Below are 72,089 nucleotides of genomic sequence, written 5' to 3'. Positions count from 1 at the left end.
AAAAACCATCCACAGACTGGCCGGTTCACCGGACCTCGACACAAATTCGCCAGGCGGAACCCTCTCCGGAAAGTCGTGCGTTAGACCGCACGGTCAACTGCGCAGACCGTGAATTATGTTACAACAAAGGAATTCAAGAGTCAAAACATTCGAAATGGAATGCAGCTTCAAAAACGTTAAGAACATGTTTTGACAGAGCACATACAGGGTGTTACAAAAATGACCGGTATATTTGAAACGGCAATACAAACTAAACGAGCAGCGATAGAAATACACCGTTTGTTGCAATATGCTTGGGACAACAGTACATTTTCAGGCAGACAAACTTTCGAAATTACAGTAGTTACAATTGTCAACAACAGATGGCGCTGCGGTCTGGGAAACTCTATTGTACGATATTTTCCACATATCCACCATGCGTAGCAATAATATGGCGTAGTCTCTGAATGAAATTACCCGAAACCTTTGACAACGTGTCTGGCGGAATGGCTTCACATGCAGATGAGATGTACTGCTTCAGCTGTTCAATTGTTTCTGGATTCTGGCGTTACACCTGGTCTTTCAAGTGTCCCCACAGAAAGAAGTCACAGGGGTTCATGTCTGGCCAATAGGGAAGCCAATCCACGCCGCCTCCTGTATGTTTCGGATAGCCCAAAGCAATCACACGATCATCGAAATATTCATTCAGGAAATTAAAGACGTCGGCCGTGCGATGTGGCCGGGCACCATCTTGCATAAACCACGAGGTGTTCGCAGTGTCGTCTAAGGCAGTTTGTACCGCCACAAATTCACGAAGAATGTCCACATAGCGGATCTGAAAAATGGGCCAATGATTCCTTTGGAAGAAATGGCGGCCCAGACCAGTACTTTTTGACGATGGGACTGCAACATGGGGCTTTTCAGTTCCCCATATGCGCCAGTTCTGTTTATTGACGAAGCCGTCCAGGTAAAAATAAGCTTCGTTAGTAAACCAAATGCTGCCCACATGCATATCGCCGTCATTAATCCTGTGCACTATATCGTTAGCGAATGTGTCTCGTGCAGAAATGGGAGCGGCGCTGAGGGGTTGCCGCGTTTGAATTTTGTATGGATAGAGGTGTAAACTCTGGTGCATGAGACGATACGTGGATGTTGGCGTCATTTGGACCGCAGCTGCAACACGGCGAACAGAAACCCGAGTCCGCTTTTGGATCACCTGCTGCACTAGCTGTGCGTTGCTCTCTGTGGTTGCCGTACGCGGTCGCCCTGCCTTTCCAGCAAGTTCATCCGTCACGTTCTCAGTCCGTTGAAATTTTTCAAACCGATCCTTTATTGTATCGCTTTTCGGTCCTTGGGTTACATTAAACCTCCGTTGAAAACTTCGTCTTGTTGCAACAACACTGTGTTCTAGGCGGTGGAATTCCAAAACCAGAAAAATCCTCTGTTCTAAGGAATAAACCATGTTGTCCACAGCACACTTGCACGTTGTGGACAGCACATGCTTACAGCAGAAAGACGACATACAGAATGGCGCACCCACAGACTGCATTGTCTTCTATATCTTTCACATCACTTGCAGCGCCATCTGTTGTTGAAAATTGTAACTTATGTAATTTCGAAAGTTTGTCCGCCTGAAAATGTACTGTTGTCCCAAGCATATTGCAACAAACGGTGTATTTCTATCGCTGCTCGTTTAGTTTTTATTGCCGTTTCAAATATACCGGTCATTTTTGAAACACCCTGTAGAAACTGTGTGAATGGGTAACTGTTGCATTCATTTGCTGCAGATTTTGTGACAAACTATTATGTTTTCATCATTTCCGCGGGATACGAACACTTCAATCGGGCAAGGAGGCACATCTCACTCACTCAAGACGGGTACAAATTAGGTGCGTCGCTAAGAGATCCCTGTCAGACGTACTGTCGCTAATGTCGTGTATGACACACCATACGTGTTTACCGGTGGAGGATTCGGTTGACTTGTCGCCTTGTCATCAAGCGTTTGCCGTCCCCATTCGGAGTCCCTTTCGGCTGCTAATATAGTAGTTGTGCTGAATCGACTGTCATAGGCCCATTCCTTGCGTCTCACTTTTGCAGACGATCGTTACACCATGACACAGACACAAATCTGAGTACAGTGAACAGCGGACAAAAGTCGGCACGCGAGAGGCTTGAACACGGCTCGCCTGCTTGGAAGTCTAACACCGTTACCACTTTTTTTTGCCGATCTCATTTTGTTCGTTATTGTTCGCTGCATTTGTTCGGAGCGGACGACCCATGACACCCGTTGATGGATAATCCTTTCACTCGGTTCTTTTATTACAGAGGGCAGCTAACCCTGTGACCAAAGACGCTGAGCTATCATTCCGGCTATCGCTTAACCACAACGCCGTCGCTCATTCTGCTCGCTCTGCAGTATATTGCACTTCATTTCCATAGACCGTTCACGGTTTTTAACTTGCCTTTTTTTTCTCTCTCTCTCCACAGTTCAGTACACCTTCTTCCTGTTATCATGCTTCATCTGTCTTCTGGTTTTGGTGGGCTGTCCAGTGGGCCCCCCTTACCACAAAATCGGACGGACGTACGATGGGGCGTTTCCCTTGTCAGCGCCTCAAATTGATTACTGCAAGATAAAATTAATAACCTAATATAACGGGTGTTTATAAATGAATATCGGGGTTTTAACGCTTTATAATATTTATTACATTAAACTTACAGTTATAAATGATATGTCAAATGAAAGAGCAACTCAAACATTTGTGTTTGGCACCAGTGCACATGCGCAGCGCGCTATGTTTCCGCCGCAAAACCGCTAGAAACTGCACCCCAGCGCTGGTAAGACCGCAAGGGGCCCAGTGAGAGCCTCCACGTTCACCCGACCTAAAGCGCACACGGACCGCGCTGTCGAACGTTAACGTTGAGCGTGCCAAGTTCTCCGTGCTGCCGAACGCTCAGGAACGATGCTACTTGTACATACAGTACATGGGCCCCAACGTGATAAACGCGATCGCATCGCACTCCAGCGGCAGTTGAGGGATGTTTCTAGTTCGTAAATCACACTGTTTACTCATCGGGCGCGCGTAAAATTCCCACGCTAGCTATATTAAAACGCACATTGCCTCCATCGTCCACAAAAAGTAAGGTACCATGTCCAATCAATAAGGACACAGGCTTATAAAAGTCCCATTACAAACAGTGTGTTGCAGATTTGGAATACTTCTCCGCATAAGGTGAAATAATGTTTATCATTTCCACATTTTAGTAAAACCTCAAGGTCAGTCCTACTTGATCACTGTTCCTACCCAGGAGCAGAATCTTCGCAACATGTGAATTACGAAGCGTAAAAGAAAAAGGAGCAAAATATCTTTATACAACTAGCGCAAGATGTCCTTTCGATTAAGCCAATCGAACAGTCACCCTCAAAAAAGGTGAGCTATTTATATATCAAAAATCATAGTATATACTTCTATTAAACTAATAATAAAGTATCAGAACCTAATAAAAACGTAAATGTTAGGAAAAAAAATTGGTTGTGTCAAGACGCGAACCACCGCCCAACAAACTTTTTTTTTCTCCTCCTAGGTCAGTGACGCTACTCATTACGCTAAACCAACATCACACCTTTTCTATCTAATCATAGTATCTTATCACTTGCTGAAAAACTTAATCGCAGATATGTGCCGAACTGAAATTTAATTATAACAAATTGTACCAAGAACAATGCGTTTTGTGTGTGTCGCTGCCTTCAAATAGCCTACTCTGGTAATGCGCAAGTTTCAATAATTCTTTTGCCACAAATATGAAGTTTCTCATTATTTTATTGGAACGAATCACACAGTTAACAAAGGGTTTTGCAGTGATTCTCAATTTGCTGGTGCTCAGAAACGGCATATATACGTATAGGCTTGTAATGAATGGCAATATGGCGCCTCACAACTCTGTACTGAAGGGAGACGGCGTGCTTGTGCCGTTGTGCCATCTCAACGCTCAGACACACGCAGAATATCTGACATGACAGATATTGCTCTGCTCGTTCGGAAAGACTCCCGAGCGTTCGGAAAGACTCCCGAGCGTTCTACTCCACGTTATGACGTCAGAAACTCAGCACGCTCAACGTTCGGATGAACGGTCCGTGTGCAGACGGCTTAACGCCATGCGTTTTTTTTTTTCCTTTTTTTCATCAAAGATCGTGTGTACATGCATCCGCTACCAGCAGACCTCACTGAATTAGAAAACCGAATTGAAGCAGCTGTTGCTACAATCACTGAGGACACACTTATCAACGTTTTGGAAGAGCTCAGCTATAGACTTGATGTGTGCCGTGTGACAAATGGCGCTCACATTTAATATTTATAACGTTCTTGGTAAAACTGTTTGAGTTGCTCTTTCATTTGACATATCATTAATAACTATTAGTTTATTGTAATAAATATCATAAAGCGTTAAAACCCCGATATTCATTTATAAACACCCTGTACTACAACTAATGAGACTCATACAAAATAGGCTTACTGTGAGTAAAACTTCAACATATACTGACGTCCATTGACGTCAACTTCTAATCGAGTGGGGGGGGGGGGGGGGGCTAGCTGTACACATTGCCAATCCTGCACGTTGTTAATCAAATCTATGCACGTTGTTAATCAAACCTATATTTATTTGGCCCGTAAGACAATTACGTCACGCGAGTTGTGCATACGCAAAATCTTACAACGTGCACACTCAAGATGTGCTCACGGCCCTGTTGCCAAGTTTCACGGAGTGTGAAATATTTCTGCCTTATTCAACCATCATATTAGGCTGCAGGAAGCTATTCCCAGGGCAGTGGAGATGCAAGAAGCATTGAGATGACGTAATGTGGAATGAGGTACCGGTGACAGATGTTAGATTCGGTACCATTCCCGTGAGAAAGACCGCCTGCATGATGTTACTGCTCTGTGATTGGCTGCTGTGTTCGGCGGTAGGGCGCCAAAACGTTAAACTTTAGTTGCTATTACTAATTAAACCTGTCATCCAAATTACTTCATCTGTTTAAATAAATATCTCTCAACAACCAGCTATCAATCAGTCACTTCAAAATTATTAAAATCGAAGTATTACTAAAACAAAAGACTGACGATATTACTGCCGATGCACTTCGGTGGCGTTCGGATGACGCCTTGCTGGCTTGGCGCCCGAAGTGTCTCGGGCAGTCCGGCTCTCCAGTTCTGACCGTTCCAGTAGACAGACATGTTGTCTGTTATAGCAGTATTTGTTTCAAGCAATTTTATTTACTACAGTTCCGACCGTCGCTAGGTTCAAATGGCTCTGAGCACTATGGGACTTAACATCTATGGTCATCAGTCCTCTAGAACTTAGAACTACTTAAACCTAACTAACCTAAGAACATCACACAACACCCAGCCATCACGAGGCAGAGAAAATCCCTGACCCCGCCGGGAATCGAACCCGGGCGTGGGGAAGCTAGAACGCTACCGCACAACCACGAGATGCGGGCCGTCGCTAGGTACAGACATGTTGTCTGTAATAGTAGTATTTGATTCATGTAATTTTATTCTCCAGTTCTGACGGTTCCAGTAGACAGACATGTTGTCTGTGGCAGGATGTATTTCGTGTTATTTTAGCCAGATATAATGACTGTGAAAAGATATGTTCAATACGCTGTGATCAAGAATAGTTTCTCGTGTCTATATCAATAAAAATCCGAGTGGCATCCCAAATGAGTTATAGTTTATTCGTAGCAGCAGTTCCTTGCGAAGGTAATTTCAGCCTCAAGAAAAAGAATCCACGACCTGTGTGCTGTTTTCTGCGCTAGGAACATCACCATGATGAAGACAGCAGGTTAGTGAAGTGTACAAGAACTTACGAATTCCACACAGGGCAGTGCAAACAACTAGGCACCTCACGTGTACTGCATGCACAGTACAAATGTCCTCAGTGACAAATGCAGGGGAGGTAAGGAAGGATGAAAGTATTAACACTATCTCACTTTTATTCCTTTTTCTTGCCGTAAGTGTAGAGGAGCAGTAGCGCGGTAGATTTAAGTGCCGTATCTTTCGGACTGCAGCATCTAAGTTACGATCAACATCATAAAAAAATAAATCCGCAAGGTGTCGAATGTAACGGTGTTCACGTGCTCTTACACAGCAGCCGCCTCTGCTCGTACGGAGGCATACTGACTGTTTTTTCCCCTCCCTCAATCTGGGAGTAGACAGGAAAAGAAACGATTAGCGGCTTGTGGAGTATGTATGTAGATATAGATGTAGATCAGAGCAACTTGCCTGGATATCAGCATCAGTTAGCACGCAGCGCCTTGCAACACAGGACTGCTCTAAAGATTATTCACCCAAGGGTTCCCTGGAACGGTGGTGAAACCACTGCGAAGCTACTTCTCTGGGAGAAACTTTCTTGTGAAAGAAAGTCCCGTACTTGCAGGATCGTTTGCGGCCGCAGCGATGTCGGAGTTTTGATGTTTTACCGGATTCCTGATATTCACGGTACACCGGTGAAATGGTAGAACGAGAAAATCCTTACTTCACCGCTATCTCGGAGATGTTGCGTCCCAGCGCTCGGGCGCCGACTATAACACCAGGTCCAAACTCACTTAAACCTTGATATACTACCATTGTAACATAGGTAAGCGATCTAAGAACTGCGCCAGACAATTCTTGTCTTATACAGGGTGGTCCATTTATAGTGACCCGGCCAAATACCTCACGAAATAAGCATCAAACAAAAAAACTACAAAGAACGAAACTCGTCTAGCTTGAAGGGGGAAACCAGATGGCGCTATGGTTGGCCCGCTAGATGGCGCTGCCATATGTCAAGCGGATATCAACTGCGTTTTTTAAGCAGGAACACACATTTTTATTACATATTCGTGTAGTGCGTAAAGAAATATGAATGTTTTAGTTGGACCACTGTTTTCGCTTTGTGATAGATGGCGCTGTAATAGTCACACACGTATACGTACGTGGTATCACGTAACATTCCGCCAGTGCGGACGGTATTTGTTTCGTGATACATTACCCGTGTTAAAATGGACCGTTTACAAATTGTGGAAAAGGTCGATATCGTGTTGATGTATGGCTATTGTGATCAAAAAGCCCAACTGGTGTGTGTTATGTACGCTGCTCGGTATCCTGGACATCATCCAAGTGTCCGCACCGTTCTCCGGATAGTTACGTTATTTCAGGAAACAGGAACTGTTCAGCCACATGTGAAACGCCAACCACGACCTGCAACAAATTATGATGCCCAAGTAGGTGTTCTAGCTGCTGTCGCGGCTAATCCGCACATCAGTAGCATACAAATTGCGCGAGGATCGGGAATCTCAGAAACGTCTGTGTTGAGAATGCTACATCAACATCGATTGCACGCGTACCATATTTCTATGCACCAGGAATTGCATGGCGGCGACTTTGAACGTCGTGTACAGTTCTGTCACTGGGCACAAGAGAAATTAGGGATGAAGACAGATTTTTTGCACGCGTTCTATTTAGCGACGAAGCGTCATTCACCAACAGCGGTAACGTAACATAATATGCACTATTGGGTAACGGAAAATCCACGATGGCTTCGAAAAGTGGAACATCAGAAAGCGACCTTGGCGGGTTAATGTATGGTGCGGCAATATGGGAGGAAGGATTGTTGGCCACCATTTTATCGATGGCAGTCTAAATGCTGCAATGTATGCTGATTTCCTACGTAATGTTCTACCGATATTACTTCACGATGTTTCACTGCATGACAGAATGACTATGTTTGTCCAACATGATGGATGTCCGGCACATAGCTCGCGTGCGGTTGAAGCGGTATTGAATAGCATATTTCATGACAGGTGGATTGGTCGTCGAAGCACCATACCATGTCCCGCACATTCACAGGATTTGACTCCCCCGGATTTCTTTCTCTGGTGAATGTTGAAGGATATCTGCTATTGTGATCCACCGACAACGGCTGACAACATGCGTCAGCGCATTGTCAATGCATGTGCGAACATTACGGAATGCGAACTACTCGCTGTTGAGAAGAATGTATTGCCAAATGCATTGCGGTTGACGGACATCGATTTTAGCATTTACTGCATTAATTAAACACGCTGTAACAGCATGCGTTCTCAGAAACGATAAGTTCACAAAGGTAGATGTATCACATTGAACAACCGAAATAAAATGTTCAAACGTACCTATGTGCTGTATTTTAATTTAAAAAACCTACCTGTTACCAACGGTTCGTCTAAAATTGTGAGCCATATGTTTGTGACTATTACAGCGCCATCTGTCACAAAGCGAAAAAAGTGGTCCAACTAAAACATTCATATTTCTTTACATGCTACACGAATATGTAACAAAAAATGGGGGTTCCTATTTTTAAAAAACGCAGTTGATATCCGTTTAATCTATGGCAGCGCCATCTAGCGGGCCAACCATAGCGCCATCTGGTTTCCCCCTTCAAGCTAGACGAGTTTCGTTCTTTGTAGTTTTTTCGTTTGATGCTTATTTCGTGAGGTATTTGGACAACCCTGTAAAGGCGTTGCCGAGCGCAGCGCCGTATTCTGCCTGTACATATCTCTGCATTGGAATACGAACGCCTACACCAGTTCCTTTGGAGTTTCAGTGTATATATTCAGGAAAGTGTATATACAAGTATATTGTCCTGAGTATATTCACTGAAGCGCCAAAAAAAAAAACTGGTATAGGCATTCATACTCGAATACGGAGAAATGTATAAGTTCCATGCCAATATACCAGTGAGAGAACATGGCCAAACCCTTCCTGCGTTGGAAAACGAAATGACGGTAAATTCTAACAATGTTGGTCAAAATGGCTTTTGGTTAACAAAAGGGGTGAAGGTAGTTCTATTTTTAAACAGAACCGCGGCAAACAGAAGGAACAGTACGTGTATCTGTTACAGAAGTCAGCTAGATAGGCTGGCAACACATTAGATATGTAGAAAACAAGAAACCAGTAAAAAAATCCCTGGAAGTAATAACCAATACTTTCGTCCAAAATGCGGCGGCCCGGGAGCTCCTACCAACATCCCCCAATTTATTTGAAATATATCACGATCTACGATTTACGTACAATAAAAGCCGCGGTTAAGTAGCAATTAGAACTGAAAGATATATCAGTAAAGTGAAAACGCATAACTTTTCCGTTCCTTAAGTTGCAGTCTTAATAGAATCAAGAATCTTCAAGCGAAAGTAACAAATTAAGTGTTCTACAGTGGAACGGCCAAACTAGCAAAAACTTCCTTGCGCGACGACGTGTGGTTCCAATATGGCGCGGCACACAAATAGCCTTGCGTGGCCATCCGTAGTCCGAAATATACAACAACGATGCGCGCGAAGTATACGGTTGCCGCACCGCAGAAAGAAATGGCCAAGTTGACTGCCCAATGTCAAAAGGAAATAAAAACGCTCTTACCTAATAAACTACACACGCCAATGACGAAAAAACTTTTTTTTAATTAAAGTTTATTATTTTTGTGCTTTTTAGTGCGTTGAATCTTGATCCGATGACAAAACAGACGTATTACCCACTTTTATCCAATTAACTATAGGTATTTAGCCATGCGTAGGTTGGGAAGGGAGTGATACAGGGTTGTAGCCTATCCCCGATGTTATTCCATCTATATATTGAGTAAGCAGTGAAGGAAGCAAAAGAAAAATCCGGAGTAGGTATTAAAATCCATGGAGAAGAAATGAAAACTTTGAGGTTTGCCGATGACATTGTAATTCTGTCAGAGACAGCAAAGGACTTGGAAGAGCAGTTGAATGGAATGGACAGTGTCTTGAAAGGAGGATATAAGATGATCATCAACAAAAGCAAAACGAGGATAATGGAATGTAGTCGAATTGATTGATGCTGAGGGAATTAGATTAGGAAATGAGACGCTTAAAGTAGTAAAGGGGTTTTGCTATTTGGGAAGTAAAATAACTGATGATGGTCGAAGTAGAGACAATATAAAATGTAGACTGGCAATGGCAAGGAAAGCGTTTCTGAAGAGAAATTTGTTAACATCGAGTATTGATTTAAGTGTCAGGAAGTTGTTTCCGACAGTATTTGTATGGAGTGTAGCCATGCATGGAAGTGAAACATGAACGATTAATAGGTTGGACAAGAAGAGAACAGAAGCTTTCGAAACGTGGTGCTACGGAAGAACGCTGTAGATAGGTAGATCACATAACTAATGAGGAGGTACTGAATAGGGTTGGGGAGAAGAGGAGTTTGTGGCACAACTTGACAAGAAGAAGGGACCGGTTGGTAGGGCATGTTCTGAGGCATCAGGGGGATCACAAATTTAACATTGGAGAGTAGGGTGGAGGGTAAAAATCGTAGAGGGAGACCAAGAGATGAATACACTAAACAAATTCATGAGGATGTAGGTTGCAGTAAGTACTGGGGGATGAAGAAGCTTACACAGGATAGAGTAGCATGGAAAGCTGCATCAAACCAGTCTCTGGACTGAAGGCCACGACAACAACATAGCGATTTTAATTATACATCTTTCTTTTACCATTTAAATTAATGATAATGGGGAGTTGAAATCTCGGTGGCAATGGTTGTGCTATTTGGTATTTGGTAAACCACCCCACCCCCGTTTCTTTAAAGAATCGAATACCCATGTATACGCCAGATCTCCCGGACCATGTGTCGTATAGTGATATAATTTTTTTTACAGTGATATAATTTTCCAGGTTCATCCACTGATATATGTGAACATTGTCGGCAAATTGTGCTGCGAATAAAGTTGTCAGTGCAGGAGTAATAAACTGAAACGCTCGTCGCTGCAGTTTTACTCTATGGACAGCGAAAATATTGTATGCGATAACTTTTTTTCCTTTAATTATTTTGTGGATGGTGTCAGCGGCAATTGCCACTGCAGTCTGGTATTTTCGTACGCACATGTCAAACATATTTCACTTATACACTGAAGCGCCAAAGAAACTGGTATAGGCATGCAGAGATAGGTAAACAGGTAGAATCGGCTCTGCGGTCGGCAACACCTACACAAGTGTCTGGCGCAGTTGTTAGATCGGTTACTGCTGCTGCAATGGCAGGTTATCAAGATTAAAGTGGGTGTTGCAGCAGGGACACAGCATCTCCGACGTACCGATGAAGTTGGGATTTTCCCGTATGACCACTTCACGAGTGTACCTTTAATGTCAGGAATCCGGTAAAACATTAAGTCTCCGACATCACTGCGGCCGGAAAAGGATCCTGCAGGAACGGGACCAACGTGACAGAAGAGCAACCCTTCCGCAAACTGCTACAGATTTCAATGCTGGGTCATCAACAAGTGTCAGTGTGCGAATCATTCAACGAAACATCATCGATTAGAGCTTTCGCAGCCGAAGGCCCACTCGTGTACCCTTGATGACTGCACGGCACAAAGCTTTACCCCTCGTCTGGACCCATCAACACCAACAATGGGCTGCTGATGACTGGAAACATGTTGCCTGGTAGGACGAGTCTCAATTCGAATTGTATGGAGCGGATGGGTGTGTGCGGGTATGGAGTCAACCTCATGGATCCATGGACCCTGTATATCAGCAGGGACTGTTCAAGCTGCTGTAGGCGTGTGCAGTTGGAGTGATATGGGACCTCTGATACCCTAGATACTACTCTGACAGGTGACACGGGAGCATCCTGTCTGATCACCTATATCCATTCATATCCATTATGCATTCCGACAGACTCGGGAATTCCAGCAGGACAATTCGGGACACCACACGTCCAGAATTGCTACACAGTAGCTCCAGGAACGCTCTTCTGTGTTTAAACACTTCCGCTGACCACCACACTTCCCAGACATGAACATTATTGAGCATATATGGGATGGCTTGCAACGTGCTGTTGAGAAGAGATCTCCACCCCCTCGTACTCTTACGGATTTATGGACACTCCTGCAGGGTTCAGGGTGTCAATTCCCTTCACAGCTTCAGACATTTAGTCGAGTCCATGCCAGGTCGAGTTGCGGCACTACACAAGATTAGGCAGGTGTACCAGTTTCTTTCGCTCTTAAGCGTATAATTTTCCGCACCTCTTCCTAAACCACTAGATCGATTTCAACCATACTTACAATACAAACCACTCTTCGTGAGGGCATTTTTGTTCCGTCGTCAGAAGTACCAGCAAACGCGTGTTTTTCTCACCACACACGTTTCGCTTCATTGAAGCAAACCGTCATCAGTTGTATGTAATTAAAGATATTTACAATTTCATTTGTTTTCTAGACCGAAAAACTGTTCGTTTGCTTCAATAAAGCAAATGCCTCTGGCGAGGAAAACACGCATTCTCTTGAAGTTGTAACGATGGAATGAAAAAAACCTTCAGAAACTGTTTAGCAACTAAACGGACAATATGGCCATACAAATGAAGAATTTAGATCTCTTATTGTGTGGAAAAAAGTCGCTGGGGGGGGGGGGGGGGGGGGGGTGAGAAATACCCACCTATATAAGGGATGGGGGTGGAAAAGCAGTGTAGCCCACGACGCGCGACAATATGGCCATACAAATGAATTTAGATCTCTTATAGTGTGGAAAAAGTCGCTGTGGGGGTTAGAACTACCCACCTATCGAAGGGATGGGGGTGGAAAAGCAGTGTAGACCACGACGAGCGAAACATTGTACAGATGTCATATATATTGCATTTTGACGAGAAACTTTTTTTTTGTGGGAGTCGCTTCCCGCATTCTCTCCCGGAGCTCTGCTACATCACGTGGTAGAGACGGTACATACACCATATCTTGAATGTATCCCCACAGAAAAAAGTCACACGGAGTGAGATCTGGTGATCGGGGAGACATTTCATGAAACAGCTCGCTCCGCACCTGAACTCCCCATGTTTGCGACTAGCGCTGACTACCGGCAAATTACCAAACTTCGCTTTGGCGGTATACATGAAAAAAACCTTTCAGAGTTTCTCTTCAAAATAACATATGTATGATGTGTGTACAATGTTTGGTTCTTGTGCAATAAATGACAAAGTTTACTACATTTTCGCCGTTCACGCAGTAAAACTGCCGCATGAAGCATGACGTTTTGATTTATTATTTCTTTACTAACATCTGTATTCGTAACACGTTTCGCAGGCAGCATCAACGTATACCTACAAAATTATATCAGTCTGCAGCACATAGTTAAGATGTTATAAACTCCGGCATGGAGAGCGATAAGATAAAACTCTCTGTCACCTTTTTGTTTTACTGAAGGGAACGCTAACCAGTGCTCGGTAAGTGCTGAACGTTGTTATACCCGTTCTTTTGCCGTTTTTGCAACACGGAGTTGTGTGTTCCTCCAACACGATAACACTCGCCCACAGACTGCCCGTGAAACTCAATGTCCTCCGTAAGCAACTGCCCTGGCCAGCACAATTTCCGGACTTGGGTCCAGTCGAGCACATATGGGACACGATGGGACGAGAAGTGACTCGCGCGATTCGTCAACCAACAACTCTTAACAGAACTACGTGAACATGTCGCACAGTCTTTGTATAACGTAGCACAGGGTAGCGTTCGCCATCTGTACGAGCGACTGGACCGCCGCCGTATTATTACGGATTTCAGCATGGGTAGATACCTCGAACCTTAGAACCGCTTGTGCTACTGATCTGTAAATGTACTCATTTTATGTGCTTCCGCATGCACTGTTACAATAAATTTTGAGTAAACTTAAAACCTCTAAAAGGGTCTTTTTTTACCATAAGAGAATATCAAAGAAATTGTACTCAGCAACCTAATGTTGTTCTCTGATTTTTAACCAGAACTCTATGCATTGCCCCGTAAACAAAATTACCACCATGTCAGTCTTCCGGCCACTGATAATTACATCTATCTGTCAGGAGCTGGATTTGGTGGCTAGTAATTAAGTAAAACATATGTTCATGCTGTCAAGTTAAATGATTTTATTCAAATTTAATGTGTTTTACTTATTATTTGGTTTTTATTGCGTTAGTGCATAAGTTCGTAGTGTTTTTGTTTTGTATGTTGGTATTCCAGTCACTAAGGTTTTATTTATCAATAGTCAATTTTTAAATGTAATTCACTATTTGAGGTTACATATTGTCACTTGGAGATAAATGGTTGCGTAGTTGGTTAGTTGGGGGAAAGGACCTTGCCTAGTAGTGGGTGATTTTTGAACCTTTCACATTGCATGCAAATGTCGCACTATGGTGGAATGATCACAGTTCATCGCCTTTGCCACTTCTCGTGTACACTAATGTGGATCATTATGGATTGAGGCATTTAAATGATCTTCATCAAACCCCAAGTATTCCTGAACTTGGACAGTCACTGATGTCAAAAAAATCTTTATATGGCATTATACCCATTATATGTCCCAGATGTTTCCGGCTGCTTCCATTGCCGAGGTCAAACAGAAGGGAATGTCGGAAATGTTCTGATTTCTTGACTCGGCACTCCATTTTCTATGATCCCAGTTCTGTTCACAATCTCCAAATGACAGAGTGAGAGGGCGCAGTGGTTTTTACACTGAACTCGAATTAGGGCAGATGACGGTTAAAAACCGCATCCAGCCACCCTGATTTAGGTTTCGTGGTTTCCCTAAATCGCTCCATGCAAATGCTGGGAAGGTACCTTTGAAAGGACATGACAGACTTCCTTCCCCATCCTTCCCAAATCCGATGGGACTAATGGCCTTGCTGTTTGGTTCCTTCCCCAGATGATGATAATGAGGTCCCATACTCCGAGGAGCATAGGGAACAATGCGGGGGAACCACACTGCCAACTAGGCGAGGTCCTTTCCCCAAACTAACCAACTAAACAACCGTCTATCTCCAAGTGACAGTATGTGACATCAAATAGTGAATTACATTTAAAAATTGACTATTGATAAATAAACCCTTAGTGACTGGATTACCAACGTACAAAACAAAAACACTACGAACTTATGCACTAACGCAATAAAAACCAAATATTAAGTAAAACACGTCGAATTTTAATAAAGTCATTTAATTTGACAGTATGAACATATGTTTTACGTAATTACTCGCCACCAAATGCAGCTCGTGACAGGTAGCTGTAATTATCAATGGCCAGAAGAGTGATGTTGTGGTAATTTTGTTTACAGGGCAATGCATAGAGTTCTGATTAAAAATCAGAGAACAACATTAGGCTGCCACAGTATTCATCTGATCATGCACCCTCAAATTTTCACCTTTTCCATTCTCTATCGAACAACCTTCATGGAACTTCCATTCCAGATGTGCTATAAACATTGGTGGACAAGTTCTTCTACAGTAGCGGAATCTACAACTTACCCTAGTGTGGTCAGATTGTTGTAAATAATGAAGGAGAATATATTGTTGATGACTGAAGTATCTGTTATGTGTATCTGTTGTGTTTAATAAACATATGGAAAAATGCTACAATATTATGCACCAAACCAATAGTTAAGACTCCTGTGACAAAAAGTGTATACAATAGAGAAAAAGCTGAGGCCAGATATGGATTCTATCATTGGGCTGTTTTATCAGATAAACTGAAGCCATGAAGCGAAAATTCCAGTTAACAACATGACAAGTACTGATGTTCATAGTTAACAGATCTCTGTTCTTACTTATTCTTTGGTAATTAACAAAGTAATAAAGTAAATATTATGTGCAACAACAACTGCTTAGAACAACTTCCTTTTTTCCCCTAGTCCCACTTGTGGAAGCATGATGGGCTGTTGTTGGGTTTCATTCTTTTCAATCAGATATGCCAAAGGATGAACAGAGAAGCAGCACCTGTTTTCGTTTGTTTTCAGTTTTCAAAAATTAGCATTTTCCTGTTAATTTAGTTATATACGTTCAGTTTTCCTACAGTAAATGAACACTACATACCAGTTTCATGATAATTGCACTGTTTTCTAAGGGTTCTATTTCTGGTCGAAAACTGGGCCATTAAAAACAAATTTACCACAGGAAATTCAAATCTGCAAACAGAAGTTCTTTGCCAGGCCTATTTTTGAATACAGTTCAGAGGACCGGAAACTTTTGCACACATGTTAAAAACAAGTTTAAAGTGTTTTTAGCTCCACACTGCTCTCCCTCAGATGGGTACACCAACACTGGTAAGGAGAGTGAGTAGGTTTTCAGAAGTACACACAAACTATGCATATTTCCTTTGCAAGTGGGATATTTATGGCCGAAAATCTTACTATGTGAATAAGAAATGGTTTGAGATGAGGTCGGAAATTGAACCAAAAAATGTGCATCTTGAATGTCTGGTATCTCATGAGGTGAAACTACTTCCAGCACTTTACACTGAACTTGGTCTAATGAAAGACATGATATGGGTCCAACAGACAGAGGATTTGCATATGTAGCCAACATATCCTTCCTTTCGGCTGGAAAGACAAATGAAGGCGATTTGTGAACCCGTAAATAAAGGAGCTTAAGAAAGATACATATTTTGAAGTATGATAGAACACAAAAGGGAAGAAAGAAAATGCACAGGTATCTTTCAAAAATTTAACAGTAAACTTCACTGGAAAAACAGGAGTTACCAAATACAAAGTGATATCAAAAACCATGATCAAGGCATTTAGAGATCTAATGTGCAACATATCTCTAAAGGCACACGATTCATGATGTATTGCGCAAGATTCAATTAAGACATCATTTTCTTTGAACCTAAGTAGTACACAGCTGTTACAAATTTTTAAAATTGTTTCCACGTCATTACTTTTTAGTTTATTTTAGTCCCAGAGTGCAATATCATTTTAGACCATTTTCAGCTGACTATATGCAGTTGCTAGCTGAACTGGCAATATTGTTGGTTATCTAATTCCTAATGGTTCATGGTGTGGGTTCCTGGTATTCTCATCCTAGTTCATGAACAACGGGCAACGTATGAGTGGCCAAGTAACTGGTCCTGACAGTCGGGATACCAGTTACTTTGGAATAAGGTTGGGCATCTCTGACATATTCCGAGTCGTGGCAACCTTTGTGCTCAGACGGCAAAGACTACCAAATCCACCGGTTAGTCCCTCAACCGTTAGGGGTAAAACTCAATGGGACCCAGGGCAAGTAAGGCCAGCAACCTGCTTCCCTGGTACTATAAATATGATGCTGGCAACAATCAGAGCAAAATGCCTCGGACCTTTGGAGGTGACGGAGTCCCAGCCCTAATTGACAAACCAGGGACTCCTAAGATACGACTCAGCAAACGAATGGTAACTAGATGGGGAGCTATTAATATCAATGTGGTCTGCTCTGGGAAGAAGGCAGAGCTGGCAGAGGCTGCAAGAAAGATGGTGTTGGACGTTTTAGCTGTTAGTGACATTTGGGTAAGGGGTGAGAAAGAAGAGGACGTGGGAGAATACAAGGTCTACCTGTCAGGAGTCAAAGCAGGAATAGCACAATGGGGTGTAGGGCTTTTCATCAGGAAAGAAATGGAACCCAGTGTAGTTGCAATAAGGTATGTAAATGAACGACTGATGTGGATAGATTTGACAGTGTCTAGCAAGAAAATTAGGATTTTGTCAGTAAATTTGCATTGTGAAGGGAAAGATCAAGATAAGATGGATAGTTTTTATGACACACTCAGTGATGTAGTTGTTAGAGTAAAGGACGAAGACACTGTTCTGCTCATAGGTGATTTTAATGCCAGGATTGGAAATTGAACAGAAGGGTACGAAAAGGTTATGGGTAAATTTGGAGAGGATATGGAGGCCAACAGGAATGGGAAACAGCTCTTGGATTTCTGTGCCAGTATGGGCTTAGTAATCACAAACTCCTTTTTTAAACATAAGAACATTCACCGGTATACTTAGGACGGCAGGGGAACCAGATCTATCATTGACTATATAATACCAGATCAGGAATTCAGGAAGGCTGTGAGGGACATGTGGGTATTCAGGGGATTCTTTGATGACACTGATCACTATTTAATCTGCAGTGAAATTGGTATTGTGAGGCCGTAAGTGCAGGAGGTCAGGTCCATGTGTAGGAGAATAAGAGTGGAGAAACGTCAGGATAAGGAAATCAGACAAGTACGTAACAGTGATGTCAGAAAGGTACCAGTCAGTTGAATGTAGTCAATTGCAGTCACTGGAAAAGGAATGGACAAGGTACGGGGACACAGTACTAGAAGTGGCCAAAGAATGACTTGGAACAGTAGTGTGTAAAGGTAGGATGAAGCAAACAGCTTGGTGGAATGACAAAGGTCAAGGCAGCCTGTAAAAGGAAATAGAAGGCATATCAAAAATGGCTACATACTAGAACTCAGGTAGACAGAGAAAGTAATTTAAAGAAAGAAACAAAGCAAACCAGATATTTACAGCATCCAAGAAGAAATCTTGGGAAGACTTTGGAAACAAATTGGAGACTTTGGGTCAAGCTACTGGAAAACCATTCTGGAGTGTAATTAGCAGTCTTCAAAAGGGAGGTAAGAAGCAAATGCTAAGTATTTTGGACAGGTCAGGAAACCTGCTGGTGTATCCAGTTGATGCCTTGGGCAGATGGAGGGAATATTTTGACGAGTTGCTCAATGTAGGTGAAAATACAATCAGTAATGTTTCAGATTTCGATGCACACTGGGATAGGAATGATGATGGAAATAGGATCACATTTGAGAAAGTGGAGAAAATGGTCAGTAGATTGCACTGCAATAAAGCGGCTGGGGTGGATAAAATTAAGTTGGAACTCATCAAATACAGTCGAATGTCAGGTCTGAAATGGCTACACATGATAAATGAAATAGCATAGGAGTCAGTATAGGTTCCATCAGACTGGACAAAAGCAGTAATCACACCAATCTTTAAACATGGAAACAGAAAAGATTGTGACAACTACAGAGGTATCACTTAAATCAGCATTGTGGATAAAATCTTCTCAGGTATTGTTGAAAGGAAAGTGCGAGTATTAGTTGAGTACAAATTGGATGAAAATCAGTTTGGGTTTAGGTCTCTTAGAGGTTGTCAGGACCTGATCGAGAAGTGTTACGAGTGGAACGGGGAATTGTATCTACGCTTTATAGATCTAGAAAAGGCATATGACCGGGTTCCTAGGAGGAAGTTATTGTCTGTTCTACCTGATTATGGAATAGGAGGCAAACTTTTGCAAGCAATTAAAGGTCTTTACATAGACAGTCAGGCAGCAGTTAGAGTTGACGGTAAATTGAGTTCATGGTTCAGAGTAGTTTCAGGGGTAAGACAAGGCTGCAATCTGTCTCCACTGTTTTTCATATTATTTATGGATCATATGTTGAAAACAATATTCTGCCTGGGTGAGATTAAGTAAGATATGTGAACACAAAATAAGCAATCTCACACATGCAGGTGACTTAGTTGTGATGGCAGATTTGATTGAAAATTTGCAAAGGAATATTCAGAGCTAGATCAGAAATGTAAGGACTATGGTATGAAGATTAGCATCTCCAAAACAAAAGTAATGTCAGTGGGAAAGAGATATAAACGGATTGAGTGCCAAATAGGAGGAACAAAGTTAGAACAGGTGGACGGTTTCAAGTACTTAGGATGCGTATTCTCACAGGATGGCAACATAATGAAAGAACTGGAAGTGAGGTGCAGCAAAGCTAATGTAGTGAGCGCTAAGCTACGATCTACTTTCTGCAAGAAGGAAGTCAGTACCAAGACTAAGTTATCTGTGCACCGTTCAATCTTTCAACCAACTTTGTTAGGTGGGAGCGAAAGCTGGGTGGATTCAGGTTACCTTATCAATAAGGTTGAGGTTACGGATATGAAAGTAGCTAGAATGATTGCAGGTACTAGTAGATGGGAACAATGGCAGGAGGGTGTACACCATGAGGAAATCAAGAAAAACTGGGAATGAACTCTATAAATGTAGCAGTCAGGGCGAAGAGGCTTAGATGGTGGAGTCATGTTACACGTATGGGAGAAGCAAGGTTACCCAAGAGACTCACGGGTTCGGCAGTAGAGGGTAGGAGGAGTCAGGGTAGACCAAGAAGAAAGTAGCTGGATCCAGTTAAGAACGATTTTGAAGTAATAGGCTTAACGTCAGAAGAGGCACCAATGTTAGCACTGAATAGGGGATCATGGAGGAATTTTTTAAGGGGTACTATGCTCCGGACTGAATGCTGAAAGGCATAATCAGTCTTAAATGTTGATGATGATCTAACATCGAATAAACATATTTAGTTACATGAAAATAGTGAGAGACCAATGTTGCATAACCATACAAAGACAAACTATGAATTAACAGTTACAGGTGGCTTGGAAACATTTAAAAAAATAGGGAAATACAAAACATTCAAATTATCTGCCAATATAGGTAGTACCCAAAAAGGATAATGCCAGCCAGGTTGCCGAAAGAGCATATAACAGTTGTGCCTCTTTTTTTTTTTTTTTCTCCTAATATAAAAGAGTGTTTCCAGAATGAACAGCCGCATTCAATGGGCACAGTATTTCAGCAAACAATGAAGCTGTCGTCACTAAAGATGACGAACGCTGATGGGCAAGCATAGTGCATTTATCTATACAATCCTCCAAATTTGTTTCCTGTGGCAGTTACAGACTCAGCAGATAAGTAAAGTAGTTGTTATCACTGTGCAATAACAGTGAACTTCAATATTTCAAAGCAAGTGATGAGGCCACCACGTGTTTCCTGCCATACACCATAAGATTGCTTGTGAAGTATTAATGTTGATTTGTTTCACAAGGCGTTCCTGTTGTTGCATGGAAACAAATGTCACTGACCCACAGCCAAAGGACAAAGGCACAATAAATGCCAACCTGATTAACAAGAGATACTTACACAATACCACAATGGGCACAATATTAGGGTCATTCCAAAACTAATGCACCCAATTTACTTTCATGGAAATAACAAAAACAGGAAACACAATGGCAAAGCCGGCTAGACTAGAAGAAATACAATGGAAAAGGCAAGGAATGACTGCATTGGAAAATCCTATACTGATGTGTAGTGAAGGTGGTAAGACCATTACATTACAGACTTTGAATATAATAGAAAGAAACATTCCACATGGGAAAAATATATTAAAAAAAGATGCTGTAACTTACCAAACAGAAAAGCGCAGGTAGATAGACACAATAAAAAATAAAAAAATACACACACACACACACACACACACACACACACACACACACACACCAAGCTTTCGCAACCCACAGTTGCTTCATCAGGAAAGAGGAAAGGAGAGGGGAAGATGAAAGGATGTGGGTTTTAAGGGAGAAGGTAAGGAGTGATTCCAATCCCAGGAGTGGAAAGACTTACCTTAGGGGGGTAAAGGGACAGGTATACGCAACACGCGCACACGTAAAGGCAAATAGTTTGGGCAGAGATGTCAGTCCAGGCGGAAGTATAGAGGCAAAGATGATGTTGAGTGACAAGTGGCACACAGTTTTAATCCGCCACGAAGTTTCATAGATAATCTTTCTCACGTGACCTACTGACAGGGGTGGATCAAGGCTGTCGCGTAGATGCTGCATTCTTCAATTTCCTAAAAGCATTTCGTTCAGGACCACATCAACCATTATTATCAGAAGTACGAATGTATGGAGTATGAAGTAAAATTTGTGACTGGAATGATAATTTTTTGGTAGGGAGGATGCAGTAAGTTATCTTTGACGGAGAGTCGTTGGCAAATGTGGAAGTAACTTCGGGTATACACCAGAGAAATGTGTTAGGTCTCCTTGTGCTAAAATTGTACATAAGTGATCTTGCAGACAATGTTAACTGTAACCTCAGATTTCTTGCAGATGAAGGAGTTACCCATAAGTAATGCCTGAAGAAACTGTGCAAATATTTAATAAGATCTTAATAAGATACTAAAGTGGTGCATCAACTGGCAACTTGTTTTAAATGTTCAGAACTGTAAAATACAATATGGTGCCTATAACATCATTACATAAACGTGACCACAAACACGAAAATACATTGAAAAAACAACACACACGTTCCACAAAAAACCTAATGAAGCTAATGGGGAAAAGCATGGGAAATTGGGGTTTTTGGCTGGGGACAAAGTAAATATAAACAAATTTAGACACACGCACCACCATACCAAACCACACAAAACGATGAAAAAAACCGACAACACAAAAGTCCCCAAAATCCACTAAACACAATTCCCCCTGGAATCGGACACTTCCCTTGAATTATATAGCTCCCGATCCCACACATTGGAATCTAACCCTTCCCTTGATCTATATAGGTCAACAGAAACTACCGATACCAAATCACAAAACCCAAACTACAACCATGTCAGCAATCATAACTACCTCAAAAAACACAACAAACCAACAAAATTGGAATCTAACATTTCCCTTGAAGTGTTATCCTTATGACATCTTCACATATAGTCATCCCTGGTCCGAGATGCCAGAACTTTAATAAGCCTAATTTCTTCACGACACACTGAACACTTTACGACTTCATCCAAAAATCCGAATAGTTGAAGAAATTTTATTAGAGACAACACACTGTCCCCCATCAACGCCCACAACCAAAAACTGTTGACCCTGCCAGTCACATTCATACCTACCAAAGACATAAAAAAGCAATTTACCAAAATTCACACACAACGAACAGAAAAAAACTACAATAACGTCGACATAACAAAATCAAAATCGTTAACTCACTGAAAAATATTGTGCTGAAAGCACATCCAGTGCGACCACACAAATGAACATGCTACCCATAAACACACCACCAGAGAGAAATACCGACCCCAACAATTCGCCACCTATAAACACGCCACACACGAAATCTAAACCAAAAACATCACCTAACACACAACACACAAAACAAACCACCAGAGAGCACCACCGATCACATCAAAATGGCACATACAAACACGCCACTCTCGCAAACTAAATTCCGCGCCATTGTGACGTCACACACCACAACAGCCTTACGTCACAGGTAAAAGCAGACGGGTGGGATCAGAGACGCTTTGGTCGACTCAGGATCAGTAATCACACAGGAACCAAAGGCCAAAAATGCCACAAGAGAGCACTGTGTTCAACTGGATTGTACATTCTCCCAGACCAACTTTATAGTCGATCTCTTGTTCCTGCGAGAGGTTCTGCTGGACATGCTAAATGATCATGCCTACGTGCGCTGCATTCGATTTCAGCACAATGTAGCCCCATACTTTTCAGCAGACAAGTGAGGACACATCTGCTGGCAACCTCCCCCCTTTCCCCCTGTTGGACTGGTCACGGTGGGCCAGCCCCATGGCCACCCCAATCACCTGATCTGCCTCCAATTCTTTCCTGGGGAGTATCTTAAGCGCCCTGTCCATGAAACACACGTTACACCACCAGAGGACCTAGTGGGCAGGATTGTTTACAGCAGCAAAACGTCTTCAAGATACATCAGGTATGTCAGAGGGTGCGCCATTCATGCAGATTCAATGACAGGTGTTGTCCGATACATCTGAACTAAACTTTGAGCATCTCCTGCAGTGGACATCCATTTGTAACATGAGATGAAATAACAAACATAGTAGCCCTAGACGGCCTTTGAATCTCCCTGTATATACAGGACGCTTTACTAATATGATGTAACCAACATCTGATATTTTCCACACCCATAAGGATATCCCTCTAAAATGAACTATGTAACATTTTTCCTATCACACTGGGTAGAAGGTCTACATAATCCCTGAACATGATTGAACTTTCTCATATTGAGAAAATGGAGTGTCTATATTTAACTTGAAAAAACTTTTTGTAGACAAGATCACATTACTTAATATTTATTATAAAAAGAACTACCATGTGCGCACTCACCCATAAAAACGAACATTATAGTGTTTGTGGAGCATATTTTGTATCAAGATTATTTTTTCCTGTCCTATTCCATTCACACATTCAACAAGGCAAATACGAGGGGCATTTGAAAAGTCCAAGAGATGCCACCACCGGCACATATCGAGGTCATGTTTAGTTAGTAGACTCTTTGGAAAGAATGCACACCAAGTTTCAGCCATATTGGTCTATTTCTTTGTATTAGCATTCGTGTGAATCAAGGAAGTCTAAAGATTGTCAAAAAATGGATGAAGAAGAACTTTGTGTGGTGACTAAACATTATTTTATGAAAGGCAAAACACTTCAGGAGACTAAAGAGAAGCTCGATAAACATTATGCTGACTCTGCACCTTCGAATAGAGCAGTTTATAATCATCATCTAACACAGATTACGCCTATCGGCATTCAGTCTGGAGCATAGTCCCCCTTATAAAATTCCTTCATGATCCACTATTCAGTGCTAACATTGATGCCTCTTCTCATGTTAAACCTATTACTTCAAAATCATTCTTAACCGAATCCAGGTACCTTCTCCTTGGTCTGCCCCAACTCCTCCTACCCTCTACTGCTGAAGCCATGAGTCTCTTGGGTAACCTTGCTTCTCCCATGCGTGTAACATGACCCCACCATTTAAGCCTGTTCCCCCTGACTGCTGCATCTATAGAGTTCATTCCCAGTTTTTGTTTGATTTCCTCATTGTGGACACCCTCCTGCCATTGTTCCCATCTACTAGTACCTGCAATCATCCTAGGTATTTCATATCCGTAACCTCAACCTTATTGATGAGGTAACCTGAATCCACCCAGCTTTCGCTCCAGTACAACAAAGTTGGTCGAAAGACTGAACAATGCACAGATAATTTAGTCTTGGCACTGACTTCCTTTTTGCAGAAGAGAGTAGATCGTAGCTGAGCGATCACTGCATTAGCTCTGCTACACCTCGCTTCCAGTTCTTTCAGTATGTTGCCATCCTGCTAGAATATGCATCCTAAGTACTTGAATCCGTCCACCTGTTCTAACTTTGTTCCTCCTATTTGGCACTCAGTCCATTTATCTCTCTTTCCCACTGACATTACTTTCGATTTGGGGATGCTAATCTTCATACCATAGTCCTTACATTCCTGATCTAGCTCTGAAATATTCCTTTGCAAATTTTCAATCAGATCTGCCATCACAACTAAGTCATCCGCATGTGTGAGATTGCTTATTTTGTGTTCACATATCTTACTTAATCTCACCCAGGCAGAATATTGTTTTCAACATATAATCCATAAATAATATGAACAACAGTGGATACAGTTTTCGGCCTTGTCTTACCCCGAAACTACTCTGAACCATGAACTCAATTTACCGTCAACTCTAACTGCTGCCTGACTATCTATGTAAAAGCCTTTAATTGCTTGCAAAAGTTTGCTTCCTATTCCATAATATCGAAGAACAGACAATAACTTCCTCCTAGTAACCCGGTCATATGCCTTTTCTAGGCCTATAAAGCATAGATACAATTCCCTGTTCCACTCGTACCAATTCTCCATTATTTGCCGTAAGCTAAAGATCTGGTCCTGACAACCTCTAAGAGGCCTAAACCCACACTGATTTTCATCCAATTTGTCCTCAACTAATACTCGCACTTTCCTTTCAACAATACCTGAGAAGATTTTACCCACAATGTTGATTAAAGCGATACCTCTGTAGTTGTCACAATCTTTTCTGTTTCCATGTTTAAAGATTGGTGTGATTACTGCTTTTGTCCAGTCTGATGGAACCTATACTGACTCCTATGCTATTTCAATTATCATGTGTAGCCATTTCAGACCTGACATTCGACTGTATTTGATGAGTTCCAACTTAATTTTATCCACCCCAGCCGCTTTATTGCAGTGCAATCTACTGACCATTTTCTCCACTTTCTCAAATGTGATCCTATTTCCATCATCATTCCTATCCCAGTGTGCATCGAAATCTGAAACATTACTGATTGTATTTTCACCCACATTGAGCAACTCTTCAAAATATTCCCTCCATCTGCCCACGGCATCAACAGGATTCACCAGCAGTTTTCCTGACCTGTCCAAAATACTTGGCATTCGGTTCTTACACCTCCCTTTTGAAGACTGCTAGTTGCACTCCAGAATGGTTTTCCAGTAGCTTGACCCAAAGTCTCCAATTTGTTCCCAAAGTCTTCCCAAGATTTCTTCTTGGATGCTGTAAATATCTGTTTTGCTTTGTTTCTTTCTTCAATATAACTTTCTCTGTCTACCTGAGTTCTAGTATGTAGCCATTTTTGATACGCCTTCTTTTTCCTTTTACAGGCTGCCTTGACTGTGTCATTCCACCAAGCTGTTTGCTTCATCCTACCTTTACACACTAGTGTTCCAAGACATTCTTTAGCCACTTCCTTTTCCAATGACTGTAATTGACTACATTCAACTAACTGGTACCTTTCTGAGATCGCTGTTATGTACTTGTGCCCGATTTCCTTATCCTGAAGTTTCTCCACTCTTATCCTCCTACATATGGACCTGACCTGAACTGCACTTTCGGCCTCACAATACCAATTTCACTGCAGATTAAATAATGATCAGTGTCATCAAAGAATCCCCTGAATACACGTGTGTCCCTTACAGCCTTCTTGAATTCCTGATGTGTTGTTATATAGTCAATGACAGATCTGGTTCCCCTGGCTTCCTAAGTATACCGGTGAATGTTCTTATGTTTAAAAAAGGAGTTTGTGATTACTAAGCCCATACTTGCACAGAAATCCAAGAGTTGTTTCCCATTCCTGTTGGCCTCCATATCCTCTCCAAATTTACTCATAACTTTTTCATACCCTTATGTTCAATTTCCAATCCTGGCATTAAAATCACCCATGAGCAGAACACTGTCCTTGTCCTATACTCTAACAACTACATCACTGAGTGTGTCATAAAAATAATCCATCTTATCTTGATCTGTCCCTTCACAATGCGAATACACTGACACAATCCTAATTTTCTTGCTAGAACCTGTCATATCTATCCACATCAGTCGTTCGTTTACATACGGCAACTAAGCTGGGTTCCATTTATTTCCTGATGTAAAGCCCTACACCCCATTGTGCTATTCACCCCTTACCCGAATGTCAGTAACAGCTGAAACGTCAAACCTCATCTTACTTGCTGCCTCTGCCAGCTCTACCTTCTTCCCAGAGTAGACCCCATTGATATTAATAGCTCCCCATTTAGTTACCATTTGTTTTCCGAGTCATATCTCAGGAGTCCCTGGTTTGTCAATTAGAGGTGGGACTCACCTGCAAAGGTCCGAGGCATTTTGCTCTGATTGTTGCCAGCATCATATTTAAAGTACCAGGGAAGCAGGGTGCTAGCCTTACTTGCCCCAGGTCCCATTGAGTTTTACCCCTAATGGTTGAGGGACTAACCGGTGGATTTGGTAGCCTTTGCCGTCTGAGCACAAAGGTGGCCACGACTCGGAATATGTAAGATATGCCCAGCCTTATTCCAAAGTAACTGGTATCCCGACTGTCAGGACCACTTACTTGGCCACTCATACGTTGCCCGTGGTTCATGAACTAGGACATGGCAACATGAACCCACACAACAGTTTTTAAGTGGTTTCAAAATTTTCGGAGTGGCCATATGGGCACAAGTGATGCTGACTGTTCTGGACGCCCTGTGGAGGTTACTACTCCAGAAAGCATTGATAAAAATCCTTTATATGGTGATGGGTGACAGAAGAGTTAAGGAGAGAGAGATTGCTAGCACTATGGGCATCTCGAATGAACGGGTACATAATATTTTGCATAAACATTTGGACATGAGAAAGCTATCCGCAAGATGGGTTCCACGGTTGCTTACACTTGAACAAAAATGGAATCCTGTGAAGTGTTGCAGGGGTGGTTCGCAGCTTTTCAGGAAGAATCCACAGAACTTTAAGTGTCATTTCGTCACTGTGGATGAAACATGGACACATTACTATACTCTTGAGACCAAACAACAATCTAAATAATGGGTTACCAAGGGAGAATCTGTACCAAAAAGGAGAAGAATAGGCCTTCGTCTGGAAAGGTTATGGCGACTGTCTTTTGGAAATCCTCACTGACTATCTGGAAAAGGGTAAAACTATTACAGGTGCATATTATTCATCATTATGGGACCATCTGAAAACTGAGATGCAAGAAAAACGTTGGTGAGTGGACCGCAAATAAGTCCTTTTCCATCACGACAATGCACCAGCACAAACCTCTGCAGTTGTGGTCGAAAAATTAATGGAAATAGGATTCTAACTCTTTTCACATCCCCCTATTCTCCAGACTTGGTTCCCTCGGACTACTATTTGTCCCCCAATTTGAAGAAACGGCTGGTGGGACAAAGAATTTATTCAAACGAGGAGGTGGTTGTAGCATCTAATAGCTATTTTACAGACTTGGACAATTCCTATTATTCAGAAGGGATCAACAAATTAAAACAGCACTAGATGAAGCGTGTAAGTCTAAAAGGAGACTACATTGAAAAATTAAAAAAAAAGATTTATCCCAAACACCTAGGTAGTTTTTATTTTTGCACGGACTTTCCAACACCCCTCGTATTTATGATTTGGTGGTCTCCCTTCATCAGCATGTTAAGACATGGAATGAAGTCGACAGAAATGTAACAATCTTCACTGAATACTAGTTAATCAATTTACTCTTCAACCAAGTTTTGTAAGAACTTTACCTTTCATCTAATTATTCCCACTTAAATCACTTGAGTTTTTATGCCAGACTTTGGGCAATACTAATGTATCTTGAGAAACATTTTGAATCAATATCAATGCTAGCAGTATAATGAGAGTTTAAGAAAAAAAAGGCCAAATGATTTGACCTAACGAAATATGCTTGTTCATGCTACAATATCCAACAAACTTGATGATGGTGATCAAAGTCAAATTGAAAGACAAATCAGGCAAGGGGTAAACCTATCAGCAAACTACTTTCAATACTTATAGCAGTCATTTTCCGGGTCCTTAAATTGAAAAACCATGGTTAGAATACATGATGTTAATGGGCTACACCTACACAGCATTCCTTACACAGAGGACACTTGTGCAACGAAATTCAACACCGAATGGAAGACTCAATAAAGTAAGCCTGAAAGTCAACTATAAAACCACAGTGATTCAATGAACACATCAACACAATGAAAAAAGTAAATGTGAAACAAAGTCATCAGATAGTTGAAGACAATGAGCAGCAAAAGAGATAAACAGAAAACTTTGGAATGGCTTGCAACTGGTAAACTAAGTTTCCAAGGTGTCTGTAAATGAGACTAGAACAGGCCATGAAGTTCACAATATTTCCATTCTGCTTTGATCAGTGATATCACCACTGGCTCAATTATTCTGAAATGTAGGTAGTGATAAGTCTGATGTGGCCTAAGGTCTATGCTGATTTGGGAGGAGACTGTTTGGTTGTGAGGTACTGTGTAAAGCCAATAAAGGATGTGAATTGCCAAGTTTTATAGCAGTGAGACAAGGATCTATAATGAGAGCAATAGAGTTATAGTCTGGTAATTACTGGAGAAACAAGGAGAAAATTGGCCAGGGAAGAAACTGGCATGGAAGGCTTTTTATAAATGTAATGAAAATTAAATGCAAGTGACTGAGACATGTAGCCAAGCAAACAGGTGGTAGATGTACTGCAGTAGTTCTTTGCATGATGCCAAGAGAATAAAATATAGAGGCAATGAAGACACAGGGAACATTTTCAGATAACATTTGAAAAAATTCAAAAGTAACACGTATATGCTTCACCCAAATCCGTAATGCACAGGAAAATCTATGACTTTTTCCAGCAGCAGATGTTAAATGGATAATGATGACCTATCACAATCCTTGTAGCATTAATTTGGTATATTCAGTGTCTGCTGTCAACACTGGAGCAGTATTCTAGATCTGGTTGCAACAGAATCTTGTATGTGGTTCTCTTTACAGGGGCACTTGCCCAAAATTCTCCCAATAAGTTTCTGGGTGAACGGAAGTGTCCAATTCTACTTGTCTGCTTTAACCCATGGCGTAATTGTGTTGTGTGTGACATCACTACGGAGCAGTGTTGGCTGTATTTGTAGATATTGTGTTGTATTTGGTGGTGCCCTCTGGTGGTGGATGTGGACGTGATGAGTTTAATGTGAGTTATTGGGTACATTTGAGTTCTGGCTGACATTATGCTAACATCATGAAGATGGTATCTGTTCTTTCAGACATGTCCAAAAGAACAGATACCATCTTCATACAATTAAGGCTAACCGGCCACTGACCTTCTTCTTCTATACTCGATGCACAAGTATTGCCCGAGCTCTTACAGGATTCAGCAAGAGTGTAATGTGCAGGAGCACTATAAATGTAGTGTGTGGACATTAAGTTGGGAATGTGGGCCTCATGTGGAGCGTGCAAGGTATAAATCCCTGAAGTCGCACTATCCTCTTTGCCCTCGGTGGCTCAGATGGATAGAGCATCTGCCATGTAAGCAGAAGATCCTGGGTTCGAGGCCCGGCCAGGACACACATTTTCAACTGTCCCCGCTGATGTATATCAACGCCTATTGACAGCTAATGGTCTTGATTTAATTATTTTATGCTAACATGGTTTCAAGTTTAGGTAGTTGGTACGGTAATGTGGGTTGTGGAAGTATTTTCAGCGAGTTCCTAAGGTTTTTTTTGTGAATGTGTTTGACATTTCTGTTACGTCTGATTAGTTTGGTGTTTGTTGTGTGGAAGCAATTCTAATTTTTTTTATTGCTTTTTAGTTAGGTATGTTTATGACAGTGAAGCTTATGAGTGGGTGGTTTAGGAGATTTTCTTGCTGTGGTTGTGTGTGTGTGTGTGTGTGTGTGTGTGTGTGTGTGTGTGTGTGTGTTCACTGTCATCAACCTAGGTGGTATTGCCGGTGGCTTTCTTGGTAAGTAGCATTTGTTTCGGTTTTATTCTACAGTAATTATGTTTTGTCTCTTGCAATTTTATGGTATATCAATTGTGCTTTGATTCATGTAGCGAATATGGGGTATTTGAGTTGGTAAGGGTTTGATTCCACTTTTTGGAGTGAACTAAATAGGTTAAGGGAAATGTGCGATTCCACTTTCTGGTGTTGCAGGTCTTGGTTATTTGTATTGATAGTTTTGGGCGAGCTATATAGGTCAAGGCAAATGTTTGATTCCTGTGATTTTGTTGCTGCAAGCAGAATATAGTAAATTAAATATTTTATATTATTTGTTTATGATGGTAGGGTGGGTTTTTTATTGTTGTGTACTTAGCTCATCTCTGCCCGAAACCCCCAATTTTCCATTATTGTTCTATTAGTATCTTTTTATTTTTGGAGTGATACGTTATCATGCCATTTTTATTTTTGTTTGCAGCTGTTTTGCGAGTGTATGTAGTGATGCACTGTCACCATATTTTATATGATGGAATACCATATTTATATGATGAAGACTATTTCTCTGATGACATATCCACAAAATAAATAGCCGGCCCATGTAACACACACATTCCATATGTCACAAACAGCTAATACGATGAAACATTTGTACCTGACTTAGTTTACTTACTATTCAAGCCAAATAGCATCACCACATAAACTTTACAAGGACTTCCCTTACGGTTATAACATACCAGTGTTTAATTGGGGTGTGTAATTAAGTGGTTCATCAACAATTTTCCTGTAACCCCGCTTCCTTGTGTATCTGCTTAAATTAAATGAAAACATCATTACACCAAATAGTTCCCATACAGCTAACAATAGGGGCACATGTCAAAACTGCAAAACTATATACAACTTACATGTCTAGCAAGGGGGGCAGACACCCATTTAAAATGACTGAGAGCTCATCACTGTTTACTCACCTGTCACTCGCTATTCATTACAGTTGTATTCTGCACAGTCCAATGACTTGTTCACAATACATTAATAAACAAGCACCATATTGCACACACGGAACAGCAATTCAATAAACATTAATAAAGTCAATCGTCATAAAATTAACTTTGGTATTCTGAAAATCGTACTATCCATGACGTCAAGTGTTTAACATTGCTGAGGTTAACAAACACATTTGCAGAACTTTTTGTCCTTAACTATATCACTTTTCTTAAATGATAAGATTTTACGCGTAAGTATTTAACATTTTCTCAATTTTCGAAAGTATTTTTGCGTCCAAAACTATAAATTCACAAGAACATCACTTCACAGTCGCAGAACACCTTGCAGCATTTACCAGGCGTACCAACACCATAAAGTATACAATTTGCGTAATAGTCCTGCTGCAGAACAACGAAATGGCTCTCGACCATTTATATCGATATCTCTAGCGCGAGATATCGATTATATCACAACAAGGCCATTGCCATCGCTGTGCTCATACTCAATTAGATACACACATTTCTTTGTACACGAATAAGCCTTTTTTTACGTTTTTCACAGACATGGAATCGTTAAATTATGTTTAACAGAACATGGGGCTTATCATAGCCGACAAAAACAAGTAGGCACTAGGAACGGTCAAATGCAAAGAGAAAGACATGTGTCGTTATATCCCACCAAAAACTGTGTTCATTGAGTTCACAGAATAGAGAATTTGTTGAGCGATAAAAATGGAAAATATCAGATACTCAAAACTATCTCTGAGAGAGAAACAATGTGCTAGCTCCCACTAGCCTATAGTTTCACTCAACTGACATCTCGAACAATAACCACATCATACTCACAGTATTATGTTTTGTTTCCCCACGATCTCTACTGTACAAAAGTTATTGATACAGGAATAGACAAACCGGTAAAAGTATCAAACAGTTACATATCATAGATCTGAAAAAGCAATATTTTGAGCAAATTACGGAAATAACTGCCCCACGCTCCCAACAATATTACTGCAATACAATTTCAACGCACGATGTATTCTTAATAAAAAAAATATTGTCATTAGTCTGTAACCACAACTGACAGCATCACACACATAATATATTACAGTTGGTAATTTCAAAGAAACAACTGGCTAATTATTAACATTACAGTTTTGTGTAACACTTGATAAATTCCTTTATAAAAGAATGGGAGGTCAACTAGCCAAGTAGCAGTACTTCTATGAAAGCTAGATCTGGTAAATCTTGTACAGTTTCTAGGATATTGTTAAATAATTTGTGTCCCATTAGTTGATAGCTGTAGAGTGAGTGACTTTGACAATCGGTGGTATGGAGTATAAATGCATCCAAGGTTAGAATGTATCCTTTATTGCTTCTTATACAAACATTGTGCTGTCAAACATTTTGCGCCAGACACCTGAGGCACAGTAATTGATATATGTGCTTCGGTTTTGTTTATTCTATGATTTGTGCTTTTCATGTTTTTGTATCTTTTGTGCCTCGTTACTAGTGCATACTTACAGGATAACTCGTAGGTACTCTTCCTTGCAGATTAACACTGAGCTGTTATTTGTATCCTCAGAACCTACTGTATTTCTTTCAATTTCATTCAATAAAGTTTGTACTGGTTGCACAAGTGAGTTTTTCACATAATCCAGTTTCATTGTGCTGAGATATATGTGGGATTAAATCGTTCATTGATCGACAGGCTGCACAGCTCTAGCCGACAAACTGGTGACTCTGGAGAGATCGCCTGAGAATTGTCACTGAACTCACGACTGCTCAAGAAGGAGATTTACAAAATAACGGACACTCTGGCTATAATTAATTTCTCCGTCTTGTGACTGGTTGTACTGTTACCATCTTCCTGGCTACACAGTCCGTCTTTGTGCATTGTGCAGGTGGAGGCCAGCTTTTTTTATTGCGGAATTTATGTGGACGCTACCAGGTTTTGATCTGGTAGTAATACGCCGCAGTGTTCTAGATATACACTCCTGAAAATTGAAATAAGAACACCGTGAATTCATTGTCCCAGGAAGGGGAAACTTTATTGACACATTCCTGGGGTCAGATACATCACATGATCACACTGACAGAACCTCAGGCACATAGACACAGGCAACAGAGCATGCACAATGTCGGCACTAGTACAGTGTATATCCACCTTTTGCAGAAATGCAGGCTGCTATTCTCCCATGGAGACGATCGTAGAGAGATGCTGGATGTAGTCCTGTGGAACGGCTTGCCATGCCATTTCCAACTGGCGCCTCAGTTGGACCAGCGTTCGTGCTGGACGTGCAGACCGCGTGAGACGACGCTTCATCCAGTCCCAAACATGCTCAATGGGGGACAGATCCGGAGATCTTGCTGGCCAGGGTAGTTGACTTACACCTTCTAGAGCACGTTGGGTGGCACGGGATACATGCGGACGTGCATTGTCCTGTTGGAACAGCAAGTTCCCTTGCCGGTCTAGGAATGGTAGAACGATGAGTTCGATGGCGGTTTGGATGTACCGTGCACTATTCAGTGTCCCCTCGACGATCACCAGAGGTGTACGGCAAGTGTAGGAGATCGCTCCCCACACCATGATGCCGGGTGTTGGCCCTGTGTGCCTCGGTCGTATGCAGTCCTGATTGTGGCGCTCACCTGCACGGCGCCAAACACGCATACGACCATCATTGGCACCAAGGCAGAAGCGACTCTCATCGCTGAAGACGACACGTCTCCATTCGTCCCTCCATTCACGCCTGTCGCGACACCACTGGAGGCGGGCTGCACGATGTTGGGGCGTGAGCGGAAGACGGCCTAACGGTGTGCGGGACCGTAGCCCAGCTTCATGGAGACGGTTGCGAATGGTCCTCGCCGATACCCCAGGAGCAACAGTGTCCCTAATTTGCTGGGAAGTGGCGGTGCGGTCCCCTACGGCACTGCGTAGGATCCTACGGTCTTGGCGTGCATCCGTGCGTCGCTGCGGTCCGGTCCCAGGTCGACGGGCACGTGCACCTTCCGCCGACCACTGGCGACAACATCGATGTACTGTGGAGACCTCACGCCCCACGTGTTGAGGAATTCGACGGTACGTCCACCCGGCCTCCCGCATGCCCACTATACGCCCTCGCTCAAAGTCCGTCAACTGCACATACGATTCACGTCCACGCTGTCGCGGCATGCTGCCAGTGTTAAAGACTGCGATGGAGCTCCGTATGCCACGGCAAACTGGCTGACACTGACGGCGGCGGTGCACAAATGCTGCGCAGCTAGCGCCATTTGACGGCCAACACCGCGGTTCCTGGTGTGTCCGCTGTGCCGTGCGTGTGATCATTGCTTGTACAGCCCTCTCGCAGTGTCCAGAGCAAGTATGGTGGGTCTGACACACCGGTGTCAATGTGTTCTTTTTTCCATTCCCAGGAGTGTAGTTACCTAATAGCCAGAGGCTAGCTCCTATGACCGGCTTAGAGCAGAATTTATCCAACGAGTGTTAGCATTGCAGCAAGAGAAAATCCGACAGGTTCTCATCCAAAAAGATACCGCAGACAAAAACGTCTTCGCAGTGCTTGCGGCACATACAAACAAGATGCAGTGTACAATGTGGAGCAATGGTTTAACACCGCTTATGAAGGCACTCATAGCGTTCTAAACTGACATGTCCTTGGATGTGGTAGCGGCTATTGCAGATACAATTCATGACTTGATGACGTCGGTTCCTGTCAGCACAATCATCGCACACTGCGCTAGCGCGGTGCCAATTGTTTCGCTACAGTTTAAGACGCCTTGACAGCCGAGGTAGACCTGTTGACGTATGAGACCAGCAAACCAATATCTCGTTGCCATTCAAGCGACGACAGAGGCAAGAACTGATGCCTCCCAGGCTCATGCAGCAGATCATCAACGACCTCTTCTGCACCTGGAACTGGACAGCGAGGTATTTGCCAGCATCGCAGAAAGTTCTGCGAGCAAGCATGCACATGCACAACCTCCTGCATTTCCTCAAATGTCAGCGGTAGCCGAAAGTAGGCGTCTCCTCCAATTGCTGTTCAATGTCTTCATGCTTGTCTGTTGGTGAACAGTGGTCCGGATAAAAACAACAATAAACTTCAGATTAGATTTGTGTATTTATCCATGGACCATATTGCACAGAATACAACAGCCTGCATAGTTTAGTCTGACTGCAGAAAACAACTCGGTCATAATGGGATACAGCACTTTGCAACTGGAATTAGATCGGGTTTGCATTGAACTTCCAATGGGATTTCACCATCGTGGACATCCCTGAACCCATTATTAGAGCAGACTCTCATGTCTACTACTAGGAATGATGAACAAGCACCCGGTTGATGACATCACTGGCCTGACAGAGTCTGCATTTCAACGAAATGCAGCCGCAGACTGAAGTCGTGGACAGAGAATATGCCGAACTGTTGCGAGTATTCTAAATCCTGACACAACAACTTGGTGCACCTAAGGAGGTAATGCACACCACTATTAACTATAGTCACACAACACACAGGCCCCCAACATCTTGTAGATCATGAAGTTTCTCCCAGACCAGCTGTATGGTCCATGAGGGAGTCAAGCTCTGGTCCAACAGCCCCTGATCCTCTGCATTACATCTAATTTTGAAGAAATGTGGGGACGGCAGACCTCCTCTTAACGCCAGAGCAGTACCGGACAGATACCTGGAGCCATTGTTATTCATTGAAAGAGGTGCCAGTATCTTAAATGTACTAAACTGTGCTAAAGCATACATGCAGATAACCATGATGGAACAGAATACCCTGAAGACAGCTATAATTACTCCTTTTCTACTCATTGAGAGCATGCTTATGGAATTTCGTCTCCAGAACACCCTAAAAACTAGGAAAAGTTTTGTTGACTCGGTGCTACAAGATTTATCTCTTTGCTTCACCTATCTTGAAGAGACTTCTGGCCCTATCAGAGCAGCATGATCCACATTTAGGAGAAGTGTTCAAACGGTTAGATTGATGTGGTGTGCTCCTCAAAACAACTGAATGTAACTTTGGTCATATAAAGTGGATTTCCTGGGACACAAAATATCACCAGTGGGATCACTACCACTAACTGAGAAAGAAAAAGCTACCTTGCATACAGCAGGAGTTGCATGGGTTTCTGGCTATGTTGAATTTCTATCACTTCCACCTGCAACATTTGGCTGAGCTACAAGATCCATTGACTCTCTGGCCCAAAGAGTAAAGGTAAGTCGCATATAACAGGGGCTAGTACTATGAACTTGGCATTTGAAGTATCAAGGATGCTGTAGTACTTGTGCATCTAAATCTAATACATCCTTGGTATAGATAGTTGATGTTAGTTAGTCATCGATTGGCACAATGCTGCAATAATGGTGCAATTATGTGCAGCCAACACTGACGCTCATCTCATGCAAACTATGACAATCGAAATGGAAATACTACGTGTGACCTGGAATTCTAGCCATATATATGAAGACGTTAAATACTTCAGGCCTCAACTGGAAACCTCAGACTTTATCATCTATATTATCACAAACCGCTGACATGAACCTTTCATCAGACCAACACATCTGTAACACTTACAAAGTGGTGGCTTATTGTCTGTCTTGGGTCGTCAGCATCTCCAGCACAGTCAATTAAACGAAGCAGATCATTCAATATTATTAGGAACAAGAAAGGTCCAAGCACAGTTAGATGTTGATTATCTATTTTAACGTTTAACGTGTTAAATTGTTTTTTGCCACCACATACAGCTCTGCTTACTGTTCTGTGGATGAGGTTTTAATACACTCCTGGAAATTGAAATAAGAACACCGTGAATTCATTGTCCCAGGAAGGGGAAACTTTATTGACACATTCCTGGGGTCAGATACATCACATGATCACACTGACAGAACCACAGGCACATAGACACAGGCAACAGAGCATGCACAATGTCGGCACTAGTACAGTGTATATCCACCTTTCGCAGCAATGCAGGCTGCTATTCTCCCATGGAGACGATCGTAGAGATGCTGGATGTAGTCCTGTGGAACGGCTTGCCATGCCATTTCCACCTGGCGCCTCAGTTGGACCAGTGATCGTGCTGGACGTGCAGACCGCGTGAGACGACGCTTCATCCAGTCCCAAACATGCTCAATGGAGGACAGATCCGGAGATCTTGCTGGCCAGGGTAGTTGACTTACACCTTCTAGAGCACGTTGGGTGGCACGGGATACATGCGGACGTGCATTGTCCTGTTGGAACAGCAAGTTCCCTTGCCGGTCTAGGAATGGTAGAACGATGAGTTCGATGACGGTTTGGATGTACCGTGCACTATTCAGTGTCCCCTCGACGATCACCAGAGGAGTACGGCCAGTGTAGGAGATCGCTCCCCACGCCATGATGCCGGGTGTTGGCCCTGTGTGCCTCAGTCGTATGCAGTCCTGATTGTGGCGCTCACCTGCACGGCGCCAAACACGCATACGACCATCATTGGCACCAAGGCAGAAGCGACTCTCATCGCTGAAGACGACATGTCTCCATTCGTCCCTCCATTCACGCCTGTCGCGACACCACTGGAGGCGGGCTGCACGATGTTGGGGCGTGAGCGGAAGACGGCCTAACGGTGTGCGGGACCGTAGCCCAGCTTCATGGAGACGGTTGCGAATGGTCCTCGCCGATACCCCAGGAGCAACAGTGTCCCTAATTTGCTGGGAAGTGGCGGTGCGGTCCCCTACGGCACTGCGTAGGATCCTACGGTCTTGGCGTGCATCCGTGCGTCGCTGCGGTCCGGTCCCAGGTCGACGGGCACGTGCACCTTCCGCCGACCACTGGCGACAACATCGATGTACTGTGGAGACCTCACGCCCCACGTGTTGAGCAATTCGGCGGTACGTCCACCCGGCCTCCCGCATGCCCACTATACGCCCTCGCTCAAAGTCCGTCAGCTGCACATACGGTTCACGTTCACGCTGTCGTGGCATGCTACCAGTGTTAAAGACTGCGATGGAGCTCCGTATGCCACGGCAAACTGGCTGACACTGACGGCGGCGGTGCACAAATGCTGCGCAGCTAGCGCCATTTGACGGCCAACACCGCGGTTCCTGGTGTGTCCGCTGTGCCGTGCGTGTGATCATTGCTTGTACAGCCCTCTCGCAGTGTCCAGAGCAAGTATGGTGGGTCTGACACACCGGTGTCAATGTGTTCTTTTTTCCATTACCAGGAGTGTAGTTTAAGGCTGCCATATCTAATGCCATAGATGCCTACTTTTTCTAAAAGTTGTATGCGCCATACAGAGTCAAAGGCATTGTTTAGATCCCAAAAAGTGACTTGAGCAAAGTGCTTGTCCTAAGACACTCGCAGTAAGTGTTCGACTAAGAGTGAATAGCATCAATAGTTGAAAATTTTTACTAAAGCGATATTGTGATCCAGTAATTATTATTAGATTTTCGAAGTTAACATATATATCTGTTGGCAAATAATACATTCAGATACTTTAGAAAAGCTGGAACTATGGAAATTGGCCTGTAACTTGAAGATGATTCTCTATCTCCCTTTTTGTATACTGAAAATACCCTACAACATTAAGTTCAGAAGGAAAATACCTGTCAGATATACATTTATTTATATAAGGGGTATACAATACGATTAATTTCTTTCTTTAGCATGTTGCAACATATGTCTTATAGATATACTCTCGCTGATGATATCAATCGTTTCACTATTCTTAGATCAAAACTGAGTGAGACCTCAGAGAAGGTAAACATACTTCTATTTGTTGATGATCCACAAACATTTTTTTGATGTAACTCTGATTAGCTGATATCAGGTTTGATAATATCATTTTCCACTTCTTCGACAGATTTCATTAATAATCATTGAAATTTTATAGACGAGTATTAATCTATTTGTTTGTTACATTCCTGTAAATACTATTTATTAGTTTACATGCAGCTTTACACTTAATGGTGAAATTTTCAATAATGCTGTAATTGTGTGCTTATTTGACTTCCATGATGGCGTTTCTAAACACTTTCAACATGCAACTTAGGCTAATGTGGCATAGTTAGTCCTTGTATTACTAAAATATGTTGTATAACAACATAACTTGATTTCTCAAATGTGTCCTTTGTTTACTATGCCAAGGATATTGTCTTTTTGAAACGTTGGCTTTGAAGCTTTTATCTATTACTTTGATTTTCTGTATGGGAGTGTTGTAATTAAATTGTATTAAAATGCTTTAAAATTTTTTTAGTATCATATTTTTTGATAAATCATCACTTAGAGTGTAATGTATGTCACCATATTCTTGGCCAAGCCAGTCTCTGCCAGCAAGAAACTTACAAGGAATGATAATTTTATCATAAATGACAGGTCTGATAATGACAACATTCAGGACAGATGTAGTTACGTTACTCGTATCAAAGGGAAACTTACTTCTATAATTTAAAGTGAAACACTGTCACATCGCATGATTCTTCTGTAGTTTTAAAATTTATGAAAATGCTGTCAAGAGATGCTTGTTATCTTGTGGACCTATTATTGATATTTTGGTCAACTACAGCTTATCTCCGTCTGCTGAAGAGATGCAATGTAGTAATCAAGCAATAACTTTTTATTTTTTCTCAAGCTCGAACACCAATCATCTCAAAACGCAAGTCAATACCAAGAATACTAATAAAAATCAAAGAGTAAAGCAGATCGTCTGTGTGCTTGTTGCAGAAGAATAATGCTGCGTTTCTTGTGCATCCACAGGTGTTCTTCTGGCGACTCCCACAATATATTGTAAATTGGACTGCCTTAATTGCCACTTCAGTTATGTGACACTATGTTTTTATGTTGTTATACCTAAATCAGCATTCAGATCTTCACCTATTACAATACCATGACGCGACCATCTAGTCTCTGTAACTTTATCTGATAACATGACCAATTTTTTTGCTAATACGCTAATGATACACTTAGGTGAGCTACACGAGGATATTAGTGCTAACAATGGTACTAATAAACTGTAACAATAACTGTATCAGACGCTTCAAAAAAATCTAGTACCAATTTAAGAGCAGATCAACTGAGTAAATTATTAACATATATTGCCACAACACTACTTATGTGCAATTTTCTGCAGTAGCCATCTGCTGTATAATAGATGTCAGATTTAACAAATGTAAGTTCACTCCCAGTAGCCGAATGTTCACTCAAACAAATGAATCAAACTTATTCTCTAATCCCAAATTATTTACAATAAACTGTTTATCATTTACTCATTGAATATCCAGGAAGCAATTTTGTAGATCAAAACCATTATTCATTTTATCAGGGGGCTATAAAATCTTTTTCACTGCTGTTTCCTATCTGATGGGCTCCTTCCTTCTGATGTCTTAGATTAAAAATTATTCATTTTGACAGAGAGAAGGCACTGTTTTTCATTTACCCACCACACTTGACACAGCCTCTTCCACCTTTGCTCTCTTCCCCCTTTCCGATGGTACTGTTGTTGCTGACATTGTTGCTGTTCAGATATTGTTGTTGCTGCTTGTACAACTGTTGTTTGTCAGATATTTCTGATGTTTTTGCTGGACTTGATGCAGATGTTGCTGCAATTGTTGTTGACACTGATGTTTATGCTATAGTCACTGGAATATCTGTTGTATCCTCAGATGAATTTCTATATGTCCCTAACGTCCGTGATGATGTATCAACTGCAGGATTTCGGAGGTAATGTTACTCCTTTAAATCCAATTATGAATATTTTGATGCAGCAGATGACTGTGATGTTGGTGGTGTTGTTTCTGCCAATATTGTTCTTTGAATAGCTGCTTTTACTGTTTTTGTAACAATATTGACAATTCGTTTGGCCATCAGTTGCTTACCCAATCCCTTAAGCAGCAACCAATACAGCTTCTGTCAATAATCTGGACGTTTCTGAAATGACTGCAAATATCTGAGCAACATTTATTAGCCACTGTGATTTCTTTGTTTAGACGAGATCATTGTGGTAAGTCTTAGCTGTGTGGTATGTTGCAGAAATGATTTTTGTGTGTTAAATTTGCTCATGTATCTTTTCAGGTATTATGTGGTCATAAGTGGATAACCTTTAGTCTCGCCGTGTGAACAATCTTCCATGCCAACACTCTCTTTATCATAGTACTGTGTAGTGGAAAGCAATGAAGTGGGCAGGATAATGGCAACAAAAACAGTCTTATGGGATAAAAAGGAAATAGTACACTCTCTTTCTGTATATGAGCTTTAATATATGACTACATATGTATAGCAGTAATTTTCCGTTTAAATAAGATTTGTAAATACTCAAAAGTGATTGAAAACTCTTACCTTTTAGCTATACAATATGGCAGAGGGTACAACTTAAATGTGCTTCTCAATGCAGAAGACATTTGCATGGAATTTATAGTAGATAACAGTATGCTGCCTAAAATGAATGCAGCACTACTAAAATCTTGTTTAATTCATTCGTTCGGTTTCCTGTCAGCTATGTCATCATCCAAATTTCTTGTGTTATAAGTCTTTATGTTTCCACTTAAGGAAACGATAATATAAATACGAAAACCAGTATCTCACAAACATTTTTGCATAATCATCTTTGTGTTAGATGTATACTATATGTGATTACCTCTGCCTAGAGATTGACTAGTATACATATGAGTACTTGGTCCATGTTACTTTGTGCAACATGGAAAGTGTGGGTACATTAGGCACAGTACGTTATTAACAATACAAGTGCATAAAAGTGCCCTAGATGAAACTCTCATTACCTACAACCTGGCGTTTAATCTTTTGATTTTGGTATACTAGCTGTGAAGGTAAATATAGCCTCTTCAGTTGACACTCCTTTTTGGAATGAGTATCTTTTCCAGTATTAAACGTGTAAAAAGTCTATTGTACCTTATCATCTGGAAAATGTTTGAATATACCAGCAGTTCTGTAGTTCTTTACTAGCATTAAGTCACCTTTTTTGTGAAGTGACTTGCGAAATCTCTCTGGGAAAGCAGCACTGTGAAAAGATTAACTACTAAGTTCAACTGTACAACAGTTTATGATTTTACTAATGATTTCACCATAGCTCATTGAACATTAATTTTAAGATAATTTGTAACTATGAAATAACTATTTGCATTATAGTCTAGACACATGTCTTTTTACTGAAGATAACGAAAAAAGATCAGTGTTGACTTTACATTTTTGAAAAAATTTTCTGAGGGCACTAGATAGTTACTTCGATTTCGACGATAGTTTCTGCAGGCAAAATCATATAGAGTGAACTGGTCCTATTTTTCATCAATAAGATGCACTATACTCTATAACCCAAAATGTTGAGTATCTAACCATAGGAAATTTTAATAATCCATATTTTATTTCAGTTTCCCAATAATGGTAAGACTGTTAGTTGATTTTTCAACCACCAACAACATGTCAGCTGACCATTGGTCTTTGCTGTGAATATGAGGAATATTCTTTCTTCCATTATTGAACTTTGCAAAACTGTGTTCTCTTCCATGAGAAAAACTGTTAAAAAGTTAAGTAGATATATTTACTAGATGTTAGAAAAAGTTAATATGTGGCTCATCTGTTGATCTAACAATTATATACTACATCTGCATCTAACTTAAGGCCTCTAATACATTTTTGAGTATACTCGTTTTGTGAATATAGTGTTGACATAATACATAACTAACCTTTTCATAATCGCTCTATATTCTTCTCTCTTTCCCTGGTACTACTTATACAGTATGTGTCTACTACATATTATCATAATCTTCCCTGTTCATATTTTTGTACAACTATAGAATCTCAGAAATATTGTTATCTTTTTGTTATTATAAAGCATTTTATAATTTATCTCCATATCTCTGCTAACATCAAACCAGGTCTGGGTTTGGAACTTCTGACCTTTTGTATTACCATTTTTAGTTCTGCTTCACTTAATTAAGTTCATTTGGGTTATATTTCTAGGCATTCTCACTATGTACAAGGATTGGAATTTTGATAATGGCAACATTTCTTTTTTCAAATAATGTAGAACAGAGACATGTTCCAAAGTTTTATGCCCTTCAGAGTAGTCAGTTCAAATGATGTGGTCCATTGGCTGACATATTCTGAACCAAATGCCGCTAGTGCTTCCTTCATCTGAGGAATCAAGACGAAGTCACAAGGCTTAAGTCAGTGTTGGAGGATGCTACACTCTCCAGTCCTACCGATTAAACAAATCAATCACAAATTGAGGTGTATATTCCTGAGCATTCTCCTGCAAAGTGATAGGTGAGTTTTTAAGAAACTGTCACGATTTCTTTCTCAAATCAGGATATGTTCCAAAAAATGAACAGTGCATTCACAGTCTGTCATTAAGGAAAGGTGTGTGTTACAGTAACACATCACAGTCATACACTAAAATCACCATAACTCTCATATTACTAAGGTTATGTTGAACTTTCGATCATTGTGGTGACCATTGATGAAACTATTCATTTGAATGGCATTTCAGGTGTGGCTCATATGATTTGGCTCATGTTGCATACAATGTAATGATATGATATATAAGAAAAAGAATCTCCTCCATATTCACAGCGTTCCAATGTGTATGGGCATTATCATATCGTAGCCATTTTCGCATTTCCCTCAAATGATGCGAAACTCTTCGTAATGGAGTTTTTCTCTAGCCCAGTCGTTTCCAATTAATGAGCAGCACAGTCTTATGAGCTAATCCAGTCTCTCCGGCCAGTTCACGAATTGTCTGGCAACAGTCACTGTCCAGTAAAGCTGTAAGAGAAGACATGTCTTCTTCAATGACGCACTTATGACATTTCCAATGAATATGTTACATTTTGCCGTCCCTCACTGAAAACTGTTACCTACCTTGCCAAATTCTGAAAGGCAATGTAGATTCCACAGTAGCATCTTGAAGACCTTGATGACAAAAAAAATGGTTCAAATGGCTCTGAGCACTATGGGACTTAACATCTATGGTCATCAGTCCCCTAGAACTTAGAACTACTTAAACCTAACTAACCTAAGGACATCACACAACACCCAGTCAGCACGAGGGGAAGAAAATCCCTGACCCTTCCGGGAATCGAACCCGGGAACATGGGCGTGGGAAGCGAGATCGTTACCGCACGACCACGAGCTGCGGACCTTGATGACATTGTCATGCAGTATGTCATCTGACACATTCAGCTTTTATCCATCTCCATTGGTCTTCTTGTGAAAGGGTCATAACAGCACTCCATTAAGTTGCCCATGTCATGAGAATCTGTTCATGTCGTAACTGTGTAGCTGTGTGGTGTGGGAAGTGAGAGTCAGTTTGTGATGAGGTAATGTAGGTGTATGTAAATTTTAAAAGTGACTGGTGAAAGTGAATCGTTATTATGTCTTTTAAAATACCCAGCCTAATATGCCAATGACACTACAATCTCATTCATTTTCGTGTTCCTTGGACTTAGCCCTCTTTTGTTTATTTGTTGTATGTCAGACATCAATAGACTTTGCTATTATATTAACACGCAATAAAAGTTGTTCCTTTGTATTCCATAAACCTTAATATGTTATGGACACACTTTAATCACAAAATTTCAGCACAGAGATTTACTAAATCTTTTTTTGTTAGGCATTCCGAGTCACCACTGTCGTCGTTTTTTGTGCCCTGTCAGACATGTAATCATAAGAAGTACCTTGAAATTCGAGAGACCAAATTTCCAGCTATGCACATTTCAAATTCGGGCTTTGTTCGACATCCATGGCATTCGAGATTTTCGGGACTGGCGAAGATTTGAAGACGTCTGCTGGAAAATGTGGGTAAAAGACAATGTTCGTGCCATGTGTAGTGTTTCGACCACGATCGAATACTCGCAACTCTTATTTTTGATAACTTGCGCTACCGTTCGTGAAATGTGGGAGAAAGTGTGCATAATTCACGAACAAACGTCCAAAGTGATCAAACTCTCTCTCACGAAAAATTTCTACGAGTATCGAATAAACGCGAGCTATCTGGCGCCGTGTGTTATCGCAAAAATCATGAACATTGAGGCAACTCAAGCACGTAGATGAAAATCTGGTGGACGTAGCCATCACAATCAAGATCCTTGGAAGCCTTCCGACGACGTTCCATGCCCTAGTCGCAACATAGGACAGTGTGTTTGGAGTTCAGCAATCGCTTCTGAAACTCCAACAGCGGCTCATCGCCGAAGACAAACGACTAAAGAACTTGGAGGTGACATCCAGCGTCTTGGCAGCGACTTCATCCCATGGCTGTAAGATAATATGCAGGTGCGAAGAAGGGACCGAATCAAGCGAATTCAAGAATTTACTTGCTGGACCTGCAGAAAGGAAAGCCTTATATCAAGAAACTGCCGTTCTAAGAAAAAGATGATGATTATGATGATGTTGGTTTGTGGGGCACTCAACATCATTGTCATCAGAACCGATAGAAGTTCCTAATCTTTCTAGTTCCAATCTTGCCACTTCCCGAATGATGAAGAGATGATGAGAACAACACAAAAACCCAGTCCCCGGGCAGAAAAAATCCTCGACCTGGCCCAGAATCGAACCCAGGACCCCATGATCTGGAAGTGGCATCTTTAAGAAAATGAAAACAGCGAGTTAAGTAGAGGTAATATAGTAAATGCATTCATCGTTACCAACGGATGGTCATGCTAAAAATTCCGCATGATAAAGCGATATGCGAGAATATGGTGAGTGTTTATGTAAGCGATGTCTAGCTTATAACAGCGGGGAGTCGCTGCATTTTCGGTGGGAATGGCTCAGTGAAATTCGCGAATATCAAAATATTGAAATTTCACCTGGAGATAACGCTAAATGCGAAGCGAAATTCGCGAATGGGTGTTGGGATGACAAACAAACTGTCGATGTGCTCTATTTCCAGAAAATGAGGAAAAATTTGTGTTCTGTTGGAGTTTGTACGATGAAACATTTTGAGGTGAGTTTTGTAGACAAGCTTGTAAACATTTCTCGTGGTGTCTAAGGAATAAAGAAAGAAACCTTTCTTGTATCAAACACCCAATGTGGCGTGAATTTGTCGACCATGAATAACATCAAAACCTAGCAAAAGGGTGATTAATACAAATGTCAAATTGAATGCAAATTTTATCACAACTGGTCTTATCATGGGGTATAAGCACGTCCAGTGAGTGTCATTCCCTTGTGGAGCATGGAGCATGGAATGTCTCCCATTTGTCTTTTAACAAGAAAATTGAAACAAGATATTCGGAAATCGACGTTTTTGTACACAGTGATGTATGCAGACCATCGTAGGTTGAATCACTCGGTAGGTGTGAAGTATTTTATAATATACTTTGGATGATGCATCTCGTTTTCATCATGTCTTTTTCTTGAAATTTCTGATTGTTTCAAAGAATTCGAGAAGATCATTTCGTGAAGGCTGTTCAAACCCATGAAGACCACGAGGATCGATTGAGGACAAGAACACGAAAATGAAGAGGTAACTCATCAAACATGGAATAGCACTTGAGACAACGGTATCGTGCACTTCTCAACAAACAGGATGACAGAACAGGACTATTGCGGACTCACGAGGTTCACACTCAATGTTCCTAAAATTTTATGGGCAGAGATAGTTAACACCGTTGTCTACACACAGAATCAGACTTCAACTGTAAAGGGAAGAAATGCGAACTCATACACATTATGGCAGGCAGAAAATACCAAATATCGCAGATGAGGACTTTCAGAGCAGAAGCGTTCCTCCATGTTCCTAAATTGTTAAGGAAGAAGTTGGATCGGAAGGCCAAGAAAATGTTAATGATCAGATGATATGAAGGATCTTGTAATTATAGGCTTTTTGATCCAGAAAACAAGAAAATCGTCAAATCCCACGACGTGAATCTCAGTGAGGGTATGCAGACCAATCATAAATAAACCTGTTTCGAAGCAGGATTGTGTCGATTTACGTAATTTGTTCTCTATTCTGAACCCCCAACACTGAAGAATGTGAAGGTGAAGATGGAACCAAACGACGTCCAGCCAACAGCTTGGAAGATGAGAGAAAAGTACAAGGAGAGGGGGATTGGGATCACGAACAACAACTCGAAAAGGCAGGGAGCAATCACACATATTATGTGAAGGAGCCAGTTTCGTCCCACAGCCAGAAAAATAATGCGATCTTTGCAAACTGTGTTGAAACGCACACTTTTGAAGAGGCAATCTAGGTTCCAGACAAAGAAAAACGAAAACGAGCAGTTGCAGAGGAACTTGAAGCGCATAAAACATATATGAAACTTGGATCATGGTGCCAAAAGAGTCCCAAGTAATGATCGATTCAACTTAGCTTTTCAAAATTAAAGCACCGAAAATCTTAAATGGCCCCGAATATAAAGCTCGATATGTCGCTTGAGGTTTACTCAACGGTTTGGACAGGACTTCAACGCAACTTTCCCGGCAGAAGTAAGATAAAGACTCACTACGTACTTTGCTTACGATTTCACCCAGAAAAGGCCTTGAAATGTTGCTGTAGTTGTTTTCGAAGTGAAAATCTTCTGCAGAATGGAAATTGAACAAAAGAAGGAGAAAAAACGTTATTTGTGTATGAAACAGTGTAATAGTATGCAACACGAATCCTGAAACATTTTGATTGGAAAATTCTAATCCTATACCAGTTCTGACGGATCTAAATGTAAAATCAGTGAACAAAAATGCGTCATTTACAGCGAAATTACCATTCAGGGAAGCAGTTGGTTCCCTTTTACTTCTCGCTGACTATTAATCGACCAGATCCGACTTTCGCAGTGAATGTAGAGAGCAAATACTTGAACAGTTATGATGAGAGTCATTGTCAAGCCGTCGTACGCATTATATAAATTCTCACTGAATTGAAACAGGGCAAGTGGCTCCTGTAACTTGTCGTGAAATCTTAAATTACGCTGTTTTCCGTAGACAACACAGTCTAACATAACAGTCGCGACACTCATTACTCAGTGATCTCCATGTCACTCCTGTAAAGCCCGGTCCACACGCAACGATCTGTCTGCGCAGACATCGGCGCAGATGTCTGTACTCTGTACATGCAAAAGATCGCTGCAAATGTGGTGTGTTCACACGACACAAACCCCAATCTACTACTCGCTCACCATCTGTCGGTGTAGAAAAGAAATATCAGTGACAAGAGACTACGCTCCCCATAACCCTCAATAACTTAATTCAGTTATTTTGAAATATAGAAATGGAGGAAGTTCTGTTGTGGTCTGTGTTCGCAACTTGTGTTGCAAAAAACATTCAGACCAACCGCAGGAAACAGAGAAGGCGGTCAAAATGGTGCAGACAGTGGCTGCTAAAGCGAAAGCAGTTTTCTCACGTACATTTACTGGGAGAGTTGCAGGGTGAACCTGTTTTGTTTTACATTACCTCGTGTTCCATTTCCTCCCACATTGACACTCCAATTTCATCTTCAGTTGTACTCCTGCTTGGTCTTGGCGTTTCTTGATCACTAAGAAAGCCAAGCAGATCAAAATACCATAACATTGGCTGGTATACTTGATCTACACTTACACAAGATCTTCTAGATTTCTGAACTTTGGATAACTCTTTTCAGTAAACAGTTCGCTGACAGACTTAATTTACTTGTCTTGCCTTCATGAACTCATCCTTCAGGACAGTGTAAATAGCTTCACGTGTGTTGGGTATTATTTTACTCAATGCTTGTTTCGATATTGCAGTTGATAATTCAAAATCCTTGTAGCTCCTTCCTGCTGCTAGGAATCTTAATGTTACACAAGCCGTTTATGAGGAGAAATTGCCTTTCTCATACAAGTATTTTTTCTCATAACATGAGGGGTTACAAGCTTTAAGAGATAATTATAAGTTTTGACATCCATGCGCAAATAATTTCGCCAGTTCGCAACGATTTTTTTAAAATTACTGTTTCTCTGTTTGCCGAGGCGTTAACTGCCCGCAATTTTTCAATTAGAGCATTGTATGCTGCTGTCTTTTTGTCTCAGGTCACTATATTCTTTACTTTTGATCTTCTACAAACATGGGTGGTTTCTGTATATTTCAATGAATTCACCTACAAACTCTTGAGAACACTGACGAGTATCAGTCATTTTAATGTCCTATGCGCACAAATACAAACACTAGACTGAGCAAACAGCTGTTTCGCGCCAGATTTGCGGCGATCTCCTGTCCACACGCTCCAACTTGTCTGCGCAGATGTGGTTTGAACCCACAGATTTGAGAGGTTTCGCTCAAACCTCCAACTTCCAGGTTTGCACACACCTCAGATTGGTGCAAATCTTCTGTCCACACGCAACGATCTGTCTGCGCAGATGTGATGTGCGCAGATAGATCGTTGCGTGTGGACGGCCCTTAAAAGTTGTTTGTTTGACAGACGGAGCGACACTAGCGCTCCAACGGGCGAGCAACGTGAACATCAGACGCGTCGTAAGCATAAAGGCCCGTCCACACGCAACGATCTGTCTGTGCACATGTTTGTAGAAGATCAAAAGTAAAGAATATAATGACCGAGACAAAAAGACAGCAGCATACAATGCTCTAATTGAAAAATTGCGGGCAAACAGAGAAACGGTAACAAAAAAATTATTTCTTTGCGAACTGTCGAAATTATTTGCGGATGGATGTTGAAACTTATAATTATCTCTTAAAGCTTGTAACCCCTCATATTGTGAAGAAATACTTGTATGAGAAGGTAATATTAAAATTCCTAGCAACAGGAAGGAGCTACAAGGATCTGGAATTTTCATCTGCAATATCGAAACAAGCATTGAGTGAAATAATACCCAACACATGTGAAGCTATTTACGCTTTCCTGAAGGGTGAGTTCATGAAGGCACATCAAGTAAATTAAGTCTGTCAGCGAACTGTTTACCGTAAAGAGTTATCCAAAGTTCAGAAATCTAGAAGATCTGGTGTAGGAGTAGATCTAGTATAACAGCCAACGTTATGGTATTTTGATCTGCTTGGCTTTCTTAGCGATCAAGAAACGCGAAGACCAAGCAGGAATACAACTGAAGATGAAATTGGAGTATCAATGTGCGAGGAAATGGAACACGAGGTTATGTAAAACAAAACAGGTTCGCCCTGTAACTCTCGTAGTAAATTTAGGTGAGAAAACTGCTTTCGCTTTAGCAGCCACCGTCTACATCATTTTGACTGCCTTCTCTGTTTCCTGCGGTTGGTCTGAATGTTTTTTGCAACATAAGTTGCGAACACAGACCACAACAGAACTTCCTCCATTTCTATATTTCAAAATAACTGCATTAAATTTTGACGTTTACGGGGAGCGTAGTCGCTTGCCATTGATATTTCGTTTCTACACCGACAGATGGCGGGCGAGTAGTAGATTCGGGTTTGTGTCGTGTGAACACACCACATTTGCAGCGATCTTTTGCATGTACAGAGTACAGACATCTGCGCCGATGTCTGCGCAGACAGATCGTTGCGTGTGGACCGGGCTTATTGTTTGTTTTGCATCCATTTCCTACGTAATTTACGAAATATTTGAGTTTTTTTGCCTACAAGGATTTGTGTAGTATCAGAAGGCACATATATTTCTAAAAATGATTCTAAAATAAGTATGGACAAAAACCATGAATCGAGTGGCTAACTACAACACATTCGTGAAGAAACATTCGTGATGTTGAATAGAATTCTAGCTTACCTTGTAGATATCAAAAGAATTTAAAAACACATATTCACACGTAAGAAGCACAGACATATGCCTCTACATGCAAAAGCTATCGGCAGCTCATTTATCGTTCGGTAGGCCTACTGTATTTGTCATTGTCGCCTGTTACCACAGGTACGACCTTTATCTTTTGGAACAAGCAACTGCCAAATAGTGGGTGAAATATTTGAATAATTTTCAAACAATCTGTCAGTGAACAAGGTGCTAACAAAATAATGTCATCCCACGAAAGAACCAAGGAAAATTAATTGACTAACAAGAGAAATGAATGAAATACATAGCAAACGTTGCACTTTTATAAGACACGAATAACTGCTCTTAATCTCACCACTTCATCGTCAGAGCAGGTCTGTGTTGACTATCCACAAGAATCTGGCACTGATACGTAGAGATCTGGACTGGCTCTTTCTGTCTCATAGGACAGCTTTAGATGGATTGTCGAATCATTGTAGCAGTTCCCTCTTCATTTTCAGTTGAGGTGGCTTATTTGGGATGTCAAACAGTGTGGGTACTGCATTCCACACAAGTTGTCTGCGTTCATGAACTGCGAGCAAAACCTTATATTATTAAACAGGTATACTGGGTATTTTTTCATTAGTTCTTCTCGTCTGCTATTAACTATCGCTTTTCTGCTCGTAAAACGAAACATTAATCATTAATGTACATGTAGTTTGCAAGTGAATCCTGACGATACAGTTTAGTAACATGACGGTATATTCCTCTCAGGATCCTTTGGAAACCTGAAAAAAAGACAGCTGTGGTGTCTTCTTCCAGTTGTTGTTGCAATTTATAGTACTACAAACTGTCTCGCTTGTTAAAACCATTGTAGAAATCAAAACAAACAACCACTATTCGCTTGCACATTCGCGCCGAACTCACATTTACTGGCCGCTTGGCGCGGTCGGCAACAAAATCGAGGCGAAATGTCGCGACTGTTATGTTACTGTGGTAGACAATTCAACATTGTAACACCAGATGACTCCCGAGTGCCACCAGATTTATCTGTAACCAGTGTCGATACTCTTTTGTTTGTGTTCATATTGTTATGTTTATGCCCAGGGATGTTGTAGCATAGGGTCGAGGAATATGGAAATGGTTTGATGTACTGAACGACGTAGACTTAAAGAATTTGCGTCCTCGGTGTCTTTTTCAGAATGAACTTCGTTGTTGGCGGTATCAACAGCTTGCGATCCGTCGCAGCACCACTGTTATCTGGTAAGTCCTTTACATTGTTCTCAATTTTGTTACAAAATTCGAGTTTTGTAACATTCTCGATCGGTAAAAGATTTCCATAGTATGAAATTTGGTTATTTAATTTGCATCACTTGTACAAGTATGTGTTTTAGTGCTAGTGTAACGGGAAACATCCATTAAATAACACTAAAATTGAGTACTGTGTGAATGAGGAGTATGAACGTAAACACTTTCTTTTCTACCAGGGTAACGCAAGTTATGTCGCGAACTGAGATAGTGTGTGGACATGTTGCCTGTCCCCGGAATCTTTGTTTTACTGACAGACTGCTTTGCAACACAGAGAACTATTTCGTGGTGAACCAGTGAGGCACTAGCAGGACATTTTGATAATCTAAGACCGTTTTTTGTCATGTAGAATTTAGTTGGGAGGTTGCCTAATGAAGGTGGTACCCCGACCAAATTATATAGAGCGGGCAGAGCATATGAAGCACGGTATTCTGAAAGTGCGGTGTGTTTTAGCTTGTATTGATAAATGCTGAAAGATATTGAAGTCATGTCCTAGACTTTATTGCACAAAGGCAGTTTGTCATAGGCGACTTGTTCTATACCCAGTGTACTAGCAAAATATGTGGCGCCTAATTGATAAAAAATGACCAGAAAATTATGATGATGATAACGTAACTAGCTAGAATAAACAGAAAAATCAACTAAGGGATTTAGTTTGCAGTATTTTTGTATTAACAGTTGTACAACAGACTTAATTCATTGCATGATTTGACCAGGTCTAGTTCTACATGTATAGTCCGCCAGCCACCTGAAAGTGAATGGTGCATGGTATTACCTCTATCTTTTTACCCTTTCCCTGTTGACACCTTCAGTTCCTCTCCTGTATTGGAGCAGGAACTGTGCTCATAAAACTACAAAACTTAGTTTCTTAATGCCTATACTACAATTATAAGAATCTGTTACATAAAAATTAGTGAAAGTGAGTGTTAAGAACTTAAAGGCAGTTTGTTTTAGTGGAGAACCGTGTTTCAATAGGAACAAATAGTACACAGTTTTACAGGTAAATGAGTACTGTTGTGATAGGAAGTGGGACACTCTTCTGAAGCTAGAAAAGTGTGTAATTTTTCAGGGATTTTTCTTTAGATTATCCTTTAGTTAATGAGTGATATAAATGTGATATATTTCTCCTGTATATTTTTATCATAACTGTTCCTGATATTCATAGGTGCAGTTCAAACCTGCTCAAGGTCGATGGCAAGTCTGCAGCAGATGCACAGGACAGGACCTCACTTTAAAACACGACCACCTCGGCAGCCATTGGACGGGAAACCATTTGCAAAGGGTGTTGTGTTGAAGACACTCATTAAGAAACCAAAGAAACCTAACTCAGCAAACAGAAAGTGTGTCCTTGTACGATTATCCACAGGTAAATGAATAAAGTGTCGTGTACACTGCTTCCCTCTTTCATTTAATTTAAAGTAGGCCTACATACTTTTTGCAACTTTCTTGCAGATGTTTGTCGCTCCATGATACGCATCAGTCTGAAAATTGGGCTGGTCTATTTTCTGGAAGCCTTTTTCACTTTTCCATAACGCCTGTTCTGTCCATCTATTTGAACGTAGTAACTATATGAGTCGTTTACAGCTTTTATTCCTCCCCCAACACACACTCTCTAATGCTATAAAGCTCCTTTCTTTTTTATTTTATTCATAACCTAATAATTAGTTTACATGGTGTACCTTTATAGTCTTAAGCATAATTTGTTGTTGTTGTTGTTGTTGTTGTTGTGGTCTTTAGTTCTGAGACTGGTTTGATGCAGTTCTCCATGCTACTCTATCCTGTGCAAGCTTCTTCATCTCCCAGTACCTACTGCAGCATGCATTCTTCTGAATCTGCTTAGTGTATTCATCTCTTAGTCTCTCTACGATTTTTACCCTCCACGCTGCCCTCCAATACTAAACTGATGATACCTCGATGTCTCAGAACATGTCCTACCAACCGATCCCTTCTTCTGGTCAAGTTGTGCCACAAGATCCTCTTCTCCCCAATTCTATTCAATACCTCCTAATTAGTTATGTGATCTACCCATCTAATCTTCAGCATACTTTTGTACCACCACATTTCTAAAGCTTCTATTCTCTTCTGGTCTAAACTATTTATCGTCCACGTTTCACTTCCATACATGGCTACACTCCATACAAATACTTTCAGAAATGACTTCCTGACACTTAAATCAATACTCGATGTTAACAAATTCCTCTTCTTCAGAAACGCTTTCCTTGCCATTGCCAGTCTACATTTAATATCCTCTATACTTCGACCATCATCAGTTATTTTGCTCCCCAAATGGCAAAACTCCTTTACTACTTTAAGTGTCTCATTTCCTAATCTAATTCCCTCAGCATTACCCGACTTAATTCGACTACATTCCATTATCCTCGTTTTGCTTTTGTTGGTGTTCATCTTATACCCTCCTTTCAAAACACTCTCCATTTTGTTCAACTGCTCTTCCAACTCCTTTGCTGTCTCTGACAGAATTACAATGTCATCAGCGAACCTCAAAGTTTTTATTTCTTCTCCATGAATTTTAATACCTACTCCGAACTACAGATTGAATAACATCGGGGATAGGCTACAACCCTGTCTCACCCCCTTCCCAACCACTGCTTCCCTTTCATGTCCCTCGACTCTTATAACTACCATCTGGTTTCTGTACAAATTGTAAATAGCCTTTCACTCCCTGTATTTTACCCCTGCCACCTTCAGAATTTGGAAGAGAGTATTCCAATCAACATTGTCAAAAGCTTTCTCTAAGTCTACGTAGGTTTGCCTTCCCTTAATCTTTCTTCTAAAATAACTCGTAGGGTCAGTATTGCCTCACATGTTCCAACATTTCTACAGAATCCAAACTGATCTTCCCCGAGGTCGGCTTCTACTAGTTTTTCCATTCGTCTATAAAGAATTTGCGTTAGTATTTTGCAGCTGTGGCTTATTACACTGATAGTTCGGTAATTTTCACATCTGTCAACACCTGCTTTCTTTGGGATTGGAATTATTATATTCTTCTTGAAGTCTGAGGGTATTTCGCCTGTTTCATACATCTTGCTCACCAGATAGTAGAGTTTTGTCAGGACTGGCTCTCCCAAGGCTGTCAGTAGTTCTAATGGAATGTTGTCTACTCCCGGGGCCTTATTTCGACTCGGGTCTTTCAGTGCTGTGTCAAACTCTTCACGCAGTATCATATCTCCCATTTCACCTTCATCTACATCCTCTTCCATTTCCATAATATTCTCCTCAAGTACATCACCCTTGTATAGACCCTGTATATACTCTTTCCATCTTTCTGCTTTCCCTTCTTTGCTTAGAACTGGGTTTCCATCAAAGCTCTTGATATTCATGCAAGTGGTTCTCCTGTCTCCAAAGGTCTCTTTAATTTTTCTGTAGGCAGCATCTATCTTATCCCTAGTGAGATAAGCCTCTACATCCTTACATTTGTCCTCTAGCCATCCCTGCTTAGCCATTTTGCACTGCCTGTCGATATTATTTTTGAGATGTTTGTATTCTTTTTTACAATGTTAATATATTTATTTTTTTCCCTATACGATTTTCTTAGCAGAACTCGTCTACTACTTTCCTCATCTCATTTCTGAATTAATTGTGTACCTTAATTTGATTACTGTAGCCGTGCTTGCTTTTTTTAATCATTCTCCAATCTCTTTGTAATGTATCCTCCCTGTTCAGCTTATCTTTCAAGATCTTAGCTGTCTCTCTGTAAAATTTACAATGCCATCGGTAGGCTTTAAATTATTTTTATTTCTTATCTTAACACTAGGAGTGCCATGTTTGTGATTTTTGATCCATGAGGGTGTGTTGAGGGACAACCTCCCTCCATAATGATCGCATGACCAAATGCTCCTGCGACTTTATTTATTTGTGGATCTGTGCAACTCACCAAAATTTCATCCTCCTAGTCCACCCAGGAGTATGAAAAATTTAGCTGTTATATGTGAAGTACCACATTTGTCATTTTTGAGCCATATGCAGTTTGATATCAGTAACACTGGTTTTCAGACTATAATTAGTTCCTGGCATGCTTTAATGTTACTCACGATGTGTTGAAGTATATTACAACAGTTTTGGATAAATTAAATGAAATTTGATTAATTAGGTGATGGGAGGGTGCTTTATATCAGGGAGGCTTTTGATTCCCTATGGACTTGTGACATGCAGTCATCTTAGGCTTGATTGTATGTTATAAGGAGACAAGGAAACTGATAAACTTTGCCTTACTAGAGAAATATGGAATCTGTTTACTGGTAACTGCATTGCCTGTTCCTAGCCAGGTGAGAACCTGACTGTTGATGAGGAGCTGTACCCTTGTAAGTGCACGTGCTCATTGATACAATACACCTGGGTAAACCTGTTAAGTTTGGGATAAAATACTGGCTTTTGTGTGATGCTGACTAGTGCTGCTCTCTGAACGGATTCATTGTGCTGTGGCAAACATGAAACTTGTTATCTGAGCAAGGGTCTTGGTCAGCATGTCGTTATGAAGTTGGCACATCCATTCCTCAACCGTGGTCATAACATCACGACTGACAACTTCTTCATATCTGTGAAACTGATGGATGACTTGAAACAAAAAGGAACAAGTTTAGTTGGCACTCTTCAGAGATCACTCAAAAAGGTTCGTCGTTTGGTGCAAAATGGAGATGATGCGTTCTACTCAACACACTTGTACAAGTCAGGTGACAGTCTTCGCTTGAATACCAAGGAGAAAAAGAAAAAAAGTCCTTGTCCTGAGTAAAATGTGTGCTGGATGTCAGATCAGTGAGCATATTGAGAAGAAACTTCAAGAATCTGTGAAGTTTTATAATGTAACTAAGGGTGGAATCAATATAGTTGACCAAATGACTAGAGTCTACAGTGTCTAAGCTGGCACCCACCTGTGGCCTGTGCATTTCTTTTAAGACATTGTTGACCTTGCCATGATCAATAATCACAAAATTTTTAAGTTACTTACCTCTAAGAAGATTTCATGGTGAAACTTTATCCTCATAGTAGTAGATGAGCTTGCTGGCCCAAACTGCGGAGAGGAGCAAAGCTCCCCTTGCAGACACTCTGTACTGGCACTGGCCAACATGGAAATAGAAAGCTCCGCCAAATTCGGGTTTTGTGCAAAGAACAAAAGGAGAATAACATTGCATGTTTCAAGTGCAACAAGTATGTTTGCAAAAGGGGATAACAGAAGTGTCCAATTCCCTTGACCTATGTAGGTCAACAGAAACAACCGATACCACACTATAAATCTGAAAAATTTCATGACCACCACACTTAATCCTGCCACAAAAAACACACTTAGAAAATCAAAATTGTACTCAAACACTTCCCTTGACCTGTGATCCTTACGACATCTCCACATATAGCCATCCATAGTCTGACACACCCGAACTTTAGTAAGCCTCATTTCTTCACGACACACTGAACACTTCACGACTTTAGCCAACAGGCCGAATAGCTGAAGAAATTTTATTGGAGACAACACACTGTCCCCCATCATCGCCGACAACTGAAAACTGTTGACCTTGTTAGTCATATCCATACCTTCCAAAGACATAAACAAAGCAATTTACGAAAATTCACACATAACGAACAGAAAAAAAACTACAATAATGTCGACATAACAAAATAAAAATCGTTAACTCACTGAAAAATATTCCGCTGAAAGCACAGTCACCACCGATACCACATACGTGGAATGCTACCAAGCAAATGAACCCCATATGCCACATAACACGCTACCCATAAACACACCACCAGAGAGAACCACCAACCGCAACAATACGCCACCTATAAACGCGCCACACACGCAAACTAAACCAAGAACATCAGCAAACACACCACCAGAGAGGACCACCGATCACATCAAAACGCCACTCTCACAAACTAAACTCTGCACCATTGTGACATCTGTAAAAATAAAAATACTATTAGTGCTCATATAACCAGTATGTTTTGACTCTGCTTCAGTCTGTCTAAAGTAAAAAAAAAAAAGTAGCATTGTTTTACTAAGTTGTTTAAATGATAGTTGATGAAAGGCTGAGGAATTTCTTCTGTAAATAAATAAATAAAAAACATTTATTCCTGAGGAGGCTGTGTTTTTGTCAAATTAATGTTCATTTTAGAGACAAATTACTCTTTGGCTACACTGTAGAGTAGTCCTGAACATATTGTTAACATGGTAACACCTAAACTCCAACCAGATACCAATAAAACAGTGATGTGTCAGAAGTGACCAGTATGGTACTTCGTGGGATATGGTGAACTCTGGTATTTCTAGTGTTAATAGGAATAAAATACAGGGAGTAAAGGGTTATCAACAACTAGTTCTGAAACTCGCCTGCAGCTGTAAGAGTCAGATAACATGCAAGGTAGACAGCAACTGGGAAGGCTGTGAAACGTGATTGTATCCTCCATGTTATTAAATATGTGCATTGATGAAGAGATAAGGAAAACTAAAAGAGTTTTGGGAAGTCAAAATTGAGGGGCATTCAGAATATTTGCTTTAGTGTTCAAATGTGAAGGAAGGGGTTGCTGTCAGTTTAACACAAGATTACAGTACTTTGCTTGTAGTGCTGTCATTGGCAAATGAGTTGCTATTTTTCAATGCCCTACTGATTTTTGTCATCTCTAATAGCTGAGTTGTCAAAACTGACGCCCACTGGTAGAATCTACAATGCTTTTACAGTAAATGTATTGATTATGGTTATGATGGTCTATTTTTATTTATTTACGTTTTTTCCCCTGAATTTTCTGCTACGGTTAGGAAGACCTCATTGAGTTCAATGGCCAGTAAGTTAAGTCTATCTGGCCTGTTCTACTATCATCACTGAATTGAATATATTTTGCATAGCTGAATGCATTCATTTCCAGTGTAAGAATGCTCCTGGTTCATCGAATTTATTTTTTGTAATTGATGTTTGTTTTTCTATGATACAGTGAATAATTGTGCACTGTTGCTTGTAGTGCACTTTCATTAGAGCTAGTGGCCTGGGTAAAAGGGTTACTTAAGCTTACTTAAGGCTTTCGTGCAGGAATGTTGTCTTTCATGCAGGAATGTTGTCAGCACTCACCTTGAAGCATGATGTGGAGTGTGTTACCTGCTGGTTCTATATGGCCAGTGAGAGAGAGCAGCCTAATATAAAGTGTTTTGAAGCAAGAGACAAAGAAATATTGGGTCATCACATGCAACCTCACGTAAGCATCCCTGCTTAACCATAATGGATTTTGTTGAAATTTTGCGTGAACATTTGGACGTGTCCCCCAATAAACATTGGTACAGTTTAATGTTTGTCAATACAGTACTGGCTGAGTCACTTGTTTGACTTCATGCCCGGCTTTATGCAGAGTGAGCATGAATTTCTGGTATCTTAGAACTGTCATATCTCTGGCAATATTTTGGTGAAAGAAATAAAATTCAGCCACAACTTTATGCATTCTATTAAGAATAATAACAACAATGAAAAGAATTTTACAACCATATTCAGCCAGAGAATTTTAGGCAAAGCCAAATAAAAAAAATCATTTATGTACCAGTTTCCAGTACTGAATGCCTCAAGTGCAAAATTGAAGATTTTGTGAAAAGATCAAAAATGCATTAATTTCGACCTGATTTTCCAAAAGACTGTGTTCTGTAAAACTCTTAAGAACTGAGCTCATTAGAAAGACCATGGCCTTTCACTGCGCAAAAAGCTGTATTTGATTATTCGACATTGGCTAACAATGCTAGATAATTTGAATCGAACTTGTGTGTGAAAATCATGACAGGAAAAAAATTAAACTGTGGACTGGTATGTCTTGTAGAGTAAACTTATGCTGAACATGAACCTTAATACACAGTAGCTCGGTCGCACAAGGATGTGGAACGCAATATTTCATCCACTTCCTATTTTACAATAAAAGTTGATTATTGTGAAAAGGTTAAAATGTCGTATATTCAACACTTCTTTTATGAACACCATTTCCTATTAAAGCATCAAAACCGGTCACATTCATACAATGTGTTTTAAGCCCCGTTGAACAGTGGGCTTAAATTCCATGTTGACATTGTCATTACCAGTTCCAGATCATGAATCGGCAACTCCATTGCCATAGGGATCATGCAGTACCAACCACGGATGGGTTTTCTTGATCCAGGTTCCCAAGCCTGTAATTGGATTTCTTAATTTAGGTTCCAAAGCATTGTGGTGGTACCTTTCTGCTTAAAAAGTATTTTGATAACTACCATATCTCCAATTCTCAATAGGTGGCAAGAAAAAGTAATAACAATTTTGATTTTAAATTTCTCAATATTGCAGATTACACTTATCAAAAGTTTTTACTCACTTTCTGGAAATTTTTAGTGTTGGCTAGCTGGTGATATTGAAGGAAAGAGACCATGGATATGAGGTGGTGGTGTAGTACCCCACAAGCATCTTGTCTTTGGGGACAATAAAATGAATGAGCTGGGCTGTGAGGGTACATATGTTTTATCAGTGAATCATTTTATATGTCAGTGATGTTGGTGATCCACCATTCATTATCATATGATGTGTGAGATAAAAGTAATGGTAATTTTTGTATTTCTTATTCATTAACATGAACTTATTCCCCTTTGAAGTAATCTCCCTCAGATGCAATACACTTATGCCAATACTTTTCCAATTTTGGAAGAAGTTCTGGAACTCACTTTCATTATGGTGTTCAGCTCTGTCAGTGATTCTGTTTTTGTCTCAACAGTGGTGGCAAAACATCCTTTCATGGTTCTCTTCAGCCTTGTGAATAGAAAGAAGTTGCAGGAGGCCATGTCTAGTGAAAATGGTGGCTGAGGCAAAATAATAGTTTTGTTTTCTGTCAGAACATCTCAAACAAGCATTGAGATGTGAGTGGGACCATTATGGTGATGCAGTTTCCACGGGTGGTTTTGCCACAATTGTGATCGTTTTCTTCGAATTTCTTCACTTCCAGTTGTATTCCTTCTTGACCATATGACCATTAAGGTTGGAACTCATTATGATCTATCCAACCATAATTGAAGAAAACAGTGAGGAGAACTTTCATGTGTGTTCAAATTTGTCTTGGTTCTTCCGGCAGTTTCTGTTAGGACGATTGAGCCTTGGTTTCAACATCTTACCCATATAACAATGTTTCGTCAACTGTTATAAACTTCTAAAGAAGTTTTAGATCGTTGTCAACTTCATTCAGCAGCTCGTGAGCAATGTCTATGTGACTTTGTTTTTGGTCGAAATTCAACTATTTGGAAAAATCTTTGCTGTTACCCATTTCATGCCCATCACTAACCTCTCTGATGGTGATTTTGCAGAACCATTTTCTTTGCTTCTTCCACACTGCCATCACTAATTGATGTGCTGGGGCATCAAGGGCGGTCATCTTTAATGACTTCTTGTGAGCCTCTTTATAATGTTTATACCACTTGTAAACTCCTGTCTTACTGCTAGTAGATATGCCAATAGCCACAGAGTCTATGTTATGAATGTGGTGCAGCACTCGTTTCCATTTTTCAAGCAAAATGTAATGCAGATTCTTAGTTCCATCTTTGTTGAAAGCAAAAATTTGCTGAGCACTCAAAAACGCACACAACCTTCTTGACTGTCACCAGTGAACTGAACATTCAAAACAGCTGAAATTGGAAATGTACATCAGGAAAATGTGTGTACCAACAAGCTAAAAAAACTGAAAATATGATGTATAAAGCCCACGAAATTAAAAAAAGCCTCATAACTATTCGATTACATGTTGTACATACAGGTGATGTAATGGCCAGGTAACAACTCTGTTAGTTTCAGACGTAGCGTGGCTACACTAGATATTTTGACAACAAAAATTGTCTCATTAGAAACTTCGCTGATATGAACCATCCTAAAAATCAAGTTTTACAAATTGATGATATCTCATACTGGCATCTGTGCTGCTTTCTTGCCATCTTATTTCTTGAGACTTTTTGCTTTCTTAGATTTCTTTTTTGGAACATACATGTATTTGATGCCATGTGTATTTTGGTTGCAAAAGTAGAGTAGATCTTTTAGCATCAATATTTGATTCGTTGATGGCGTTTGTAGGCTTGCTCCCATTCGATTTTTCCAGCTACTTTGCTTTGATTTTTGTTGCATTGTTAGCTCTTGTTGGAAATTAAACCCAATGTTCTAGGGGCCTTAAGCCTCATTGTTTTGAATAAGACAGGTTTTGAAGCATTAATAGGAAACATTGAGATATAATAATCCACAGTTTCATGCCACAATTCTTGCACCCAACTTTGATTAAAATTAGTTAGCATTGTTAGCTCATGTTGGGTAATTAGATACATTTTTTTCTGCAGTTGAAATTGTGGTCTTTCCAATAAGCCCAGTTTTTTTATAGAACACAGTGTCTTACAAAATTAGGTCTAAAGTACTGCATTTTTCACCTTTTTATGAAATCTTCAATTTTGCACTTAATTTATTCAGTACTGGAAAGTGGTACGTAAAAGAAACTTCATATTTTTTCTTTTCTTCTTCTTTTTTTTTCCCCTAAAATTCTCTAGCTGATTATGGCTTGTAAAAATATTTTAGTTATTATTCTTAATAGGTCACATAGTCATACCATATGACCAAATTTCATTTCTTTAAATAGGATATTGCTCAAAACATAACAGTCCACAGTTACCAGAAGTTCACACTCGCTCTGTGAAAAGTCGTGCATGGAGTCAGACAAGTGAGTAAATCTTGGCCAGTATTGCTTTGATCTACACTAAACTGCACCAGTATGCTCTGGGGATAGGTATAAATTTTTCATCAAAATCTGTAATGATCGAGCAGGAAAATTTTCCGAAAGTAGGCCATTTGACGTGGAATGACCCTATTGTCACATTCTAACATCACCTCAGAAATTATAAAACATTTGGAAGAAACAGTATGATATTCATGAGAATCAGTATTATAAATTTAATAGCTGCTTGTTTCACTCACCATAATTTAAGCTGTGCTACTAGGTCCTAACCTAACCACAACCTTGTAATTCATTACATGTTAGGAAAAGTCATATATTTTTGGCAACAGAAAAGAAGCAAATAGTTTGAATTTCAGTGTTGGAAATTCATTACCTCTTTTCTTACCTTTCATTAGTTATGTGAAAGTGTCATCCCATTGACTACATGAAATTGACATGTTGCCAACCTATTAGCAGTAGAGAAACACCACTGTGACTGGCTCTGGGAGTGATCTAAACTTTACCCAGTGCACAAGATGTTTTGATCCCAGATGTTAGCCACCTGTAGGTCTGCCTGATTTGTTGTACAGAAAAACTGGGTTCATAATGTTGCAAGAATATTTTTAGAAATTAATTAAATTTCTCTCTTTCTGTCTGCTCTTTAAAAGGTTCTCCCTATTTTTTGCCATGTACATTCTCTCTGAACAGAGTGACCCAATCAGATTTTGTAATTCTGTAAAACTGTACTTTTGAAAATCATATCAGGTGGAGAGTATTATTGCTGCCATTTGACAATCAATGGTTAGGTTTTTTCCCCTCCAGCAGCTTGCAGACAGTGTAGGATTCACCACTGTCTGCACATTAATTTATATAAAACACATTTTATTTGAGAAAGGTCGCATGCACCTTTTCTGAGAAAACATTCTGTGCTGCAGGTTTTAAAGTATCCTCTATAAAATGTTCCCACTGCTTTTGATGAAAGGTCTTGAGTAGGCTGCTGAAAAAACCTTGTAGGGCCCTTATAGCATTGCACAAGAGGTATTTGGCAGTGGACATCATATTTGTTGAGAGACAGCTGTTGGGGGGAAAACATTATGCTGGAATTAAAGTGTAGGAAAAGGGAGAGAAGGAAACGTAGTAGGTGAATATGGATTGGGGCTAAGAAATGAAAGAGGAAGCCGCCTGGTAGAATTTTGCACAGAGCACAACTTAATCATAGCTAACACTTGGTTTAAGAATCATGAAAGAAGGTTGTATACATGGAAGAACCCTGGAGATACTAAAAGGTATCAGATAGATTATATAATGGTAAGACAGAGATTTAGGAACCAAGTTTTAAATTGTAATACATTTACAGGGGCAGATGTGGACTCTGACCACAATCTATTGGTGATGACCTGTAGGTTAAAACTGAAGAAACTGCAAAAAGGTGGGAATTTAAGGAGATGGGACCTGGATAAACTGACTAAACCAGAGGTTGTACAGAGTTTCAGGGAGAGCATAAGGGAACAATTGACAGGAATGGGGGAAAGAAATACAGTAGAAGAAGAATGGGTAGCTTTGAGGGATGAAGTAGTGAAGGCAGCATAGGAACAAGTAGGTAAAAAGACGAGGGCTAGTAGAACTCCTTGGGTAACAGAAGAAATATTGAATTTAATTGATGAAAGGAGAAAATATAAAAATGCAGTAAATGAAGTAGGCAAAAGGAATACAAACGTCTCAAAAATGAGATCGACAGGAAATGCAAAATGGCTAAGCAGGGATGGCTAGAGGACAAATGTAAGGTTGTAGAGGCTTATCTCCCTAGGGGTAAATAAAGAGACCTTTGGAGAAAAGAGAACCACTTGTTTGAACATCAAGAGCTAAGATGGAAACCAAGTTCTAAGCAAAGAAGGGAAAGCAGAAAGGTGGAAGGAGTATATAGAGGGTCTATACAAGGGCGATGTACTTGGGAACAATATCATGGAAATGGAAGAATATGTAGATGAAGATGAAATTGAGATACGATACTGCGTGAAGAATTTGACAGAGCACTGAAAGACCTGAGTTGAAACAAGGCCCCAGGAGTAGGCAACATTCCCTTAGAACTACTGACGGCCTTGGGAGAGCCACTCCTGACAAAACTCTACCATCTGGTGAGCAAGATGTATGAAACAGGCGAAATACCCTCAGACTTCAAGAAGAATATAATAATTCCAATCCCAAAGAAAGCAGGTGTTGACAGATGTGAAAATTACCGAACCATCAGTTTAATAAGCAACAGCTGCAAAATACTAACACGTATTCTTTACAGACGAATGGAAAAACTAGTAGAAACTGACCTCGGGGAAGATCAGTTTGGATTCCGTAGAAATACTGGAACAAGTGAGGCAATACTGACCTTACGCCTTATCTTAGAAGAAAGATTAAGGAAAGGCAAACCTACGTTTCTAGCATTTGTAGACTTAGAGAAAGCTTTTGAAAATGTTGACTGGAATACTCTCTTTCAAATTCTAAAGGTGGCAGGGGTAAAATACAGGGAGCGAAACGCTGTTTACAGTTTGTACAGAAACCAGATGGCAGTTATGAGAGTCGAGTGGCATGAAAGGGAGGCAGTGGTTGGGAAGGGAGTGAGACAGGGTTGTAGCCTATCCCCGATGTTATTCAATCTGTATATTGAGCAAGGAGTAAAGGAAACAAAACAAAAATTCGGAGTAGGTATTAAAATCCATGGAGAAGAAATAAAAACTTTGAGGTTCGCCGATGACATTGTAATTGTGTCAGAGACAGCAAAGGACTTGGAAGAGCAGTTGAACGGAATGGAGAGTGTCTTGAAAGGAGGATATAAGATGAACATCAACAAAAGCAAAATGAGGATAATGGAATGTAGTCAAATTAAGTCGGGTGATGCTGAGGGAATTAGATTAGGAAATGACGCACTTAAAGTAGTAAAGGAGTTTTGCTATTTGGGGAGCTAAATAACTGATGATGGTTGAAGTAGAGAGGATATAAAATGTAGACTGGCAATGGCAAGGAAAACATTTCTGAAGAAGAGAAATTTGTTAACATCGAGTATTGATTTAAGTTCGAGGAAGTCATTTCTGAAAGTATTTGTATAGAGTGTAGCCATGTATGGAAGTGAAACATGGACGATAAATAGTTTGGACAAGAAGAGAATAGAAGCTTTCGAAATGTGGTGCTACAGAAGAACGCTGAAGATTAGATGGGTAGATCACATAACTAATGAGGAAGTATTGAATAGGATTGGGGAGAAGAGAAGTTTGTGGCACAACTTGACAAGAAGAAGGGATCGGTTGGTAGGACATGTTCTGAGGCATCAAGAAATCACCAATTTAGTATTGGAAGGCAGTGTGGAGGGAAATAATCTTAGAGGGAGACCAAGAAATGAATACACTAAGCAGATTCAGAAGGATGTAGGTTGCAGTAGGTACGGGGAGATGAAGAAGCTTGCACAAGATAGAGTAGCATGGAGAGCTGCATCAAACCAGTCTCAGGACTGAAGACCACAACAACAACAACAACAACAACAACAACAACATCATGCAGCACTAACATTTGTGCCCTGTTCGTTGACAGTAAACTGTTTTTGGCAGTATTCACTATTGGAGGTAGCCCAAAAAATTCCATTAGCAATTTTAACCTCAGTAATACTATCACATTTTCAGTAACTTGTATTTCCAGGGTTGAGTGTTACCATATGCCGACCCTAAACAATTTTTTTTTCTTTTTTAATTGTAATAGTTGTTGTTGACTTATATTAAACATGCTTTTTAAAGAGATTCTAATATGAAAGTATGGTATAGACCCTGAAAATCTCTTTCAGCATACTTTTAGGAAAATGAATGCACATTATTTTTGTACCATTTGGCAAAAGAGTCCATTTTAGTATTAAGGTGTATGCTTTGTAATTGTGATAGCAAAGTGTGAAACATCGATGCTTAGTGTTCATTTGCAGTTAAAATTTTGGTGGCTGCCTTTTGATTGCAGGGAAAGAGATGGTTGCATATGTGCCAGGAGAAGGACACAATCTGCAGGAGCACAATATAGTCCTCTGCAGAGTTGGCCGGCTCCAGGATGTTCCCGGAGTGAAGATCAAATGTGTCAGGGGCAAATACGACCTGTCACATGTACTGAAGAAATAATTTCTTACTTGATGCTTTTAGATTGTGTGTTGAAGTTGACTTGTATAATACTTACTGGGTACCATACATTGTGGAACGTGTTTTCTGGGAAATGTGTTTATAGACTGTAAATAGTCTGAGAGACAAACAATAACTTCAACTCAGGCACCGTTTCGAAACACATTTTACCTGCCAGCGGAGAACCTGTCTAATAAATTGAAGAGTATCAAGAACTAAATTGTAGACTTTTTTGAATAAACGACATCCTCAAAAACTTTGTCCATTCTCATTGTTAAGTTATGCATTTTCTTTTTGACCTGTTTGCCTCCTCCTCATTTATTTCTCCTTCTGTTTTCCTGCTCATTCTTCTTTAATGTTGAGTCACTTTGATGGAATGGAATGTCAAAAATTTCACAATGTATTTCAAATGTCATTCACATCAATCTCAAGGTATCTTGGGAAGAAAGTTTTTACTTTGAGGCTGAAGGGAGGGGGCAAGGGGAGTGGGGGTGTGATGTGATGTCTGCTAGCATTGAAGGTTAACTTACTCTTGCTACATTTACTCATAGTGAATTTCTTGGTTTTTTGTTTTCTTAGTCTTATCGTCATCATCATCATCATCAGTCTTTATTTTATTGTTTGCTTCGATTTAGTGAGACATCACACACATTTTATAATGACTCGTTTGAGTGGCCTTCCACGAAACTGGCCTGAAATCTGAAAAGGAAAGCACTAAATGATTTATATAACCCGTCCAAAGGTAAAGTCCACACCATGCATATATTGATAAAACCATTTTCATTAAATATCCTTTCTTTCAACAGGAAGAAGTCAGCTCTATATAAGAAGAAAATACAGTTTTTTTGAGGCTATTTGGTATGTGGAAAGAAAACAATGATACACAGTGGATAAGGCAGAAAGGTTTTATATATTCCTTCCAAATATTGTTTGATGTGTTTGTATGTTACGAATTTTCTTGTGACCATTGCTAGTTTCTTAATCTATATTTGTACTTTTTGTGTCACATATATTTCATAGCCTCATTTACACCATTCAGTGTTGTTTTGCTGACATTCCATGCATCACCATATCACAGTGATTCCATCTTGTGTTCCATTCTATTGATGTCCAGTGTGAATAAACATTTACTCTGCTCCTGCTTCCTTTGCATAGTATCTTCCAACAATAATTTTAATGTGCTGCATATCCACAAACTTCCACCATGAACAATCAGACTGTACGTGCAAACTCACATTTTCGATCCTTTCAGTAGGAACCTCACATAAATGTTGACTCCCTGGATGCTCTGACACAGCATCCAGTCAAGAAGTATCCATGAGATATTGAAAATAAAACTTGCCAGTCAAATCAGTTTAGCTATTTACATTAGCATTTGACTCCAATAAATTTTGTTGTAGAAGTAAGGCCTTTGCTACTGCCCTCTGCTAATAATACAGCAAATACAGGGTGTTTCAAAAATGACCGGTATATTTGAAATGGCAATACAAACTAAACGAGCAGCGATAGAAATACACTGTTTGTTGCAATATGCTTGGGACAACAGTACATTTTCAGGCAGACAAACTTTAGAAATTACAGTAGTTACAATTGTCAACAACAGATGGCGCTGCGGTCTGGGAAACTCTATAGTACGATATTTTCCACATATCCACCATGCGTAGTAATAATATGGCGTAGTCTCTGAATGAAATTACCCAAAACCTTTGACAACATGTCTGGCGGAATGGCTTCACATGCAGATGAGATGTACTGCTTCAGCTGTTCAATTGTTTCTGGATTCTGGTGGTACACCTGGTCTTTCAAGTGTCCCCACAGAAAGAAGTTACAGGGGTTCATGTCTGGCCAATAGGGAGGCCAATCCACGCTGCCTCGTGTATGTTTTGGATAGCCCAAAGCAATCACACGATCATCGAAATATTCATTCAGGAAATTAAAGACGTCGGCCGTGCGATGTGGCCGGGCACCATCTTGCATAAACCACGAGGTGTTCGCAGTGTCGTCTAAGGCAGTTTGTACCGCCACAAATTCACGAAGAATGTCCAGATAGCGTGATGCAGTAATCGTTTCGGATCTGAAAAATGGGCCAATGATTCCTTTGGAAGAAATGGCGGCCCAGACCAGTACTTCTCGAGGATACAGGGAGGATGGGACTGCAACATTGGGCTTTTCGGTTCCTCATATGCGCCAGTTATTGACGAAGCCGTCCAGGTAAAAATAAGCTTTGTCAGTAAACCAAATGCTGCCCACATGCATATCGCCGTCATCAATCCTGTGCACTATATCGTTAGCGAATGCCTCTCGTGCAGCAATGGTAGTGGCGCTGAGGGGTTGCCGCGTTTGAATTTTGTATGGATAGAGGTGTAAACTCTGGCGCATGAGACGATACGTGGATGTTGGCGTCATTTGGACCGCAGCTGCAACACGGCGAACGGAAACCCGAGGCCGCTGTTGGATCACCTGCTGCAGTAGCTGCGCGTTGCCCTCTGTGGTTGCCGTACGCGGTCCCCCTACCTTTCCAGCACGTTCATCCGTCACGTTTCCAGTCCGTTGAAATTTTTCAAACAGATCCTTTATTCTATCGCTTTTTGGTCCTTTGGTTACATTAAACCTCCGTTGAAAACTTCGTCTTGTTGCAACAACACTGTGTTCTAGGCGGTGGAATTCCAACACCAGAAAAAACCTCTGTTCTAAGGAATAAACCATGTTGTCCACAGCACACTTGCACGTTGTGAACAGCACACGCTTACAGCAGAAAGACGACGTACAGAATGGCGCACCCACAGACTGCGTTGTCTTCTATATCTTTCACATCACTTGCAGTGCCATCTGTTGTTGAAAATTGTAACTACTGTAATTTCGAAAGTTTGTCCGCCTGAAAATGTACTGTTGTCCGAAGCATATTGCAACAAACGGTGTATTTCTATCGCTGCTCGTTTAGTTTTTATTGCCGTTTCAAATATACCGGTCATTTTTGAAACACCCTGTATGAGCAAATGAAATGATATGCACTAAGAAATGGTTTTCTTTCATTGCTTTTGTAAAAACTTGAAAATCTGCTCTCATAAAAAAGTAACCCTGTTGAGTACCCCGCATTGCCTAACCCAGCATCAGTTTGACAGTGCCTTTCTATTATCATCTGAATTCTGGAGACATCCTCTTGTGTATCTCATTGGACTAGTAGTCCTAGGAGAAGTGATACTGCAGATTACCCCATCAGGTACAGATTTTCAGCATGGAGTCTGTGTATGTCCATCCTTTTAGAAATGGTTGCGGGACTCAGCTGTTCGAAAGAGGATGTCAGATTAAACATCTTTCAGCCATCAAAGTTTCCAATCTTATTTTATTTGGCAACTAGTTTCAGTGTTTTACTACACCATCTTCAGACCCCTGACTAACGCATAGAAAGAATCTACCTCGGTTGTAACCTGTCGACTGTTGGATAAACATTCAAACCCTTGCATTCTGCATGGATGTCCACTGGGGTGTTTTCAAGAAACACTGCTGAGAAAATTTAGAGAACCGGCATTTGAAGCTGACTGCCGAACAGTTTCACTGCCACCAACATATATTGCACAGAAGGACCGCAGAGATAAGATACAAGAAAGTAGGGCTCATACAGAGGCTTATATAAAGTTGTTTTTGCCTCTATTTGTGAGTGGAACAGGAAAGGAAATTACAAGTAGAAGTACAGGACACTCTCTGTCTTGCGCTGTATATTTGCTTGAGGATTATCTGTGTAAATGTAGATGTAAATTCATACAACTAACAGGTTGTTTGTATGGTCATATGACTGGTTGGCTGCTGGAGCATGTCAACTGCAGCTGGGTAGCATGTGGCACAGGGTAAGTTGCGTGTCAGCTGTGAGGCGCTGAACTGCTTAATTATACAACGACGTGAGGCAAAGAACCAAGCTAAAAGTGAAGGGAGTTCTGGGTCAATCGTATACCTAAGCAAACAAAGCAGACTAGGCAAATTTTGTCATGTACATGATGAACTGGAGAGGGACACAGAAAAATTTTTCAAATCTCTGTGAAGAAATTGCTACAGTTCTGTATATTGTTATACACAATCAAAAAATGGTGAAATTTCAGGGAAATGATGCGTTTAACATTGAAGTGTATAGCACTCACATTTAATGGCCACAGATGAAAAAAATACTTTACACTGCTAGTCTTTTATAAATATTCCCCAAATGCATTACAAAATAATTTATGTAACAATGGAGGACTTGTTGTAGTATGCAAGTATATTGTGCAATAGTTACAACATTTTAATGATATGAATATAATAGAGGGAAACATTCCACGTGGGAAAAATATGTCTAAAAACAGAGATGATGTGACTTAACAAACAAAACCACTGGCAGGTCGATAGACACACAAACAAACACAAACACACACAAAATTCTAGCTTTCGCAACCAACGGTTGCTTCTTCAGGAAAGAGGGAAGCAGAGAGAAATACGGAAGGATGTGGGTTTTAAGGAAGAGGGTAAGGAGTCATTCCAATCCCGGGAGCGGAAAGACTTACCTTAGGAGGGAAAAAGGACACGTGCACACTAGCGCGCGCGCACACACACACACACACACACACACACACACACACACACACACACACACATATCCATCCGCACATACACAGACACAAGCAGACATTTGTGAAGACAAAGAGTTTGGGCAGAGATGCCAGTCGAGGCGGAAGTACAGAGGCAA

The 72,089-nt window shown here is 40.7% G+C and overlaps 1 protein-coding gene across 1 annotated transcript; it reads left to right on the top strand.

The window, feature by feature from the left end:
• Positions 1–50,936: 50,936 nt before the first annotated feature.
• Positions 50,937–67,626, top strand: LOC126291862 (40S ribosomal protein S12, mitochondrial). The gene is made up of 3 exons (XM_049985583.1): positions 50,937–52,508; positions 53,719–53,919; positions 67,224–67,626. The coding sequence occupies exons 1-3, from the start codon at positions 52,448–52,450 to the stop codon at positions 67,376–67,378; spliced, it is 417 nt and encodes a 138-aa protein (XP_049841540.1). The 5' UTR covers positions 50,937–52,447; the 3' UTR covers positions 67,379–67,626.
• Positions 67,627–72,089: the final 4,463 nt, after the last annotated feature.

The sequence above is a fragment of the Schistocerca gregaria genome, chromosome 9 (genome assembly GCF_023897955.1).
Source record: "Schistocerca gregaria isolate iqSchGreg1 chromosome 9, iqSchGreg1.2, whole genome shotgun sequence".
Classification (NCBI taxonomy): domain Eukaryota; kingdom Metazoa; phylum Arthropoda; class Insecta; order Orthoptera; family Acrididae; genus Schistocerca; species Schistocerca gregaria.
The sequence above is the reverse complement of the archived record's forward strand: the minus strand, read 5'-3'. Positions and strand labels throughout refer to the sequence as shown.

Excerpts from the sequence above, each read along its gene's own strand:
- LOC126291862 (XM_049985583.1), top strand. The coding sequence starts at position 52,448 with ATGAACTTCGTTGTTGGCGGTATCAACAGCTTGCGATCCGTCGCAGCA. Across the intron at positions 52,509-53,718 it reads CGCAGCACCACTGTTATCTG|GTGCAGTTCAAACCTGCTCA; the intron begins GTAAGTCCTTTA and ends TGATATTCATAG. Across the intron at positions 53,920-67,223 it reads CCTTGTACGATTATCCACAG|GGAAAGAGATGGTTGCATAT; the intron begins GTAAATGAATAA and ends TTTTGATTGCAG.